The sequence below is a fragment of the Aptenodytes patagonicus genome, chromosome 7 (genome assembly GCF_965638725.1).
Source record: "Aptenodytes patagonicus chromosome 7, bAptPat1.pri.cur, whole genome shotgun sequence".
Lineage (NCBI taxonomy): Eukaryota > Metazoa > Chordata > Aves > Sphenisciformes > Spheniscidae > Aptenodytes > Aptenodytes patagonicus.
Window position 1 is genome coordinate 57,089,363 of NC_134955.1, and position 72,089 is coordinate 57,161,451.

At 42.4% G+C, this 72,089-nt stretch overlaps 1 protein-coding gene across 1 annotated transcript; it reads left to right on the forward strand.

The window, feature by feature from the left end:
• Positions 1-788: 788 nt before the first annotated feature.
• Positions 789-45,193, forward strand: C7H14orf132 (chromosome 7 C14orf132 homolog). The gene is made up of 2 exons (XM_076345390.1): positions 789-856; positions 37,036-45,193. The coding sequence occupies exons 1-2, from the start codon at positions 830-832 to the stop codon at positions 37,258-37,260; spliced, it is 252 nt and encodes an 83-aa protein (XP_076201505.1). The 5' UTR covers positions 789-829; the 3' UTR covers positions 37,261-45,193.
• The last annotated feature ends 26,896 nt before the right edge of the window (positions 45,194-72,089 follow it).

Sequence of the window (72,089 nt, forward strand, 5' to 3'; positions counted from 1 at the left end):
AAGCAAGCAGCCAGGTAGGTATCTCGGAGGGTTTGTATCATGCAAAGGACCTGCAAATGCAGTGAAAGCTGAGCGACACCTGCTCCTTTGTATGTTAATTATTCATCCCTTTGCCCTTCAGCACTCGCCCATCATCAGCTCCCGACCTGCATGACCCAGTCTGAGGCTTCCCCTCCTGGTGCCGCTACCACGACCTCGTTCTGCCTAAGGCTGCATCCAGGCTTGCCTGTTGCCAGTGTGATACCAAGCATGAGACAGGGGCTGCAGAGCTCTTTCACGTAAGCTCCAGCCCCTATTTGCCTCAGGGAACTGAAAAGCTTTGTTCCAGCTCAGGCTAACCCCGGTCCGGGGCTGAGCCCAGGCCACTCTGGCCCCTGAAGGCGATGTCGGCCGGGAGGGAGAGCGGTGCCGGGCCGGTGGCGGGGAGGGGTCGTCCCGCGGGTGCTGCAGGGCGGCGCGAAGCGGTCGCTCCCCGCGGCAGGCGCCGCTCCCCGTGCCCTCAGCCTCCCCCCGCCGCGGGGGCGGACCCAGGCCCAGCCCAGCGCGGGGAACGGGTCGCCGCCGCCGCCGCCGCCGCCGCCGCCCCCTGGCGGAGCCGCCCGCCGTGCCGCGCCGCGCCGGGCCGGGCCGCGCCGGGCCGCGCCGGGAGCCGCCGGAGCTGGAACTGGTGCCGGTGTCGGTCCCGCTGCCGCGGCCGCGCCCGCCGCTGCTGGGGGAGGCGGCGCCCGCGCCGCGCCCCCGCGCCCCGCCCGCCCCCGGCAGCAGCAGCGGCGGCAGCGGCAGCCTCAGCACCTCCGCCAGCTCCGCCGGCAGCTCCAGCGGCAGCACCATGGACCTCTCCTTCATGGCCGCGCAGGTAGGGCGCGGCGCCGGGACGGGACGGGTCGCCCCGGGGCGGCGGCGACGGGGCGCGCATCCCCCCTTCTCGTCTTCCGCTCGTTTCCTCCCCGCTCCAAAGTTGCCTCGGCGCGGCGGTAAACCCGGGTGGCGCCGCGGCTTGGGGAGGGGGCGAGGGGAAAAAGAAAAAAAAAGGAAAAAATAAGGAAAAAGGGAAAAAAAAGACCAGCCAGAATTGGAGGCGCTGCGTGAGGAGAAGTTGCCGGGCGCAGGTCGGGGCGCAGCACCTGTTGGCGCCAGCAGCGGGGCCCCAGCCCGGCCGCTGCCCGCGCTCTCCGGCTGTCCAGCTTTCTCTGGTGCGGTTACACCGCCTTCAGGCTGGGGAGGGGGAGGCAGCATCTCTCCTTCCCTCGAAGGCAGACTGTAAATAGAAATCCGAGATTTGATTTTTCGGTTCTTTTCCTCCCTTCCGTACTGCGTTTGTACGTGCATCTGTGTTTTCACGAGTTGTCTTTGCACACAGAATCTAGCTTGGCGTGTACAGAAATCCTCTTCTGTTTGCATGAACAAATCGTTTAAATGGCAGCTAAGTTCTGGATTTCAGCTTGAGGCATGATCATGGGTATTGGTGTTCAATGCACTGATGCTTAATATACTGAGAAGTATGTAATGGCTGTAAGCCACCCAAAGCCAAAAATCATCTTGGTGAATCCAGGTGAATTAGGTTTTTAAACAGACAAACAGTGCTACGCTTCAGAGAAAGTCACACACGCCGAACATCCATTTCATAATTTTCCAGGATAGTTTCTTCTATTCATGCAGATACCTAACCGTATGCACGTAATTGGGTTTTTTCAAGAATGATTTGGATCTGAGTTTGAACTTTTGCCAAAAAATGTCACCCACTGTTTAGAGGTGGAGTAGGGGCCGGGGAGGCCTTCCGCCCTGCTGCTTCCTGAGCACTGGCTTCAGCTGGAGGTGGTTGGTGGAAACTAAATCTGATCCTTGCTACACTGTTGTGTTACATTAATGCAATGGCTGTTTTCTCTTGTTCCACTCCTGAAGCCTACTTCTGAGGGGGTGTCAGGCTCTGCCTTTCTGAAGGTAGCAGTGAGCTGTCCAAGAATCTCTTCCATTTGGAGGTATTTCCAAGAATAATATTTTTCTAAGGAAAGCCACAATGGGGAGGAGGCAAGCATCATTTCAACTGATTTGAGGTCTTCCTGGGAACTGGAGTATTCAAAGGAAATTTGAATTGTCAAGTGTCAAATCATTTTCCTGTGGTCCTTCTCAGCACAATCTGTGAGCTCCCTGTGTCCATCTTTTGTTCCCTAATCACTAGGTTGAAGTGGGGAAGGTTTTGTGTCCCTGTTGCACAGAAGCAGAGGCGCAGCACAGCAGCAGATTTTACCAGTAGAGTGGTCTGTGCCAAAGCTAGGCCTAGTGCTGCCCTTTCCCTTTCTACACTCTCCCTTGTTCTTGCTGTCCCATATTCCACAGATCTTCTACCATAATTCTGTGCATTGGAAGAGTCACAAAGCCGTGTGCTTTAGTCCTCTCAGAAAAGTTCCCTGTATAAATATGTCTTATACTTACTAAGGTTACTAATGCTACAATTTACAGTGAATTATGTGTTTCTTCCTGATCCTCTGGGGTTGGTTTATTATTTTCCTTTGTCACAACAAGTGACAATAATTTTTTTCAGTGTTATTTTGGTGAATTTGGGGAATCTGCCTTTCCTTGGGCGAATTCTTTTTAAGGAAGAAAAGTATTTATGTTAAAACCTCACAGCAGGGAAGGCTATCTATGAAGCGAGGTTCGCCCTCCCTGACATGGGTACAGATCCGCTGTTCCTGAGGCAGAAGAGGTACAAACCTTCACTGCATTTCCCCCGTCCTTCTCTGGACACTATCCAGCAGCATGGGTATAGGGACAAGCTGCAAGAAGACGGGTGCAGTTACACACAGTCCTTCCTGTGGCCCAATACGCCTTGGGAAGAAAGGGTTGAATACCTTGGAGCTGATTGTGCCACGAAGCCCTTTGGGTGGTGAGGGGAAGGTGGGAGGCGGTTGGGGCTCCTGGGTGTCTCTCCCAGTGGGGGCACGGGGCTCACCAGGTCAGCACAGCACCTGTTTCACAGGGCACGTGGGGGAGCCCTCCAGGGGGTATTTGTACAATTAACCTTTTATAAGCTGTAGGAGAGGATTCCTCGGGCTCCTCTTCTACCGAAGGAAACAAATCCAGTTGTTAGATCACTGTGTACAGTGGATGCTACACTTACCTCTGTTACTCCCCTGGTACAGGCCTCTTGTACCTTTCTTTCTGAACGGGGCGACCCTTTCCATTCCTGTCACCACAGCGGCATTTAACCCCCGGGGTGTCACTCCTCTAATTTAGGTATTGCTTTTCTTCAACTTTCTTTTCCCCACTGTATCTTTTTTTGTCTTTTTTTGAATCATCTCTGTGGCATCTCCGGTGATGTGGTCCATTGAGATGACCTTTAATACGGGATATGTGAGAACAGAAGAGAATTATTGACCTGCGCTCCCTTCTCCTAACCGCTTTTAAAGATGCTGTGCTATCACTCTCGTTAACAACCTTGTAACATACAATAGGGCTTGCATTTTTGCCTAATAAATGCCAGATGCATGAATACTTTATACTGAAATAGGTAAAGCCTAAACTGAGATGCTTAATGGTGTAAAAGCAATGGTTACCTCTCGAGTTAATTTAATGTCTACAGGATACTATAGACTATTTGTGTTCCTGTAAGTGGCTTTTGTGTATTATTCTTATCACACCTTTGCACTGCTCATCGTGGACCCAAGTCGGCTTTGCTAGTTGTCTTGTGAGACACCATAAATGTATTAATGATCTGTACCTTAGAGTCCCTCTGATATGTGCACAGAGACAGAAGGCGTGTGTAAGTTAGGTTAATACTTTCAGCCTCAGTGATACTATAGTGTGTTATAGAAGCTTAAAATCTGGCCTCCTCTAAAATGCGCAGGGTGAAAGTGTAAGGCCAGGTAATGCAATAGTTAACAGTGACTTTTAAGTACAGTTTTGGTGCATTTGTTAAAATGTTCAGTGGGTCAGAGTTTGCAAATCTGGGTAACTGTATTGGTACGTTTACCTCTTCAGACACCTGAATACAAGGAAACTGGCTTTCTAGAAACACTGCGTATACAGAGCTGTACGAATAACACACAGCTTTCATCTTCAGCACCTCCCCTCCCTTTTTAAGATATCTGTGAGACAGTTTGTGCCTTGGAGGCCCTGAAACCATTTCATTTGCCAGCAGAAAGATAAATGAAATGCCCCCCCCCCAGTGATATATTTGGTGCTGTAGAAAGGATAACGTTCTGCTGATAAAAATTGTTGTTGTGGAACAGGAGACTGTCAGGTAGTAATGCTAACAAATCTGTGCAGTGTAGATACAGCATGAGGGTTTGGCTGCCCAGCTTAAGCAACCACATCTGAACATCTCAGCTGTAGTACATTTATTAGCTATGTCATGAAGAACAGCTTTTGACTGTAACCATTAATTCCGTTGTTAAAATAAGCCTTTTTGCATCTGTGTATTCATCAGTAGTCGGTTGTGCAGGCTTGGGTGTCGTCTGTTCTGTGGGTGCTCTAATTGATTTCAGTTAAGGTCAGTTGTGCTAATAAGCATGACTCGCACCTAGTCAAAGACTATTAGCTAGTATTTTTTTTCATTTTAAATCCAGGTTTTAATTAAAGTAATCCTGTAATCCTCTAACACCTCAGGATACTGTGCCAAAGATGTTCAGCCACTGCTGAGCTGTATGACTGGCTCATTTCTGTGTGTTCAGTGATTTCAGAGTGCTCTTGTAGTCTAGGTAACCTCAGAAATAGCCTCCTCTTATAGGTAGAGACTTTTGCTTCCAGTGTAAAAGCCTGGTTTTGGGGCATGCTGAGCACTGGGTCCAGGCTAAGAGCACTCAGTGCTTTTCAGCAGGGGTCAGGGGTTTGCTGTCAGATGCCCAGTGATGAGCTGTCCCCCTCCCCACTTCTGACACACTAAAATTAATATCCATTTAACAACCGGCTAAAGCATTTCTGATGGAAAAAAATGCAACAATGAAAATTGCATCTGGATTAATGGGAGCAGGCTTGAAATGTGTATTCAACTTGAAAAAATAGAGGCGCATAGTGGGAAAAAACTGGGAAGCTAGAGAAGAAAAAAATGATGTCATGGTCTTCAGTATGATACAAATCAATATGAGCTGAACAGCACCTGCAATCATAATGCCAGTTATGTGTTTTTCAAGATTTATGTTTGCAATTTAACTTTTCCTTAAGTGATTTCTGTAATTTTTGTTTCATATTAAAAAAGAGGAATGGATTTCTTTAACACCTTTCGGTCATGTTCGTACTTGGAGAATCTATGCATGACAGTGCTGAATGGGGTGGTCATTTGGAAGCTTTGACGTTGCTGGTGTTAGCTTAGGACTGATTTATTCTACTTTTTTCTTTAAAAAAGCGTGATTGCCAAAAAATAAGCTCTAAGCCAAACCACATGGAGAATCAGGATTTAAAGATGCATGAAACTTTCCTTGTTAAAAGCTGCCTTGAATATAATCTAAGACCTAAGACAAAACCTCTTTAATCCACAGCATCAAACATTAATAATGTTAGCTAGGAGGATGTAGGTGTTGTCTTATATGACGAGATCAGTGCTCACTTATGTACAGCGTAATAGAGCACTGACCATTACTCTACCAGCTCTGCTTTCTTCCAGAGGTTAAAGTAATTTTCTCTGGCATCCTTTGATTCCTTCAGAATGTCTTGACCTATAATAAATAGAATCAAAGCATCAGGAAGCTGAAAGAGCAGATCTGAATTTAACTAAGGATGTCTCAGATGCTCAAAGTTCAAGCTTAAGTCCTGATGCCTCGCTATGGTATGGCACAGCCACAGGGACCAGCTGCGTACTGCAGATGTTGCAGAAATCCTGTTCTGTGTGCAGAAATCAGTGGTGTCCTCATCCAGGATGTGGCCAGCAGTTGAAGTGAGAATCATCTTCTGGAGAAGTCTTTCTGCTGGCTGCTTGGCAGAACTGCATTAGATTTTTATTAGTGAGGGGAACACAAGGAATCCCTGCACTTTTCTTATCACTGCAGTAACACTGCAGAATGCATTTCCAAGTCTTGTATAGCAGAAATTTCTGTTCCAGCTTTTAAAAATTCTGCGGAGATTTGGGCATACTGGTTTTATAAAGTGTTGAAACTGCACTTTGGAGGAGGCTGTTGTTCCAGGATTGTGCATGTAATTGCTGTCAAAGATGCTAAAAGCAGTGATTCCAATCCAGCAAAACACTTAAGCACTTACTTCACTTGGAGCACGTTTATTGTTCCAGTAACATCAGCAGGACTGTCCACTTGCTTAAAATGAAATATCTCAAAGCCTGGAACACAAGGGGTGAGAATGCTTTGCAATTCATAGGAAAACGTCCTGGAAGAGCAAGAGGAAACCTACTATTTACCATATTATTAATCCAGGGAAGGCTGAGACTATGTGTTTTGGAGTGACTGTATTTCCATCAATTAATAGTGTGACCAATTTCTCATAGGAGCTGCTGAATGTTAGAAGAGGAGGATGTGGTAGGAGGGGGGTGGTAGGGAAGGGAAAGTAGGATGTGGCTCATGTGATGCATGTGTTTGTGCAATCTAGTTATGTGCACCCTTGCACAGGGAGGGTTAGAAGATACTGGAAATAATTTCTTTGTCTTTCATGTGCCGATTAACAGTGAAACTAATTCTATGAAGTGCTTTTTTTTTTTTTTTTAATAAATTACATGATTTTCAGCAGATACAGGCTAAAGAGTTCACAAAGGGAGCAGTTCTCACGTATTTCCATCTTTGTTGAATGTGGAAAGGAGGTTTGTAAGATGACTTCAAATGGACACATTCACATGCATTACAATGATAAAGCGTGAGCCTTTCACAACACAGTTGATGGCAGCAACAGCTGAGGTCCTATAGTACACAGAAAATAGCAACAGATGGCAGGTAAGCAGAATGAAGACTGAAGCAGCACTACATTCATGCCAAACATCTTGCTTGTTCAGTGAGAGCCCAACCCTGTTATATACTGACCAGTAATGCTCTTGGCAGACTTGATGAGAACTGAGTTTCTGGGTAGCAACTGGGTAGCCCAGTGGTATTGGGTCCTCAGAATCCATAGGCTAGCAAATCTAGACTGGTTATAGATTATTTTTTTTAAAAGCTTGGTTTTGGCTAATCTAGGCTGAATTTCTCAATTCATTGATGAGCTGCAAACGTGGGGGTGGAGGTTCTGTTTTAAGTTTTGTTGGAAATGGGATGGATGCTGGCCATTAGGAAGCTAGTTTCACCACCAGGCAAAAGCCAAAAAACTCCAAATGATTCAAAGGGTTGCATGGGATTTAGTAAATCAGCATCATGCTTTGGTGACCATTGGTACACCATCAAATTAAATCATTGGTCAAAGAAAACATTAGAGCATTCAAATGAAGTGCAGTGATGTGGAAAGCAGAAAATTAGAACAGCAACCCACGTAAATGCAGCAGTGACCAGCTCTGTTAGCTTGCTACATCTGCCTGCTGGGACTTACTTTCCTTGAAGGTATTTTCTGTCATGAATTGCATTGTCTTCCTAAGCCAGTGAGGTCTTTTGGAGTCCTCTGTCTGTTGTTTCAGCAGGCTTCTTGGTTTGATAAGTGTAGTATCCTAAATGGGATTAGTGTTAACCCCTTCCACTGTTCACTGGGGTGATGTTTTTTAAAGGTGTCTTTTGAAATGGTGATGGCTCTCTGTTGTTTTAAGCAGATACATATTCAAGTGTGAAAGGAAGGTTGTAAAATTGGTTGTAAACTGATGATAGTCGTGTCACCCATCAGTGGCTTGATCTACTTCTCGTGCCGGTGGATACGTCAGGAGTTGCTCCATTTCTGTGGAGTAGCAGCAGGATAAATGCAGTGAAAGCCTTTGGCAAATATGGTGCTGACATTGCATATACAAGCTGTTAGTACTTGGATACAAAAAGGGTCAGAATTAAGTGTGTGAACTCCTCGCCATCTGTTTTGAAGGTGCTGAGTGTCCAGGGTATGCTCTCCTGTACCTTTTGGTGCTGCAGTGAACAATACCTGTCCCTACATTGAGCACTGAATAGGAGAAAACCCCATGGCCAGCTGTGACACCAAGATCAGGAGCACTGAACACTTACTGAATGTACGCTCTGCAGCTTTGGAAGGATTACAGGGAGCAGAGGCAACATGGGGTGAAAGATCTTTCCCCGTAAATATGACCATGCGGCGTGTACACGGCAGCCAGCACTGATGCTGTTAGCGGTAGTCACTACCCACCCTTTCTCTCGCTGGCTCGCACACCCACACGATGCTTTCAGGTCTGTCTCACAGCACCGCCTGTTTGAAATGACACGTACTCTTAGGCTGAATCTTTAGTCTTTCTATTCTGAAAGCTGAATTCCACACTCCTCATAGCTGCCAGAACCAAAACCTGCTAAGCAGCAGCTAATTAGAAAACATTGTTACAGATGCTTCAGAAAAGCTCAATGCCTCTTTGCAGTAGGCTGTTGGATACAGGGTGAATTCTTTTTGTTTTGCAAAGAGATTATCTCAAGTTTGGAAATGTTTTAAAAAATAATAAAAAAAAGCTTTTAACCTCAGCTGGTTCTGTTTGTTGGAATTTTTCTTGTAAGCCTTTCAGATGTTAGGAAAGGGGGAACAGTCTATGAATGAGCCGTGCATGGCTAAAACAAACCCAAACTTCCATCAACTTTCACAGTGGCTTTTTTTTCTGCCAAAACAACTGGATGAGCATTTGCAAAATGTGGGAAGATGTGCTGAGCCTCGAGATGTGCTGTGTTCTGGGACTGATAAAAGCTACCAGCCCCACAGAGTTGCTGCATGGAAGTAGAAAGGACAGCCGTGTCTCTTTGGCTGATGTGTAGAGGTGTTGAGGCATATATTCAGAGAGAAAAAGTAACAACTGAACTGATGAGGAAGTAAACATGTTAAAATGTAAAGTTTTAAAGGATTTCTGAGAGTGCAGCTGAACCCAAGGACTCAGAGCAGCTGATCACACTTAAATTCTCTCAGCACCCAATTAAGTGTATGCCTAAAGTGTGTGAGTAATCCTCTGAACTACACCTCTGTTTAAATGAAGTATATAATTAAGTGCCTTGATAATCTGCAGTAAGTGGCAAAGCATTTTGAGGTATTGTAATAGCTTTTCTTTAAATGTGAGCTCCACTTTAAATAAATTAGGTTGCTCCTTTCCTCTCTCTGTCTTCCCCTCCTTGTAAGTTTTTCTGAAATCTTCTCAGGAATTTTCTCCCACCTTTTCTCTTGGAAGGAGAACATTTTATATATGCATACAACTCAGGTCTGCTGTCCTTTTTGGGTATCTTCTTTCTATGTCTCTCATATCCTCCATCTTTACCTTTTGTAGATTATTTCAGATGCTATAGCTGCACCAGCTCAAGTCCAAATCCCACAAAGATTTAAGCTTAGATCTGAAAGATGGGAGCCAAAGAGTAAATATTTCTTCTGTTCAGGGACAGGAGATGAAAGTGGAACAGAGCAGCAGACTAAAACGCTACAGTCACTGAAGGTGTAAGTGTAGCAAAAAGAGTGAGTGGTGATAGACGTAGAATCTAAAACCCCAGGAATGGAAATGTCACCCCTTCTGCACTGTTTCCTGTTTTGGTCGCTCTCCAGCTGCAGCAGAGCAACTTACAACCTCAACTTGAAAAGTTCTAAATTGTCTTCTCTAGATGCTGAGCCTGGCAGTCACTTGGGAGAAAAATATTGAAAATGCATTCACAAACACTCTTCTCTCTTTGTCTGTCCTGTGATATCTTTCCCCCTCAGATCTGGAGGAAAACTTTATCGAATATGTGGGTATTAATGTTAAGGCATGGCAAATGGTTGTTCTGTAATAGGATCCAGGCCGTGAAATGGTTCATTCTGCATTGGTCACTGAGCCACCTGATTGAATATGCTGTGAAATTGTGCAGATGGGCAAGGCGGTGAAATCCTGCACTGATTTGTTGTCAGGGTAGCCGATGTTTTATTCTCCTGGTGTGTTCCCTGGCATTTCTCACGGACATGAAACAGAAGCAGAAGAAATTGAATTGCTGTGCTCTCTCTCCCTTGTTCTCCAAGGTAGTTTTGCAACTCATTTCTCCTGTAATCTTATGAAGTTAGAGGAGAGGTATGCACCTCCTGATTTCTCTTACAACTGTGCTTTATACTTTCACAGGTAACCTTCTTTACCCAGCCAGCTGTAATTTTCAGCACGGGTGGTTTTCATGGTGCATCTCTTGCTTATTGCTTTAGTGTACTTAATACCCTTAATGGTGCTTTAAAGATGAACATTTGCATGACTAAATAAACAGTCCTGCCTCTAAAACATTTGTCTCCTGACCTCTGGTCTGCACAGTACATAGCCGGCAGAAGAGGAGTGTATGGAGAAGGCAGAAGAGAACATGCTGATGTAAGCTGCTGCCTAGGCTGCCATGGTAGCAACCCCTTGCTGTTCCTCAAAGCCTTCAGGTACCAGCATATTCCACAGGGAATGCTGAAGAAGTGAAGGGAAATGGGAGACAGCTAGCAAAGGTAGTTTTGGCCAAACTCTGATGTCTTCCTTGAGCATGCAGCATGGTATGATTTGAATTGATGTAAAGAATGCTGGCTAGCTCCTGGGAGCCAGTTCATTATTTCTAAAACTGTTGGCTTTGGAAATGGCAAAGCCAACAGTTACTAAAAATTTTAAATTCAGTTCTAGAGGAGAATAAATGGGATTAGGAGAGTCTCCTCTGAAATGAAAGTTGGTCTTGTCTTGCCACCTGATCTTTGCCATTAGAAAACTAATCACATAGTTTTATGCTATAAGTTTAGCCTTGCCTAAGCAAGAGTATAATTTCATTGATACAAACAGTTTCAATAATGTTTTAGAGTTAGCTTTTTTAATTAAAAAAGAAATTATTCCATACCTTGTGTAGCACATAGGCTGAGGGTAATTCAGCTGGACTCCACCACATCCATGATACCTTTTTTTACAGAAATATGTAACACTTAGGGTATGGGTGCATCTCCATACTTATTCTAGAGATCTCTGGAACCCTAAAATATAAGCAGTGGTTGGCCATATACTGTCAATTTTGGTGAGACATGACTGAGACCTTGCACCCAAGCACTGTGATCATCTGTGATGCCTGCACTCTGTCCTGCAGGACCATGGCATGACCAGGGAGGAGGACTGTACGTGCAAGCTGCTGCGCGTCCGGGCTGGGCCAGCATGGGTGTGCACACTTGGGGTGGCAACGAAAGACAGTACAGCTGTGTCTGTCACCTACGGGTGGCTCCAGGCCACTGCAGTATTTCAGGGTTGTTGTCCAACTGCTACATACAGCAGTGACTTACCACTTACTTGGTTCAACTTCTAACGTGATCTTCATTCTCATAAACTTCAATACAGAGAGGTAGGCAGGACTTCCCTGTGATGCCACGGAGGAGATAAGGGTCTTAGGGAGAAGTGATTCCCAGTTTGGCTCTTCTTCAGTGGGGAAGCTTAAACTGGCCATGGGTGGCAGAGGCAAAGCAGCAAATCCTTCTTATGTCACGTCTGTGCAGTCAGGTGGCCCAGCAGGTAATGCTCAGAGCATCCCTCGAGTTCTTCTGGATATTGATCAAGTTACAGCTTTAAGCTTACAGACTTGCCTTTCAGTACTGGATTCATGACTATCAAGTTCTGAGATTTTTTTTTTTTTTTTTTAACTATGGTGTCATTTCCTCCAAAATGAATCGAGCAGGTGATCTTACTGAAGTTTGGAAAACTGGGACTGTCAGACTCTGCACCATTTCAGTAAAACTTGGCCAGCTGGCAGAATGGGGTGTGCTTTTCCCTCAAAATAAGCAGCGTCTCTCTCAGTGCTGATCTTGACAGAAACCCCAGCATCAGTTTAAGAGTAATACAGCTCATGTATAACTCTTTGACTGAGGATCATACTATGCTCCTGTTAGTCCTAGTAGCCATCCCGCTCACCGCCTGTCTGGCAGGAGGAGCAGAGCGGTGACAACAGAGGAGATGCTGCAGCTGTCACACCTATTTACAGCTTCTCAGTCACTGATGTGAGAATAAACAAACACGGTATTCATGCAGTTGCATGGTTAGCAATTTATTTTTATAATCAGTCACTTGAAAAATACAAAGCACAAGTAAAAATTAGCTCTGTCAGCATTTTCGGTGCAGTTTGCAACCTACTGCTTGACCTGAGGGTTTCCCTCTCTTTCTGTTAATTTAATATAAGAGTTAAGGTAAAGGCCACCTCCTTACCCGATGAAAGCACGTTTCTCCTCTGAGTGAAGTTGTACCAAGATGGGATGTGGGTCTCCAAATGCAGGAACATACTGATTCTTGTCTGCTGCTGCCATTTTATTCCCTGATTTTATTACCCACTCTTCAGCGATGAGTAACTATCTATCTCACATGTAGGCAAGTGATATTTACTGTAAAAAGGCTGAGTGAATTCATTGTTGAGCAAATGTTTAAAGAAATAACAATTAGAGATTGCTTTCCTGTTTTGTTTGAAAACACTGAGGGGAAAAAAAATTGAAAATATAAACATTTTCTCTTTGATAGCCAAGAAACAAATGCTTGAGCTCATATCTCCCAGCATCACATTCCCAGAAAAGTGGGCATGAAAGTGACTGTAATTAATGGCTGTATTTAGTCGCTAAATCTTTATTAAAGTGAAACAATGGCTGACAGTAGGCCATTTCTAAACAAAACAGTAAGTCAGGAAAGTTGACAGGATTAAAATTTGTGGTCTGTTTTTGGGGCTGAAGCGGGACAATCCCAGATAAACAGAAGGAGGGCAGTAGACAGAGACAAACCCACACAGCGACACAGTATTTGGGGACATGGATGTTGTGCTCTGGTTTTCTTTCTGTCTCTGCTTTCCTCCTCAAAGCTGTGGAGGGGACCACACAGAACAAGCATCTCATGGCAGGAGCTGTATTTTTGGCTTGGAGATGAGAGCAATCATCCCTTCAGCCGTAGCAGATTGATTACACAGTCTGATCATTGGTAATCGCCCCTTAGCAGCTGGCTCTTGGAGATGTACTCCAGTACAGTGGCTGCTACAAAGGGTTTTGTAATCAGGCTGACCTGCAGCCCATGTTCCTAACTGGGACTTACTGGTCTCTTAGGATCTCACCTATCAGTCTGTTTCTGAAGTATGTGGGAAACAGCGTGATTGTGTGTGCTAATTAACTCAACATGGACGGCATTTTCAGGGACGTGACCTTAGCGCTGCAATGAAACATCTTATGCTTCTTTGTTTCCTCTCATTTTGGGAGGCTTCATCTCTGTTGCTGCCACCTTGCTTTAACGTGCTGATGCAGCCTTGCACCTAATTCCTGAGTGGCAGCAGCACGTGGCAGTGCTCGAGTATCTCTGCCACCATTTGACCCTCCTTTGCCACGTCTCTGTGTGGTGGTACTGTTCCTTTCCTGCCTGCCTCATCAGCTAGCACCAAATATGTTGGGTACTTGTCTCTTAGAACCGCTAAGGGATGTATTTATTCAGTAACTTACGTCCTATGTAGGATCCTGTACATGGACGTGGTACCTCATGATGTCGTTCCCACTGGTTCATCAGTAGCAAAGCTCTGCATTTCCCTGGAGGCACCAGATTGTGGCTTCCAAAACATAGCAGTCTGCATGTTTGGGCTTTTTTTTTCTCCCACTTACATTTTTCCTCCTGTTTTTCTAAATAATCATAAAGCAGACTTGCTTTTGTGAGTCCGGGGATTGCTGGAACCAGTGCTTCAAGCAGCACAACTCCAATTCATCTTCCAAATGTGCTACCATTTTTGCTGTAGGAACATTTATTTCATACACAATCTGGGCTACATTTATTTTTGTAGGTCCAAATTCAACTGTAGGCTGTGTTGCCCAAACCCAGTACTGGATTTATGTTGTGGGAACCATCAGCAAAACTCTGACTCCTCCAGAATTGGATTTTTTTTTTTTACCTATTTCACAGAAGCAACTAGATAGCCTCCGAATATGTTCTTTGGAAGATGTGACAAATTCTCAAAGAGACAGGTTGATGGGAACAATTACTGTTAAAAGGCAAGAAGCAAAAGAGCGGTAAGGGCATATGTGCATTCACATAATGTAAACCTGATGCCTACCAGTGGGAGCCCACGCACGCTTTCCTCCCTGCCCGGGAAAGCCCTGCAGCAACAGGATGCTGCCTGACCTTATTGCCACTTAAGGACAGTGTTAGCCCTGGCCGTATGGCCAATGTGCAGGAGCAGACAGCTCACTGTTCATGTGTCCTGGGCAGAGCAGTGGTCCCTGAGCACTGAGGAGCATGTGGGGAAGGAGGAGTGGGTGGAGCGTGGCACTGCTCTTCTGCTCTCCATCTGCTGCTGCCCACCAGCACGGCTGCCCTCGTCTGCCAGCATGAAAGAAGGGCCTTTATCTGAAGAGCAAAAGGGGAGCCCAGGAGAAAGGGTGCTTGCGACACAGTCGCTCCCATGTGTTGTTCAAGTGACTGCTCAAGTCCACATCTCTGTGTGTGTGTATTGAGTGCTCGATGCTGAGGGCAGCTGTAAATCATCAGTGGGAATAAACACACGCCTTGCCTACGTGATGTACATATGTCCAAGGGAAAACAATGCACGTCTTAAAATTGTCACGTGCCTGAGACATAGTAGAGTTGGAAAAAAATACACAGGAATCACAAGCAGAGGTAAATGTGAGTGCAGTGCCCACAAACTGCTCAGCAACGGCAGTAAAAGGCAAATTAGCCTTATACAGACCTGTGGAGGGAAAAATACAAGCTGAGGACATAACAAGTGACTGATGAGTACTCTGCTCTTTGGCTGGATGCAGAGCAAACTGGGAGTGCTATGAAGATTTGGAAACCTGAAATGATTAATCAAAGGAACAAGCTATTTGTTTTTTTCTTAGTCTCTGGCCTTTCCCTTTTCTGTCTCAGTTAGTTTCTTGCTTTCAAATGAGGACCATTTGTATCACAAATAAAACCTTGTGCCAACCCTCTCATTCATCATTTTGTGTTTCCTTTCAAAATCTCATCTCCTAATTCCAGCTGGCCTACAATGACCTCTTCCATTATCCACTTTTTAGATTTCAGAGATGCCTTTTCCCATATATCCCCTCAACCTTGCATGTGGTTTCTCACACAGAGCAAAGCCGCTTTATTGTTTTTTCCCAGAATACCTTCTGAAAACCATCCTTTTTTAAAGTCGGTAAAATATTGGACAATGGCTGGACTGCTGGTGCCCATAATCTTCTAGTTGTAGTTCTGTCTCATTGCCATCTTTGCCCTTCTCCCACCCCTTTATTCTTGGGTTTTGCTCAAGACCTGTTTATTTATCTTCATAGTTCCTGTGGGATCCTTATATTTAACTAGAATCATTAGTCTTTAGAGTCAGAGTAATAAAATGAAACATTTTCAAATTACAGGTATTGGAATATTCAACCCACTGAACACAGTTTTCAAGGAATTTTATCTTTTTCTCCACTTCTGTGGAGAAAACTAGTGTACCTGTATTCCCGTGCATGTACCTATATATGTCTGAGAGCTGTTGACCTGCCAGTGATCCTCCCCAAACGTGCTCTGTAGTCGCTGGCTGTTTATTGTCCACCTACTGCGTGTCAGGTAGCTGCACCCTTTTCTTCTAAACACTGAATTGGGTTACACAGGAGCCTAATAGCATCCTGGGTGCATCTTATTTTGGCCAGCCCTCTTCAATGTCCTTCAAATTAGGGGTAAAGCCAAACAAATAAAGAACAGTCAATAAAAAATGGAGATTAATTAGTTTAAATAACTATATGGGATAACCAGAGAACAACTCTGAAAGCTGCTAACAGTGCTGGTAAATCCTGTTAGTCCTTCAGTTTCAATGCTCTCGCCTCAGCAGCAATGTGAAGGAGCTCTCAAGTCAGTGAAGCTGACAGTAAAGAGTGATTGCTTTGTGGATATCCTTCTTTGTGCAAACTTTCTTTCACTGAAGCAGTCTGAGCTTCTTCCTTCAATTGTCAGGCAGTTCTCATGAGCACCCAAGTCAGCCCTCTGAGTGGGAAAGGGCAGCCTGTTCACATCTGTTCTCAACTATCTGCTGGTATCCCCCTCCTCTTCTATCAGTGCGGCATTTTTTGTAACTGAGATAAAAACAGTCTCATGCTATTGTATATGCATCTGCTCTCAGATCTGCAGTTCAAAAGCGTACATTTAGATCCAGCTTTTATGCATCGGTTCATTGCAAAGACTCCATTTCAGGTTTTTAGTCTTCGTTTAGATTTTTCACCGTGTCATTGAAATTACAGTTGTCTTCATACATGTATGTCAAGATGGGATAAAGATTTTTTTTCCCCTTTCCAGGCCTTCTCTGATCAAATGACAATCGTTTGTAGCTTTTCTGCACCTCCTTACTCCACTCCATCTTTTAAATCAAGTCCTCTGAGCAGCAAGTTCAAGTTAACCAGTGGGAGTTTGTAGTTGGTTAGGTGAAAGCTGAGATTTTCTGGCATGTTTTCAACAAATGCATCAGTCCTGAGGACAAGAATTGCATGTCTGTACTGGATCCATGTCTTTGGAGAGGGTAGAAAAGCTCATGTGTGGGATACGAATGAGGGTGTCTAAAAAGAGGTGGCTATTGCCTTGAACTGAAGTCAGTACCTCTATGTTATATGTCAGATATGCTTGGAGTGGTTTGGGTCCAGTTAGCATTGGTCTGGTTTAGATTAATTTCTTTTCACTTTCAGTATCTTTATGGCAAAAAGAGGCAGATTGAATTTGTCTGAAATCAAGATACAAAATAGCAGTTCATTTTTTATTAAAATTACATCTAGTCTTGCTGGTAGCTTCTTTTCCTTCATACTTTTTTCACTTGACAGAACAAGATGGCCAGCAGATGTAAAGGGTACCACCTGGAAAAAACTTTCTTAAATGTGCCTTTCATGCTTATTCATTTCTGAGCTGTGAAGACTAAAGCATTGGTGTTGCATAAGTCAAGCATTTACTTTTATACTATGATACAATGCAGCATCATTAAGGTCATAGACCTCCTGCTTTGACATGACAAGTATCCTTTCTTTATCTTATTCAGCACTTTGTGTATAAATGTTTGATTTTTCACTGAGAGATGTTGTTAATAGCAACTGAAGCATTTATCTTAGTAACATGTCTCTTAATCAACAAAAGATCACAGTAACCTTTTGAGAAAGTAGAGTACATCAATATCCCTGTAATTCACTCCACCAATGTCAAACTTTTCATGTGCAAAATACCACGTTTGCATTTCTGCAAAGGAAAGAAACATGACATCATGTAAATTACAGGCTTTAATGAAGGCCTAAAATGAAAATAGTATGGATGAGATAATATTTTAAGGCTGTCAACTCATACTTAGAATCATAGAATAGTTTGGGTTGGAAGGGACCTCTAAAGGTCATCTAGTCCAACCCCCCCTGCCGTGGGCAGGGACAGCTTCAACTAGATCAGGTTGCTCAGAGCCCCGTCCAACCTGACCTTGAACGTTTCCAGGGATGGGGCATCCACCACCTCTCTGGGCAACCTGTGCCAGTGTTTCACCACTCTCGGCATAAAAAATTTCTTCCTTATATCTAGTCTGAATCTACGCCCCTTTAGTTTAAAGCCATTCCCCCTTGTCCTGTCGCAACAGGCCCTGCTAAAAAGTTTGCCACCATCTTTTTTAGAAGCCCCCTTGAAGTACTGATAGGCTGCAAGAAGGTCTCCCCAAAGCCTTCTCTTCTCTAGGCTGAACAACCCCAATGCTCTCAGCCTTTCTTCACAGGAGAGGTGTTCCATCCCCCTGATCATTTTTGTGACCCTCTTCTGGACCCACTCCAACAGGACCGTGTCTTTCTTAGGCTGAGGGCTCCAGAGTTGGATGCAGTACTGCAGGTGGGGTCTCACCAGAGCAGAGTAGAGGGGCAGAATCACCTCCCTCGACCTGCTGGCCACACTTCCTTTTTATGCAGCCCAGCATACGACTGGCCTTCTGGGTTGCAAGCACACATTGCTGGCTCATGTCCAGCTTTTCATCCCCCAGTACCCCCAAGCCCTTCTGGGCAGGGCTGCTCTCAATCCCTTCATCCCCCAGCCTGTATTGATACCAGAGGTTGTCCTGACCCAGGTGCAGGACCTTGCACTTGGCCTTGTTGAACCTCATGAGGTTCACACAGGCCGACTTCTTGAGCTTGTCCATCTGGACATCCCTCTGGATGGCATCCCGTCCCTCTGGCGTGTCGACTGTACCACTCAGCTTGGTGTCATCTGCAAACTTGCTGAGGGTGCACTCGATCCCACTGTCTCTGTCATTGATGAAGATATTAAACAGTACTGGTCCCAATACGGACCCCTGTGGGACACCACTCGTCACCAATCTCCATCTGGACATTGAGCCATTGACCACTACCCTCTGGATATGACCATCCAACCAATTCCTCACCGACCGGACAGTCCACCCATCAAATCCATACCTCTCCAGTTTAGAGAGAAGGATGTTGTGGGGGACCATGTCAAAGGCCTTACAGAGGTCCAGGTAGACAATAGCTGTAGCCCTTCCTGTGTCTACTGATGTAGTCACTCCATCAGTCTCTAGATGCCCAAGTACAGTTGGCAGATGCTGATGCTGTATTTTCTTGCCTTTTCTACTGTCATAACTAGAGATCAACAGGGATCAGCTGTGCACTTTTCAGCCCCAGAATGCCAGGCAGCCTTTGACCAAAATCAGTCATGGTCTATGTAATTGAGATGGATCAAAGGCAGGAGAACAGGTACTTAATATTAGAGGAATTGGAGTGGTAAGAGGGGAAATAGAGCCAGATGAAAAAAATAAGGGAAAATAGAATGGGAGCAGAGAAGGAGAGATGAGAGTGAGATGGAGAAAGGATACAAGATGAAATGTGACTGAAGTGCAGATAATAGAATCATAGAACATCTCAGGTTGGAAGGAACCCATAAGGATCATTGAGTCCAACTCCCTGCTCCTTACAGGACTACCTAAAATTAAACCATACGACCAAGAGTGTCATCCAGACGTTCCTTGAACTCTGACAGTCTTGGTGCCATGACCACTTCCCTGGGGAGCCTGTTCCAGTGACCAACCACCCTCTCAGTGAAGAATCTTTTCCTGATTTCCAATTTGAACTTCCCCTGATGCAGCTTCATTCCATTTCCTCATGTCCTATCCCTGGTCACCAGAGAGAGGAGATCAGCACCTCCCCCATCCGCTGCCCCTCTTGAGGAAGGTGTAGACTGCAATGAGGTCACCCCTCAGCCTTTTCTTCTCCAAGCTGAACAAACCAAGTGACCTCAGCCGCTCCTCATAAGTCTCGCCCTCAAGACCTTTCACCATCTTGGTCACCCTCCTCTGGACACACTGTAACAGTTTGATGTCCTTCTTATATTGAGGCACCCAAAACTGCACGCAGTCTTTGCTATGGTTCCTCAGTTTCATTTTTTTTTCAGCAGGCCCAACCTGAATAATTTGGGTGATATTAGCTATGTCTGCCAGTCTTCACTGCTTGGTCGTAAGGCTGTTTGTTCTGGCACAAGTCTTTTGGGGAATGGCCGTTTTCTTTTTCCTCTAGCTTAACCCCAAGAGAAGACAATGGTTGAAAGAATTGACATGAGGCAGTTACCTTTTGTAATAAGGACCTTTCCCCTGCTGTAGCCCATACATGGTGTTTTCTGAAGAGAAGAATGAGCACACCCTTGTATTTTAGCCTCTTCATGAAAAGTGTTCAACATCAGCCTTTGGCTGATCTGAAGGAAAAAATCTATAGGAGTTATTCTTCTAACAGAAGTAGAACAGCTTGCTAGATTTTGAGTTTGTTCAGTGCTGTGAAGCCACTGGTTCATTAGGACTGGTGAAACAAGCTATAGAGGAGAACAATTAAAAATTAACATCAGAATATCACTAGTCCATTACAGATCAAGGCAGCTTTGGAGTTAGAGGTGAGCTGAACACTGGTAATCCTTCAGAGATTCATCAGCTGGTCTTGTGGTGGACACTGAACAAGTGCAGAAAACCCTGAAGAGCTTACAATCAAAGCAGACAAGACAAGAAAGAGCTTAACATATGAATCAGAGGGAAGGATTATGAATCAGGGGGAAGGATTAAGGTCCACAAAGAAAATTAGTTCCACGTTTCCTTTTTTCCCTGCTTCATTGTGCAAATAACCAGATTTGTAACACAGATCTTGTTGTGACACAAATCCTGACTGGCTGGTTTTGCTGCTGTTCTCTGCATGTGAGCAGATTCTTGCTCAAAGCCCATCTCGTTTGGAGCCTTCACAGGCCAAGATCAATTGGCAGCCAGGGCTTGGTTCCAAGTAATAGATAAGAATTTTCATGACACAAGATGTACTGTACTTTTCATTGAAAGGTTCATTCTGAACGCAGACGTGACCCAATGATATTTCCTCATTACTGAGTCATGCACTTTAATGCTTTCTAGAAACCTTTTTTCTCTTTTTTTTTCTTTTTCTCCATCAGGTCAGCAAGACTTGGATGAATTGTTAATGTTCCTTCTTTTTTTTTCTTATGGTACAACTGTAAGGAGCTTGAAACAGGAAGGATGGGTATTGGTCAGATTTACAGGGAGTGTGGGTATCTATAGGCAAGGGGTACTGGTGGCATTTTCAAAGCAGAACCTCAGCTTTTCTGCAGCTCCTTGAAGAGTGAGCACTTTCCCTTTGTGGAAACACAAGTGGTGCCTGCACAGTGGGACCATAGAGGGACGTGGGTCCTAATGGAAGGAGAGAAGTGGAAGCTAACTCCTCTGCTATGGCTTGGGCAAGCTAGTGAACAACTATTCTATCTTGGGCTGGCATGCAAAATCCAGGCTCTGCTTTCACCTTGGAGATGGCAGCACTGGTTTTGTCCTATCAGTGCTGGGGGTAATTTAGTGCCTTGTGGAAAGGAAAACACTGCTGTGGGCAGAGCTGGAATACACAGCCTGGGATACCTACTTGGAATTTGAAGAACGTGTTTAACATTGGTGGTGACCCTTATGTGTATGTGGGGGTTGGTAAGTTAGTCCCTTTTTTCACACTGAGCCTCAGTCCACCCCCAGAAGTGAGGGTGAGGGGCAGAAGGTTTTTCTCTCTTTCCTCTTCCTTCCCTACTTAAGCTGTAAGAAAAAGAAGCTGATCTTGATAAAATTGGATGAAACGAAGTTCATGGCAGCAGTGCTGCATAACTCCAGACTTGAGCTCCATTTTGATGTGTTCTCATCTGAGCTGGGAAGACCCAAGCTTGAGAAACATGGCCTTGGACTAAGGAATGAGTATTCATTTCCCATCTCATTCTTTCTAGATCTTGCAGCAGAAAGTTGAAGCTGACCAAGGCCCATTGTAAAATCTTATGGAGCTCATATCTGAAGTAATGAGAAAGACTCTCTTAAATTTCTTGGGAGGGGGTTTACTCTGGGCCAATGTGAAGTACACAAGGCATATATGACTTCCCAACAGATTGCCTTCCCCTGCACATATTTGTGATGTACCTCTTCCATCTGTCCCCCTGTCTATCTGTGTCTGTCTTCTTGTACCACTACCTCCTGTTATCCTTTCAGCAGTAAGTGATGATCCAGAAACCCAGACCAGAGAGTGAAGAGGAGCACACTGTGGCTTCCCAAACCACAGTCAGGAAGGCCATTGCTTTTACTTGCAGAAGCTGTATCAAGCACCAGCACAGTCTGACGATTATTCCTTTTCCTGAAATGGCATGGCACAGTCTGGTTCTCTTATCTCCATCGCAGTATCTGAATATCCCCGTTGGACTAAGCAGGGTGTTGGATTTTGTGAATATTCTTTAGTTGTGTCTTGTCAGTTTTGCCTGCAAGCGTATAAACCCTGCAGCCCTCTGAAATCAGTGACATGATAGTGTATGACAGTCATTAGTGGGTGAAACAGAAATCTGTCTGTGAGCATCTGTTCTGAGGGAGCCAAATATAATTAAATTTTAACCATGCTGCATTTGCTCTTTTATTTACTGGGACCCAGTCCTCCTTCTTAGGGATTGCAGTCACATTTCTTGCGGTCCTTCTGAGGAGTTTGACTTGCTGCTTTTTGTCATTGTATGTGTGTTTCATGTAACTGTGTTTTGTATCACTGCTGGGTCAAACAGGTTTGTTCAGAGATTCGCTTTGGGATAATGAAACTCTACCTTCTCCAGCGTCTTCAGGATTTTCCCAAAGGGAATCCTTTCTAGTTTCAGGTTGTTCTGAATGGGCAGACTCTACACTGCTGCGTTTCCTAACATAAATGAGGTGAAAAAATGACATGTGTGATTTTTTGCTTATAATTCCCCCAAACTGATATTATATTATTGCAGCAAATGTCAATATAAAACTAACGCAAAGAGGAGAGCTGGGTTCAGTGAATCCACAGCTTTGATTTTCTTATGCATATAGCAGACATGGATATGCCATGCATGGATAAAGGATATCTGACAGCAGTTGGTTGCTCACACTATATTGGCTCTTGGTATAAAGAGCCACTGATAATTTCAATTACTAGTTATAGCTGTAAATTAATTACGCTGTAGTTGAAGTGCCTAGGCAAGACTGGGACCTCATTGTGGCAGGCTTTGTGTAAACTAGAACTAAGTGAAACCACAGTAGAGCTCAACCATTTTGCCAAAAAAACCCCTGAACTTTTATGAAGAAGTAAGAAAAAAAAAGAGATGAAAGAAGCACAGAGAAATGTAAGTTTCTGAAGGTACTGACTCAGGCAGTAGCAAGGATACAAATAAGAGTTTCTTGATGAGCACCAGCCTGCTTGCCCATAGTGCCCAGTATGTCTCAAACTATTCTTTTCCAGTTGGGTGGCTGTCTATGTTCTCTAGTGTTTCTGCTTTGAAGCCAGCGGAAGTTTTCCACTGGCTTCTACAAGCCCCCTAGACTGTACTGTAATGGGATGTGGTTTGGAATTGGCCTGAGACCATGTCGTATTCATTTCTTCAATTTGGTTTGTTTGTTTGTTTCACTGACTTAACTTGAATTCATACCAGCAATCTGGAAATAAAAGGTTCAAGAGCGATTTTCAAGTTTCCCATACAAGCCAAGCCTGGAAGATTTTTTTTAATATTTTATAATTTCCCACTTCTTTAGGTCACTTGTTCCTGAACTAAGCTGGAGCTTATTCTTGTGTAGCTGGTGGTGAATCTCTAAGCTGGGCAGTCCTCTTGCGTCAATGTACTGCATTTTATCAGTTATATTTCCATGACGCTGTTTGAGCAACAGGTTGGATTAAATGTGTTTTTATTCTGTAATTAATTCATGTACTTGCCAATAAATAAATAATGTCTTTCCTTAACTTAGAGGAACTTCAAGTAATGGTAAACCACAGATGAAAGGAATTATGTTCCCCTTTAAGGATGTAATTCAGAGGTCAATTTTGTACAGTCTCTCCAGTCAGGGAGTGCATTATGATATTATGGCATGGTTTCCAATTTATTTTCAAGGGAGAACTGGATCAGGTATTGAATGTGCTAGGAGGAAAGCAATCAGAGCAGCATCTCTGCTTTTATGGAGTGCAAAGGTCTTACTCAGGCCTTGGAGAAACTTTGCATAAAAAGTTGTCTTGAGTTCAGACCTACCAACAAGTATGTAGAAAACATTGTTTTATTTGGAATGGTTTAAACTTTCTAACCTGACCTCATTTTAACTTGGGTGAACATGGTCATCTGTTTATTAGAGTCATCTATTTGCTTTTATCCCTTTGACTATGCTTTCAGTGTACAATCGTATTACAATTCATATTACGATTATATACAATTACATACAATTCGTATTACAAAAGGACTCGTGATTTGCAGGGCACTTTCAAAATGACAAAATGCAGAATTGCTTCAAAAAACTTATAATGTCTTTTGAAAAATCTTTTCCTTCTCCTCTGGCATTTCTTGCAATATTAGTTTACTGGTTTAGTTACCTTTAAGATGGGTCTATGTAGATAATTTCAGATGTATGTGTGCCTGCTACTTTTTTTCTGCAACTCTAAAGCCATAAATGTAATAACGATAGTAGGAAATAAGTTTCTATCAGCACCTGACAAGGTAAAAGTTTCTCGTATAAAGTTGTAAATGAGCAATGTGTGCACTCCCTCAAGATTAAGTACTTACATTCCTCTATATTGCCAACAGAAAGCAATAGGCGTCTTCCCAAGGGAGATCTTGATGTCCAGTTTAAATTCCTAAATTTGCCTCCTTTTGACTGCATGGTGAGTTTGAGAATGTTTTTAAGGAGACTGCTTCTGAGGGTGCAAACCAGATGGAGTGAACCTCTCTCTGTGTTTTTTTTCTGATGGCTTTAATTGTTTCCTGGGGCAAGAGTTGTAACCATTTTTGTTTGCAACTTTTCTTCCTGAGCTCTCAGTACCTCATTGCGTTACGGATTTATTCATAATATGAATAAATGGTGGTGTGGGATGCATAAATCTCTTGGAGATGTTTTTGAAATGGAGATCTTCAATCCAGCATTTCAAAACATAGGTGATTAAAGATGAGAGGGATGCTTGCATTTTTACAAGTGCTAGATATTTGCACTGTTGTTACTGAAAGACTCCCATGCTGCTTATTAATATTCCTGTGTTGGATTTTCGATGAGTGATGCTCAGCTTCAAAAAAGCTTGAGCTGCAATTCTGAAGACTTCAGCGTGGCTGGGGTAAGTCCCTCTGTGGGTAGATGGGATAGCTGTCAGGCTGCTGGGGTGAGGGAGAGCCCTTTTTCTCCCCAGGAAGCAACAACCTCCAAAATGTTTTAGGGTTAGCTCAGATCAAATTTTCTTTGCCTGATACCTTTCTTTAAGAGGTCTCCCTTATTAGGCAGTCCACCTGAGTTCAAAGGCTGGACTAAATGATGCAGGGATATCCCAAACATCCATTTTTAACTGAGCTGCACCTGTATCAGAACTAGTGGCTCCTCGATGAGAATCTTTGGGACCTCTCCAATTTTTATCTCCTTCATCATTTAATCTTTTTACCATACACTCATTGATGACATGAAAAAATGAGAGTATGATATTTTACTTAAATTGGTTTCAGTGGGGTCGTAAATAAAACCTCAGCATGGGTAAAAGTATTATAATCTAGATCAGTGAGTTCATTACTTACCTAAGTACGTAAGCTTTGGACTGAAGAACGCAGCCAGCTCCTCAGTTGTGTTTGGAACTGCACTGCCATGCACACGCTAAGGTCTCCTGTAGCCGAGTGTGTTATGCTTCTGCCAGGCATTTTTTGCAACTGTTTTTGACGAACTTGTACTAAGGGCTTAACAAAACAGTGTTTTGGCTTTTGGTGCAGTTCACTTACCTAATATTTTAGCTTACTTTTTACGTTCCAGTAGTTGAAGTTTATTCTCAGTCTTAGACTGCTTTTGGCCAGATTGATTATTTTAAAATCCCATCTGTAGGTGTAAGATACCACCACAAATTTGTGCACGTAGTCACGTATGTGCATGTACAAGTGAGTATCAATCTAAGGGTATGTGCGTGTACTTGTCTTGCTTCACTCTGAACCTTGTCTCTTAAAGCACCAAGATCTCCCTTAGCTGTTTTGTTGCTTTGACCATCTGAAGTTCAGAGGGCTCTGAAGAAGTATGTTTACTTTGGCTGGAAGGCTCTGGAGAAACCCTGCTTGACCAGGGTTTGACCAGCCAGCCCATTCTGATTACTTTTCGATACCCTTTATGTGAAAGACTTTTCAACTGGTGCAGTGTCCTGGTGGTGGTGATTTCTTCTGCACCTGAGTTGTGTGTCAGACTTAGGGACAGCTATCAAGCTCAGGGACAACATTTCTCTCCTGTTTATTACAAGTGTCTTAAGACACTTGTACTTTCAAAACCTAGTTCCAAGGACCCCGAGATCCTAAGACACCGGGGGGGTGCAAACTTGCGTCTTCTATAAAGCATGGGATTACTCCTTCTCTCTGAACTGTTCCAGCTCTCCAGGCCAGTAGTGATTCCATAGTTCAGATTCACTGAATAAAATGGGGGGAAAATGCAAATACAATACATTTTGACTTTATTTTCTTTGTTCCCTGCTCAGCCTTCCATAACACAAGAATAACTGAACAAGTTTTTACAGAAATCACTTTTGGGTAGGAAAAAATTCATTCCCGAGGAAAGCTGTTACATATTCATGTCTTTAATTATCCTGTGCAGCCCCACCAACTGCAAGAGTTCAGAGCACAAATATCGAATTGCAAATAGAAGTATAATAAATTATACATTGATTTGTGCCCATCCTGTGCATATGTCAGCCACTAAGGAGTGCTATTTTGCCTACACATATATAGACACGCTTATCTAGAGAGAACGAATCAATGTATAATTTATTATATTTTTCTGTAACATGCTCTGAACTGTTTGAACAATCTTAAACATAAGCACACAAACACAGATGGCTTGGCTGTTCTGTTTTTGTTTGGCATGATAAAGATGTTATCCCTTGGTGGTCTTAGTACATGAGCAAAACCTAGGTTGTGACAATCTGGGTTTGTGAGAACATATGGAATATTTGGCTCTGATGATGGCTGTTCTCACACTTTGATGAAGGTTTCTGCCCCCCCCAAAAGAGGCAGTGGAAGGTCCTGTGTGGGTGCTCCTCTTTTACTTCAAAGCAAAGTGATCCAGGCTTATTTTATGTAATTTGTGAAATATGTTCACGTTATGCCTGCTGACTTTGCACCAAAGTGGATAAGAAACACATGTTACTTCTCTTCCTCAGGCTCTGCTGTGGGAACAGTAAATCCTAGAAGATGGTTGAAATAGTTGTCTGGTGGCACTGAGTTCTTAAGCACTCAAGATTTACATGTGATTGAGCTTTTAGTCTCTTTATGATATTCAACAAATAGTTATGTTGAAAGAAACTTTTCTTAGCACAATGAATACTGCTCTTCAAATACTAGAAATTAGGAAATTGTCGACATTTTTTCACCTTCTAATTTTTATTCTCTTGTGTATTATGTGATTAGCTCACTCATGAGACAAAAATGCAAGAGAATAGGATTAATTTTTAAGCAAATTCCTGTGTTTTCTTTTTCAGGTATAAACCACTACTGAAGCATTACAGAATAAGTTGAGGAGGATGTGCAGCCTATAGGTTGTTTGAGCCATATGTTGGGCCTGATATGCCTGATGGGATCAAGAAGTATGGCAGCCTGCCAGACGTTGGTGTTCTATCAAGTGAAGTGTACACAGTGAGGATAACATTTGACAGTCCTCCTTTCTTCCTAGAAGCTGCTCCGTATGGTTTATTTGACCTTCGTGTTGGCCGCTACCCTGAAGGTCTCCAGACATGAAGAGGGCTAAGACTGTGTCAGCTTTTTCTCCCTTTTTTGTCCATCTGTTGTGGTTTAACCTCAGTCGGCAACTGAGTACCACACAGCCGCTCGCTCACTAACCCCCGCCCCCCCGGTGGGATGGGGGAGAGAATCGGAAGGGTAAAAGTCAGAAAACTCGTGGGTTGAGATAGACAGTTTAACAGGTAAAGCAAAAGCCACGCACACAAGCAAAGCAAAACAAGGAATTCATTCACTACTCCCCATCAGCAGGCAGGTGTTCAGCCAGCTCCAGGAAAGCAGGGCTCCATCACGCGTAACAGTTGCTTGGGAAGACAAACTCCGAATGTCCCCCTCTTCCTTCTTCTTCCCCCCAGCTGTATATGCTGAGCATGACATCATATGGTATGGAATGTCCCTTTGGCCAGTTTGGGTCAGCTGTCCTGGCTGTGCCCCCTCCCAGCTTCTTGTGCACCTCCAGCCTTCTGAGTCGGTAGAGCATGGGAAGCTGAAAAGTCCTTGACTAGTGTAAGCACTACCTAGCAACAACTAAAACATCGGTGCGTTATCAACATTGTTCTCACCCTAAATCCCAAACACAGCACTGTACCAGCTACTAGGAAGGAAATGAACTCTATCCCTGCTGAAACCTGGACAGCAGTTGACTCTCAGGCTTGTTGTGTGTCTTGAACTAGGTGCCGAGTAAGCAAGCAAAAATGTTTAGAAAAGTAGCCTTAAGTAAGACATGAGAGATATACCTCAGATATTCTGTTAACATACCTCAGTGCTCCCCCCTGCCCTTTTTTCTTTGTGAGAATGTAATGCAACATGAGGATGAAAGGGAAAGAAAAAAAATAAAAAGGAAAAAAATGGACGAAAATGACGTATAGCTGAAATAAAATTGCATACATCGTTGCCAGTTTTCTCTCTCCTCTGTGTTTTCAGGGAGTCTGATAGCATATATAAACTCAAGGAAAATAATAATTATGGAATAAGTTGAGGCTATTAAATTGTTTTAATTTCCCTCCTGAGGCTTTCTATTGGATGCCTGCGAGTATTTTCCATGGGAGAATTAATCTCTGGAAATCATCATAGAATAATTTTTTCCACTGGGTTTGCGTTATGATAGGGGGACTGACCTAACTCTTATGTTATCATATTTGAGGATAGATTCCAGGTGGCTGTCTCAAAGGTGCTGAAAAAGAGGCATTTATATTATATCATTAGGTACAGCAGAGCTGCAATGGTAGCGATTACTTCCCTCAAATGTATCCCAACCTGTCTTTGTAGTACAACCATCACTGTGTAAAATACATCATCAGATGTATAGTTTGATAGCTTTTGAGTCTGCATGGAATATACAGTAATTTCGCTGATGAAATAGAGCTAAGCTATATTATGCCTGTTAGTGTGGTTTAGTTAAACTCAGCCAATTAATTTTTCATGGGTTGTGTAGCAGGGATTGGAGCTAGCATGTAAGATTTTTTTTATTGCTACTGCATTTTGGTTTGAACAGTGGTCAGCATATGCAACACAAAAGAATTTGTATATAATTATTTTTTTCTCTAGAGGAATAAGATGATGTCCAAAGTGTTGCATCCTTCTAGGTCTAGCCCATAACACCTGCCCCTTGACATTCTTTTAGTCTTTGTGAGAAGCATCCTGATTAGTGAATACTGAAGGATACAGTCATTTATGAAATCATTGCTTTTGCCCACGCCTGAAGTCTAGTGATTTAAACAAATTTTCATCTAGAATTTTTTCTAGTTTTGAAATTGTTTTGTTGCTTCCATTACTGTGAATGGCTGCCAATTCCCATCCTTCCCCCCCAGGAATAGCCTAAGCATCTTGTTAGGCTAAGGGAGAGGGAGCAGAAGGAAAATCAAAAGAATATGAATATCAGCCCCTTTCTCTGCTACCCAGATAGCTTGGCCACAACAGTAAATTGATAATGAGGTACCAACATTTTGTCAGAGATGAACACGGCTGCAAAGATGACGGTGGAGGAAGGGTTCGTGCAGCCCTTTTTCACTTTGAGAAATGGGATTAGGCTTCGTTCAGTTTTTCCTGTACACCCACTCTTGAGCTCTGCTCTGTGGTTTTCCGCTTACACCTCATCATTTGCCTTTTCTATTTATGGTGGGAATGCCCTTTCCTCTCGCAGATATGCAGTGTCATTACAACCAGCTTGTGTTACTCTTCTTTTCCTCTTTATCCTCTGGCATGTGGAGAGCCACTTACCCTCTGCATAAGAACAACCAAAACTTCCACTGCTACCATGTAGCTTCCACTGCTACCACTGCGTGCTTGCTTCCAGTCAGCAATATCTCCTTGTGTCTTTAGAGCAAAGCTGTCCCTTGAGACATTAAAACATTATGCCCTAGGCAGTGTTCCTTTCTTTTCCCCCGGATTGCTCTTTTTCTTTTTTTCTTTTTCTTTTTTTCAGTAGAGGAACTTGACACCAGAAAAGAATTGCCAGCCTGGATCAGAGCAGGAGACCACATAAGTCCAGTTAAATCCAGTAGGTCAGCTTTGAAATTACCAATGCCAAAAATATCAGAAGGTTGTGCAAGAAACCCTCCAATAGGTGGGATAATCAGCACCTCTTTCTTCTCACATATGATTAACAAGTTTAAACTCAGGAGCTTGTTGTTTGAAGCCCTTCCAGAATTGTGTTTAATATTAAACAGATACAGCTCTGCAGGTTACTTTTATCTCTAAAGGAGTTCCTGTTCTGAGTTCCCCAGTGTGACTATGCATGGTGTGAAAGGTCCTCTGTTTTGCCAGTTTTGGAAATTGTAAACAGATTTGAATAGCTCCTACTCATGGTAACGCCGATGATTAGTTTTATAGCCTCTACTGAGTTTTTCCATATTGATAAATACTCGTCTTTCTGGTTCCCCCTGTTTGTATTTTTTCTTTTATGTGCATGTGCTCCTGGAAGCATGAAAGTTATAACTATATGTAAATGGGACCCAGGCATCTTCTACTTCCCCAGCATGTGTGTCCACAATAGGATGCTAGCCTCAGTCACAATTTAAATTATAGGTGACAGATTTGCAGCTTCTTCATACAGGTTGTTTGCATTTCTGTTCAACATTGACAAAACTTGCTCTTTTCTTTGATGCAGCATTGCTGGCATTGACTGGAAAGAGAGGAGGAATTATTGGGACCAGGGATAGAATGAGAAACTCCTCCTCTATTTCCATTTGGGACTTATTGCTTGTCAGCAATAAAAAGGCTTTTGTTTGTTCTCAGTCTTCCGCGCTTGGAAGATGAAATCCAATGGCAGTTGGTTGAGAATAATAGTTTAAAAGCAGTAGGGTTCTTTTTGAAATAATAAAAGCTATTTCAAGGAGGCACTAGGCAGATGTAAATTGTGGGAATGGAATCACAGCATGTTTATCACTAAGGTATCTTGAATGCTACCTATGCAGAAATATGAGTGAAATAATGAGGGTAAACCCACTTACCTTCATGTGTTATTTACACTGTTTCTTGCAGCTGATTTAGCAGAATAACTTTCCACAGAGAGGTGCTCCAGTCTGCACAAGGCATGTTCTCATATAAGGGGCTTGGGTAGCTGTGCTTAGGGACAGCTAGAGATCTAGCTGAGCTTGGTTATCCAGGGGAATACCTTAGTTAAGGCAAACCGGTTTCTACAGCCAAGAGCAAACTCAGAATTGAAGTGTCTGCTGCGGCTCTGGTCATCTTTGGATGTTCCTTTCCAAATCTCTAGATACCTGTTGGTCAAGGCAACTCTCCGTGTGGTTCAACAGCAAGGCTGAAACTTGCACCTCCGGCTTCTGAGATAATGCTGATAAGTAACAACTTTTAACAGTGATCTCATATAAAAGGACAAAGACATTACATCTAGCCTAGCACAAATCAGGAAAGCAGCAGCAGAAGTAATACACCAGTCTTAGGAGTATCGTGAATTGGAAGAAAAGTGAAGATTGAGGTAGGATAGGATGGAGAGGTGAAATAACAGGTGAAATCCTGATGCTTCCAAATTAGAATGAAAATTTTCCATTGCCACTGGTACAGTGAGCATTTTGACAACTATATTTTGAAAATAAGCCGCTGTTTTTCCTAAGCTTGTCAACCTTAGACTGTGATTTCAGGGTGAAGCAGGGATCTAAATTTAGTTGAAATGATAATTTGAAGTTAACTGCATAAAGCATTTGCATGTATCCTCCCTCTTCAGAATTAGACCTATTTAATTAAATTGAAGAAGATTGCCTTAGGTGTCCTTTAATTCTGGTTGTGTGGGAGTTTAATGCATTTAACTAATCCACTTGTAGTGAACATGGAATAACTGTCCTGATTGTCACTGTGTACCCAATCCTCGTGTTGTAAGTAGTAGGGTGATATTCTGGCAAATGGTGGAAAGAAGAACTTGCTTCTCCAGACATTACCAGTAAATAAATAGTAGCAAGGATGTCTTCATTTATGTAGTAGTACATGCTTTAGATGAGGAGAATATATATATATATATATATATGCATGTTTCTGTGAGACACGAGACAGTGTGGGGAGAATATTGGTCATGTGGGGTGTCTCTTTAGGGCAAAAAATTTCTTTAAAAAGAGCTTAAGAATTATATGATGCTTTTGCAAACCTGTGTATTGCTGCCATCTTTGACAACTGCGTTAGACTGATTTGTGATTGCAGCTAGAAGGTTTTCAGAAACAAATATGCACTGCGGCAATCACACGCTGCCAGGGCAGAAGGAAATAATTTCATATTATGTATTCAGAATATGCCATCATGTAAAAATATGCTATCTAAAATTTAACCTAAAAGAAACCCTGAAAAATTAGATATTCTGAAGTAACAACAGGGATTTTACAGAACACATCTGAGCTGGGGTGACATTTCACCTCTCAGCATCCCATTCCCAGTGAGGTGTGTGGTAAGGCCAGGGCCAAGATACAGCACATCTGTTAAAGCCACTGCTGAGGTTTCCTCATTTCTGGAAAGTGGCTACTAGAAGATTCAGCTATGCTTTCAAATCTCTATGCCAAGCCTGGTTTCCCAATGAGGTAGCAGGAACTGTTACACTTCTCTGGCTGACTATGAAAAAAGACGGACACCTGATTCTCAAAGAAACGGAGCAATATTATTGCTAAGTGACGGATTTTATGTCATACTACTTAAGAAAGCTATCATTTTTAGAGTATCAGTGACTGGTATCTGACATGTTGTTTTTCCTTCATGTGAATTGTTTTGGTTATAAAATAGGATTTTTCTGCTAACTGGAAAGTGTATCACTTAACTGTTCAAGAGCCTTGTTCTCCTCCTCGTGACCCTAAAGCATCCTCTTGGATGTCAGTAGGAGGTATTCAGCGCAGTGGGTGTTCTCATTACCACTTGACATTTTGCTGTTTGGTTTTCTCCCTGTTGCTATTTAATGATTTGAATTCTTTCTTCACCAGTCCCAGAAGCCATTTAGCAAGCGACGTACTATTAGCGCTACTTAACAATATCGACGTAGTCACTAGGAAAAGAGTTTCATTTCCTAACAGTGCTACAGCATTCCCCCTCGCCATCTGCTCCTGCCATGTCCCTCACTGTCACATTTCCCAGTTAACCCTTTGCCCTGGCCTCCTCGCCCAGTGCTCTTGGGGAGGGTGGCACAGGCTCTGCACAGCTTTGCCTGAGCTATAAAAACCCTCTGAGGCTAAAACAGACTACAGGTCACTGTAATGGCAGTGACATGGGTGAAGTTTTTGGCCAATGTAAATTGGCATATATTTGCTTTGTGGAGGCACAGACAGACAAATAGAGCAAGCACAGAAAGCGTTGAAGGCTTTCTGTCCTTAGCCTACTGTTTATCACAGGCACTTCGCAACTCTCATTAGTGTCGGGTCTGGATGTCTCACAGCCTCTAATGTAATACCTCAAATAAGACTGAAGAGGGAAAATACTGTACCTTTTGGGAGAACAGAGACATCAAGACTGAAGATAAGATTCATCTTACTGAAGTTAATCTACCAAAAAGATAGATTGCCAGTTGATATTAATCATCTGTTCTTCCCTTTCTCCAGTGGAGAGGCGGGCATATCTCCCAAGGATGATTTATGTGACCCGAATCACTGGGCAACCTTTACTGTTAAGTGGCAGTAAGAGGCCAGACTGAGAAGGATGCTCAGCTTTAGATGAGCTCAGGTGGAGGCTGGACAAGTTCATGGTAGCAAAATCCTTTGTGAGTTATTAAATCCATAGCAATAGCATCTGGCTTATGAACTTCCTAAGCTGAAAACAGTTGGAGCCTGTGAGTTGTTAAGGGGTAGTATCAAACATGCTTGTCCTGTTGTGCTCTTACTGTTTCCTAAGCATCTATTTATGGCCACTGTTGGAGGCAACACACAAGGGAGATGGCTTTCTGTCTGACACCGTATGGCCATTCCTGCGCTCTTATGTGAGGCCATTTTAGCAGTGAGAGGGGGGGAATATGCATTTAGTAAGAGACGATTTCTGCAAATGGGAAATTGGCAGTAAGGTTTATTTCTAGATCTGCGGTGAAGTGCTACTGACCTACAAACAGGAAAAACTGGAAGTCCATTTTACAAAAGGAACCTGGTGTCAGGTGCTGAATGTCAGTGCTTTATATCAGGTCACCGCAAACCTTTCGGAGATCCAGATGAGCTGTTTCACCATGTGTTCACCTCAGATCGTGCAAACAGCTTGTTTGAGCCGTAGACGGCACGAGGAGATTCAGATCTGACATTTGCAGTGTGGTGCGTAGCTGTGCTGCTACACGAATGCTCCCTGCCTCTGTGACAGCATGAGGTGTACTAACAGGGTGGAAGCTTGTCACTTCAAATAACTCATTGAGGGCACAGAATTTGTGGCCCAAAAACCAGGTATCACTCACCAGAACAGTGCACATGTATGTGTACCTCTGTATTTTGGATGGTTGTTCTAGTTGAAAGATTTTGCAGAACTGACCACCCTAAATGCTGATACCCTTAAAATGGTTTGCTAAGGAGGGAAGCACCTCAGATTGAGCATTTTGCTGCCAGTATGGTAAATGTATGCCCATCATTTGCTGTGAAGGTCTTTAACTAGTGTCTCCATAGCCGTTAAAGGCAGTGTCATGGCATAAATACACTTTTTGTGTTTGAAGTCGGAATTGCCTTTTATGGGAATCTCTACATAAAAAGAAATCCTGATTAAACTGAGCAATGTTTTCCGTATCAAATCCCAAGACATAAAAAGGCCAGTGGAACTGGATTCAAAACATCAGGCTGGGCTTGTTGTGAAATGGAAGCTTTTGCTCTCTTTAAAACACACTCTGTGTTGAAACTGGCAGCAAAAATCTTTGATGCAGAGGGAATGTATCAAACTTGACTTTTGCAATTTCCTGTTTGGTTTCTTGCAAACTGCTTTTGTCTAATCATATTTGATCTCAAAGATAATTTTATTTAATGTGGATTAGGTAATATGACATATCCATTGTGGTATTTCATCATTCTCGCTTTCATTCTGAATGTGACACGATATTTTCTAGTATAGATGAAATTTGTTCAGCAGTCAGCTTTGAAAGAGAGTCTATCTTTTATAGCTTTGTAAAATGGTATGGATAGAAAGCAAAAAAAAAGCTACTTTATTCTCAAGCTTCTCAAATTTTTCTCTCTAAATTGTAGATTACAGTCATCACTGTGGAGAGGAGAAGTGGCTTATCCTCAAATCCTGTCCTGTTTAGCAGCCTCCGTAGCACAGCTGCAAACAGACAGGAGCGGTGTAGTTTGGTACCAAAGGGAGAGGTTACTGGGAGAGTCAAAATATGATGTGGGAGTTGAAGGACAAGGTGTTGAAAGAGATAGATTGATTTACCAGTCCGGTGAGTATCGGCCACGGTAATTTAACGCTGATGCTAATTTAATGCAGCACTCTGTGATGTGGCTGAGCGAAGGCAAAGTTGGTTCCTCTGTTATTCATAGGCCATCGTGACTTCAACAGTACTGTGCTGCTGCTAGTTGTAATAGTACTACTACTAGTATAACAGCAGGAGGGATTTTTATTTTGTTGTTACTCAGCCAGAGGATTTTATCTGTAGAAGAAAGCCCTATTGAGAAAGGCAAAGAATAATAATGGAAAAAACCCAAAAGCATTTACAAGTGGGGTGTAAAACAGGAGTTTGTAATTGGGTCTAAATGCTGGAAGGTGACAGCAGCAGCATTGAAGCCGTTGTGGGGAAGGAAAGGTTGGTTGGTGTTGCAGCAAGTGTTTCTTAAGGAGAACATTCCCAGACCTTTTTCAGCTTTCCTTGAAGCACTGGAGTTCTACAAGATTTGAAAGGAGAGTGTAGGTAGGATGCACTGATGTCTAGGTTTTACTCATTGCTCAAGATCAAGCCAGTCATCAATGCCGTGATGGAATTTTTCCCTCCCGGTCAGGCTGGCATAGAGATTTGGACATATGGCTCTGGGTTTGGGGTTTTTTTGTTGCCTGTAATGCCATGGGTTTGGTCTACCTACCTACTACAATGGTCTGGGAGTTTTAGTTACTGAGTACTGCAGAGACTTGCGGCTTTACGATAGCCACACTGCTTGTGCTCTTCCTGCACTACATAACAGTTGCGGTTTCTGAGGTTGCCGAGCAGCTTTTTGGCTTTTTACAGGATATTCAGAAATGTGTGTCCTGAGCATTTACAGATATGTGAAGCAGATGTTCTGCAGCTTTTTCTGAAACAATGTCCTCTACTTGCATGAGACTGTGGAGCCTGCACTCAGTGAGCCAGGGGAGACTCTTCCAGACCTGTGTTCCCAAACATACAAGGAACAAGGGTGGAAGCAAAAACCTTTTGTGTGAACTTTATTTTAGTAGCAGATGGTCTTAGTAGAGCATTAGGTATCCTTCCCTTGCCTGCATGAGGAATCCATACATTTGCAGAAGGATGTGTTTTTGCACCTCTATGTAGAGGGCAGCATAGTTGTTGAATCATGAAGAATACGTGTTGTGACCTAGGATGAAGTTGGGAAGACAACTAAAACCTGTATAAGGACAAGTTTAAATAATTCCTTTTTTCTTTAACTTTGCCATATTCCTGTATTGAATATCTTACTGAGGACTTTTCCTCGTACCACTGAGGAATCCACTAAGAGCACTAAAGAAACTTTATCCTTCTCAGTAGAGGAAGTCTGGGGAAGTGGGAGAAGTGTTGGAAATTTGCCACTTCATTGCTATGGAGTCTTTCAAAATCCAGTTTGAAGTTTTTCCACTGTATAGATTTATAAATCCTCCATTGGTGAGCAATGGTGCATTTTGCAAGTGAAGTTAGAGCACTGAGTACACTCCACCTGTTTTACAGTAACAACTTTTGCAATTCATATGTTTTTGCATGATCTCTAGACAAATCAAGGGTTCACTTCTGAGCCATACATAAAGGCAGAACAAATTCCCTGCATCACGTCCTTGCTGTGCTTGCTCCGATGCCTTTGTGCAGTATGATTCCATTGCTGGTAGTCACAAAACAATCACGTTGCTGTAAACCTATGTTTTAGTGAGCGCTTTGTGGCTAGCTGTATCTCTTCTTTCTAAATGCATATAATTACTTAGGTTGATTTGGAGCCTGTGTCCAGCTCTTACGTATATTCCATGTAATACACATAGGTTTCCTGCAATAATATTGATTCTAACAGAAATGGAAGAAATAGTGTAAAGTGTGTGTCTGCGGTGTTCCTGACAGGTTAGCACCACATACATGAAATCTCAGTAATTTTGCAGGTTTGCTAGTGGTTACTCTTTTGTAATGACTTTGAGACAAAGCAAAGAGATTGACCTTCAATCTAATTTTGCCTTATCTTTCTTCACAGCTTCCTGTTATGGGAGGAGCCTTTATGGACTCACCCAACGAGGACTTTAGTACAGAGTACTCCTTGTTTAACTCATCAGCCAACGTCCATGCAGCTTCTTCCATGCAGAATCCACCAGAAGAGACATCCCGTTCTTCAAATGATGCCATATTGTTATGGATTGCAATAATAGCAACAATTGGAAATATTGTGGTTGTGGGAGTGGTGTATGCCTTCACCTTCTAGGATGACTGTCACTCCAAACACTGGAAGAGAGGATAACTGCAACAGTGTTTGTCATATGTATGTATGTGTGTATATATACATGTATATCTATATAAATACATATAGGTAGGGACTTCGTTTATTAAGTGCTGCCACAATCATGGAAATGAAATGCAAGTTAATTATCTTGAATCTTGATGGCAGAAAGTTTGGATGTAATTGCAAATTGTATGGAGGTGAGAGCTTTAACTGAGAACAGAGCCAATACCAGTTTTGTACAGAAATGTAATAAAAGAGAGACCAGCGTGGGTATAGCAAATACAAAAAGAAAGTGAGATTTATATAGAAAGTGCTTATTTTCTACTGTTTAGATTTTTCTAGCAGCTCTTCTGGGTTTTGTCAGCTTTTTTGTGCATTTTTTACTGTGGTATAATGTTGTATGAAATTGTTCTATGTCATATTTGCTGGACATCTTAGTTTTCCAGATGGAGTAAATGGTCAGCATTGGCTCAGTTCTGATGAAGTACAAGTTCATCGTGTGTGAGTCTGCAGCATGTGCATACACTACTAGGCTGTGTTCAAAATCATGAGTCTTAAAGCTATAACAGGCAGATGCATGCTATCTAACACTCGCCTTGCAGTATCAATTACTGGATCCGATAATCTATGAATTGATGCTAAACCTGTCTGCTGTTTGCAGGAGGAGGCACAGCTATTGCAAGGTGTGGCTGGTCTGCAGACCCTCTGCACTCCAGAGGAGGAAGTGTTAAACAGAGCAGCAGCACAAGCTCCCATTTCTGTCTAGAGGTACTGGATTGCAGTGGTTTGTAGATGTGTCCCTTCCAGGAAACAAAGGCCAAATACCATGCTTTTCAGCTTATTTCACTGTAATCCAGATTTCCCACAGCAGCCATGTACTTTCATAAGCTTATTGGTGTATCAAAAGAATGTGGGGAAATTGCAAAGCCTAATTAACAGTGAATTATGTCTATGAGAAAAACAGAATTGAGAGAAAGATTGGACACTTCTGTGCTCGCGAGGAAGTGAGTGCAAGAGTCAGGTATGTCCTGGGGTAGAAACACCACAAAAAACGTAGTAAGTGACAGATATGCAAGTGCTTATATTTCAGTATTAATATGTCTCTCGGTTCTGATGAGGCTCTTGGAAGTGATTTTCATATAGCCTGCTTTAGGTAACAACTCTGATTATCATTTGGATTTGTTCTGTTGAGGGGCAACATTTTCACTGCATTGTTCCCATGAGCAGTTCCTTTTCAAGAGCTGTATCTTTCAAAACAAGCTGTAGCCTTCATTGTTTCAGAGATTATAAAATCTTGTGGGAAGAAAAAAAAAAATCACCTCTGTTGGAAATCTCCCTCTTCCCTCTTAAAAAATAAACACAAACATATAAAATGTCTGCATTTTGAGAGTAGCAGACAAATTCTTCCTCTATGTCTGCATGTACTGTATAGGTTTTCTGTCTCATACAGCTACTACCCTAATTCCAGAAAGCCTTGTCTGCAGGCACAGAGACTATTTTTGACACTTGCCTGCCACTGAGCTTGAGGCTGGACTAAGGGCTGCAGAATGTATAGAGAGGCTTGGCTTTTCTTCTTTTCTCTTTAAACTCATTTTCCTTCAGGGCTGGTGGACAGTTGCTTGAATCAAAGCAGCATGCCCCAAATCAGTATTTATAACCACTCGGTAGGCACTGTGTATATTTTTTCCCCTCTCTATAAACTGGCCTTTAAAGCTGGGAAAGATGCAAACAGAGCTAGCAGGGGGGAGAAAAGAAACTAAGTTATTCTGAGGATGAGAAAAACAATAACTCACTTGAGGAATGGAGCTTCTGGATTTTGTGAAGGTGGTTGAGGACAGACGAGATCTGTGCTCAGAAAAAGTTTGAGAAGCCCAGTTCTTGAAGATCAGTGGGACAGAAAGCAAATTCTGTCTAATAAAATAGCTGTAGTCTTAAGAATGATACAAAAATGATGATTTTCACTGTCCTAAAATAGGTATTCGTTCCTTCATAGGCACAGGATAATAAAAAACAGGGGAGCTGCATAAATTGTGTACCTTTCCTGCTCTTACACTCCTCATCCTCTCTGAGCAGAAAGCAAGCTGTTAAGTGAGGTTGGAAAGCTGCAGAGAAGTTTCCAATGCAGAACTGAGCAGGAGTGGTGTGGTGTTCGAACATGTAGGACCCATGGAAATACTGCTTAATGTAATGTACTGTCCCCAACCATTTTCTGATATTCTGTTGCCTTTGTATCAATTGCTCATGGACTTTTTTTCAGTGTTTCTGTAGGCTCTCTAGTTATGCCACGTCTTGCAATCATTGTTTTTGCATGAAGAGCAAAACATTTCTACCATGATTAAAACCAGTTTGACACTATGGTACTTGCCCAATGGGATTATTCTACTGCTTAATGAATTTGCCAGCGGAGTGCTTTGTTTAAATTTCCTAGAATATTAATCCAAGTGCAATTAGCAATGTTTGTGTTTCTCTCCCAAAGCACTGGACTAAATTCTTCACCCATGAAGAACTTTAGAGCGGGAACAGCAAAGAACTACCACTCTGCTCGTGAAGCTGAGTGACACTTTTGTGTTGCTTTTCCCAAAGAAAGTGCTCTACTTTTGTGTGAAATTGATAGTAATAGCAGGAGTGTTGGAAAACAATGAGTTCTGCCTCCTTCATCCAGATCATCGTCATACATATTTTTATCGTTGGAGGCTGAGTTGTCAAGAAGGGCCAGACAGAACTTTAATTAAAGTAATTGGCTTGACAAGGTGACATGGCAAACTGGGTGCAGGCAGCAAGTGCAGGCATTTCCTATCTCACAGTTAAACTGCACACTAACTGTGCAGCTTTTCTGTTGTGAAAAAAATAGTTTTAGGTTGCAGGTGCAAGGATACTGCATGCAAGAGTCTGTACAGAATATTGTCAGGTGTATTAAAGATTGCTAAATTGCAGTGGGCAGAGCTGGTTCAAACTCTGATCTACCCTGATAGTGATAACATACAGTGTATTTCTGGATGTTGTGTTCAGGCTTGATCCACTACGACCACTTCCATCTTCTGGGTGGTTAGGGAAGGTTTAAATTCAACCCTTGAGAAAGGGGACTCATCCATCATTAAGTTCAGAGAAGCCACAGAGAGGAGTGGAGAAGTGGATGAATGGCGTATGTTTCATAGGTATGGTCCTGTGAAATGTGTTACCACTTTACGCAGCTTGGCTTGGAACACTGTAGCTTCTCCCTTCCTTGGAGCAAGGCAGTTGGATAACTGCTGTCACTCACTGAGGAGTAATGAGGAAGCCCAAACACATTCCCCAGAGCTGTTCTCTGAAGCTGTTCTATAAAAGCAGAAGAGGGCTCTGTGCTTTGCTGAGCACTTTGTGTATCAGCACGAGAGCAGGATTCCACTTATAGAAGATCTGTGCTTTAAATAAAAGCATCTAGCACAGATAAGTTACAAGATCCTGATTGGAGTTTGCTCAGCAGCAGACAAAGCAAAACACTTTCTATATGCAGTGTTAGACCCCTAGCTATGTTGTAAACATCATTGTACAAACACAAACAGCAATACTGTATGTGCTCTGCAAAGTTATTAATAAGCCATGGGAAGCAGGTAGACAAATTAGATGCCCTAATGCGTCTCTTAGAGCCATGGTCTCTAGGGATCGATAGCAACATGCCAAATAATTGAACTGTCTCTTAAGAATTTGTTTGCTCTAAGCAGCCAGAAGCTCGACATGGCAGCTGTGCAGCCACCACAGCAAAGACACTAAAGGCTGAACAGCTATGGAGGTGGGTGCAAAGGCACATTAGATGGGAGAACAGGATAGGGAAACCCACACAGCTACTCCTGTTATATTTTTATCTGCAGGGCTAGAAGTCTGTGCTTGGCCACAGCATTAACATCCTCCTAAAATAAAATGAGGGAGGAGGATGCATTTCTGTGTCAACACACTTGCAAAATTGAACAACAGATTTTTGAAACTGATGCAACAACAGTAGCAGAGAGACTCACCTGCTACAAATAATGTATTTAGCTATTTGAGAGGGCAAGTGAGCTGATAGATACCTCAGAAGTAATGAGATCCCCTCTCCAAAATCCTTGTTTGCAATGCAACTTGAGGGCAGTCAGCATACCACTAAACTGCTGAGCAGCCTGTGATAACAAGTCCCAAATCAAGAGTGAATAGAAGCAGACCACCATTAGTAGTCTTATCCTGTACATCCATTTGAAGATAAAGGGAAATTGTGCCTTTGCGTCTGGGACCAAATGAAAACAGGAGTCCTTAGTCTATAGACTGTGATGTATTTTGTCTATTATTTGAGGCTTTCTTTTTGCTATTCTCAAACAATTCCAGTTGTTAATATCCTCTTCACATTTCTCTGCAGGCTGCTGAGAGTTATTAATCACGTAGCTCTGTCCATTTATCTGATGTAATTTTACTGGGTTTCCTGTGGCTAATCACAGAGCAGAATCTGGAAAATTATTCTTTTTAAGGATGATTTCCATTATTGAGAGAAATAGGCCAAAAATCAGAATCCTAGATCAAAAAGCTTCTGTGGTTTTGGAGCATTCAGAGCTCTGGAGAACTGGATTTCATCTGGCTAATGCGCAAAAAGGAAAAGGGCAGTCAGGTCCCTGGTGATAATGTCAGACATCAGGGTTCTGACAGGCAGAGCCGAGCACTTCACTAACTCCTGCTCTGCCCCTGTGAGCCCTGCTGGCTTCCTGGATGCGCAGCCTGAGCTGAGTCTAAGTGAAGTAACCATCAGGTACGGCATGTCCCTCCTCATCCTGCAGCTTGCTAATCCTCAGGGAAACATGTGCATTTATTCCATTAGCAGAAGAGCCAGAGATCAATATTCCGTTAGGTATATTGTTATTGGTGCATTGGTCAGCCACCATAAGGTAAAGATAGAGATGGTTTAACATGTAGTTAGCCCTTTGCCGCTGATCTGGGAACATCCTAAAGAAATAAAAGCATCCTGAGGCCTTAAAGTCTCCTACTGCCCTTAATCTGACACTAACTTTTTGTGTTTCCTCATACAGCCCCTCTTTGCCTTTTATGTTGTCTTTCCAACACAAAACAGGGAAAATGAAGTGACCACTATGCTCTTCTCTGGACAGGCAGGGAACTCCTAACAGGTAGGGACCAACCACGTTGCATTTTAGTGTTTGGCCTTTCAGGCACAAAGTAGAAGGAAAGAGTCCAACTGTCTACCCAGGAGACTCTGGTGGTATATGTGCCTTTGCAGAACAAAATGCATGGCAATTTTATCTCATTTTGGCCTGTACCAGAGTATTTACGCTGAGACAACATGGCCAGACCTACTTTTGCAGTAACCTGTTTTGGGAATTACAGCAACACAGACAGGAACTGGAAAAGAAAACAACCTTGATAATACAAACCTGTCACGTGTCTAATCATCTCAATGACATGCCTCTGAAGGCAGGTTTGCTGAGTGTCATAGGCAGACTTGATCTGTCGGTACTAAGGCAAATACCCTTTTGTATGAGCACAAATGGTGTCTCCATCTTTTCAGGAAGTCTTGGGAGCATTATGCCACCTACTCTATCTTTCCTGCGCAGGCTGCTATTGAAGATATCTTTCAGTTGTAGAAAATACTCAAAAAGCTTCCTGTGTTGGTAGAATACATGCAAGATTTACCTTCCAAAGCTCTGCTCAGTCTCCCTGCAAAAGCAAAAAACACCTAGGTTTCTTAAGCATGGAATGTTAATGAGTCAAGTATCATCTGTACAGTAGCATCACCTCATTTTAATCCACAGCTTTATGTCAGTAGGGCTCAAAGGGGATCTTACTATTGCCCACAGTTAACAAAGGCTGAGAACTGAGACAAGTCACTTCTCAGGAATGTCTCAAAAGTCACTACCTGATCCTTTAGGCTGCATCATTCCTCATTCCTCCCCAAAGTACCCTGATGTGAACTCGCATCCATCCTTTTAAACCCCTTGTCACCACCACGTATCTCTATGCTTTCCTTTTATTTCTCCCCTTGTCTTCTTTGTATTCTTTTCAGTCCTTGGTATCGGAGCATATGAACATTTGGAAGCCAGCAATGTTCTTCAGCCTTTCTTAACCATCTCTTAACTGACCTTCACTGATAGTAAGGTCAGTGATAAGTAAGGACTTAACCACGATAAGCGCAAAGATCAGTGATATAAGGTCTCTTTCTGCAGGAAGATCTTAATCATTATCTGCCTTAGCAAACTGCAAAGTGTTTCCCCCAAGCAGAATAGTAAGATGTGGCCATGAAGCTTGGTAACTGTATTGTCAGTATCCATACTATCCAAAGATACCTTTCGGAAATTCAGATTTTATAAATATACTGCACTGCTCTGCAGTCAGCATTTACTGAGCTTTCCTCAACCCAAAGTCCCTTGTTATTCTTAGCAAATCAGAATCAGTGGTAATGCACTTGGGGCAGGGCAAGGGGAGTGGAAGTGCCATACACGGGAGACTTGAAAAGCTCCATGTGATTTATTGTAGGGTCAAGGCCGTTAAGCACTAGCCTAATTCAGTGAAGAACAACCACCACAATGTGCTACGCTGTGGGTATTTCAAATCTAGTCACACCTGTAGTTCTCAGATGCGTGACCAAGGTGCTATAGCCAGATTGCACATTTCTAAATCTCATTGTGAACAAAAGGAGGTGTGTTCCTTGGCCAGAACCAAGACTGCTGAACAGCCTCCCTCAGAAGTCCCTGCTTGTTCTGGTATTGTTTTGGGAGCTTCCTGAGCTGCAGTCATTAAGGAGATGTCGCATTGCCTGTGGAGTTCAGTCCCACTGATGAGCAAATAAGATTGAACTGTTTACAGATCTAGGCCTAAAACTCTTCTCAGTTACTGCCTTCATAAGGATGATCGAAGTTCCTGAGTCTGCAAGCTGCTCTATCCAGAGGGAACTTTGCCTCCACCTGGAGTCAACTGGATTAATAACACTTCTACACTTCTGACATCTGCTTCAGTAGATCAGCTTGCAGGACTAGCTCTGGGTTGCTGGGGTTTTATTTTAAATATATCTAAAGATGTCCATAATTTCCTAATCGAAAGAAAGAAAGCAGAACGCTGTATTTTTTTAAATAAGAAGGTAATAAAAACCAAGTCTGAATATTTTGATAGATATGGTGGAGGGTATATAATGTAGCAAACAGTTGCACTATTTTTTCTACTGTCTGAGCACCTAACCTGAGAAATATTTGTTCTTTCTCTAACAAAGAGAGTTCTGAAGTTATGAAGTTTGGAAGGAGTGGATTGCAAAGCCTCAAGGAAATTTTGAAGTAATGTAAATAAATCCAGTAGCTAGCTTTGTGAGGTAGCCTATAAAATTTGTTTTTTCAGTTATCTCATCTCAAATATTGCCTAATTGTTGGGTTTTTTTTCCAAAATAAGCTAAATAGTGACACTTCTGAAAGCATCTGTACTTCACGCAAAATCGCAGTCATATGGAAATGGCATCCTTCAGCTCATGTAAAACAGCTTTACAGGAGCCCTTTAGTATGCACTGTTAGTTTTCTTAATAATCCTTGACAATTTAATTCTCTTGTGCTTTCTCTCTGCTACCCTGTTTTGTACACTAACAAGTTTGCAGGGCTTCTCTGTATTGTTTTTGTAATATATGGGTTGGTTTAAAGAAAAACTTTTACTCTTGTAATCATTGTTCTTGAAATGTGTATCTCTGTGTAAAGAGAAATACAACTTTAAAAATGCCCTCTGTTTTCTCTGAGTTTACTGTAATTAGCAAGTTCAGTTAACAGAAATGTATTCTTTCAAGCGCCTGTTATATTCTTTTCCAGTTACTGACTGCTTTCACTATGTGTGTACTTAGTACTGGTTCATTCTTTTAATGTGGTGAAAATGACAAGTTTTGTTAATATTGGATGGAAGTTGTGTTTTTGGATAAAGTTCTTCAAATTGATGGCAGTGTGGGATTTTTCATTTTATTCTCAGTTTACTTGAGAGTATTTAGAAGTCTGTAAATGCAGTTATTTTATTAGTGCTTCCAGTGATACACTGACAGTAATAATTTGTTGCAATTTACAAACCTTCATGATTTGTCAGCCTTGGGAAACCATCTCTACTGCATATATGGCACAAACAAAACACTGTGGCTATCTCTACAGAAATGGATTCACCTGCTCTCAAAGTCCAAGAAGTGCCTCAACAATCTTGGAGCCAAAAAAAGATGTCTTAACTTCTTCAGACTTCAGCTCAGAAGCCCTTATACCATGAACCCTTGCGTCATTGTTCTCTCCCAGTTCTCTCATCAGATTAGCACAATCGTCCTGTCCCACGGTGCAGCGTGGATGTTTTTGTGACTGTGGCCCCAAACTCCTGTCCCAGGGCAGCCGTTCCAAGGGCTTTTGGGGACTCAAGGGGGGCATCAGACCTCACTGTAGGATGTTCAGCAAGCTTCATAAAAGTAAATAGTAGCAAAAAGATTAAAGGAAAACATTTGGCTTTCCTAATGCAATACAACATGTAGATTATCACATGCTTTACGATTCTCCAGAAGGGATCCAATGAGGCAAGTACATTCAGACCTACTGAGGGAATGACAACAGGATGTGCTAAGTGACTTCTCATGCGCAATTTTAAATAAAAATTTGACTTACCTTTGAATGAACTAAACTGTGAACATCACAAAGCTGCATATGCCAATCCTGATAGCAAATCTGACAAAAAAATCATTAAAAAAACCCCAACAACCTCCCCCCTCCAAAAAAACCAAAGACGTGTTTTCTTATAGTCGCAATCTTTATCAATCTAGCAACATAACATATTCCAGAGTTTACCCATCAGAATGTAAGGGAGTGCAGCAATATCTAATTATAATTCACTTTTCCATTGCAGCTATGGAAACATACAGATCTCAATTCTGTTCATTTCTAAATTCTGTGAAATAATTAGAAATGAGAATAATTTAGAAATGGAAGAGAATGTTCTGTTGAACAGTCAAGGAGGACAAAAAACAGTAATTTAAAGATTTAACTATGTGTGTTCAGACTAACAAAACCAGCTCCAATTTTTGGCACTATTTTCTTGCACAGCGTTATCTACATAAACAAACTGGATACTAATGTCTACTAATGTAAATTGTTTGGTAGCAAGACTAACAAAGAACATCAGTCTTTTAGCCCAAGAAAGCCTGTCCACTATAGCATTTCAAATGCCAGATTTTGCTTTGCCTAATGCTCCATTACGGTTTTCTTTAGGATAAATAATTCATTCAAATATTTTGGAACAACTGGGTGACTTCACTGTGTTAACTGCAGCATGCACATGTCTTATACTGGGCTTGATGAAGTACTTCCATAAACAGCCTGCTATCCATTTCATTGCCTGCTGTGATAAAAGAAACATTGGAATCAAACAGGAGCTTGCATTTTGCTTTGAATTCTTATGAGATGCCACAGTGTTTCCGAACGGCAGCGGGCTGAGAAACAGTGCTATGAAATTGCCAGCTTACATGCAGTGCGGGTACTGGCACTGCGACTCAGCCTTGACCACGGGGATTACACTAACACGAGGCAAGCCAGCTTGCCTGTCCTCCTCCCGCACCTGCCAGCAGGAGTCAATTAATGCTGTTTCCTATAAAGGTTTTATTTTGAGCTAATTAATGCTATTTCTTGTAAAGGCTTTATTTTGAGCTAAGCAAGTCATCCACAAAGTTTGTATTACAGTTTAAAAAGATGCACTTTATAATTCTGAATACATCACATCAACTGATTCCCATTTTTCCTTTACATATTCAGATAATCCTCGCCCATTAGAGGCAAGAAGGATGCTCCTTTTATGAAGGTTTTTTTCCTTGTCATTTCTGTTTTGAATTATAAAAGTTTTATGCCTGCAGCTGTTAGTTGGGTACAGAAACAAGGTGTACCGGTCTGTGAATTTCCCTAGTGACTCCTTAAAGGATAGGTAAAGTGATTTATTGCTCCCTAGGCCTCCAGTGTAGCAAACAATTTTAAACAGACATTTTTATTTCCTCAGCATCTCAGCTCTGGTTCCAAGCACCTGAGCGGTGTTTTTTTGTTTGGGTTGTTGGGTTTTTTAATACATCTTTCTACTCTTTCATTTCTTACTCTGTGCTAATACCCAAACTCTTTTGATCTTTGGCAATATTTATTACTTGAAAAGATTTTGGGTAAGTATTCCTCAAAGTCTTCTGTGAGAACAACTGATGCAAAGAAAGTACTTACAAAATACTTATTTCCCTCACCTTCTGGTAAACCAAAGTACCCATTAGTCCCTTTGAAAGTCTCATACTTTTGCTTTTTTAATAGTTTATATGACCATACCAGTTTCTCTTAGCCATACTAGTATCTGTACTCTGTGCAACCTTCGCTAGTAATTTCTGTTTACTGTTTACTGACTTGATTTTGTTTCAGTTGAGTCCCATCTTCTGAAATACATTTTGATTGGAGTCTCCTAAAGTCAAACTCAAACTTTGACCATATAAGAATTTTCCTTACCTTCCTCTTTCCTTTGTAGTTCAAGGATGCGTAGGACCTAATTCTTAAAGTTGTTGTCCCAAATTGCCTCACTTCTGATTGTAGGATACTCTAGTTTAAACCTTAATTTTTCCTTCTTCCAACTGCAATCTAGAATTCCTATTCTTCAGGCAATTTTGGAAAAAAAATCCATTATAAATGTGAAAAAAACAAACAAGCAAACATAAAACTTACAATATTTTGTCCTATTTCAGAATAGTTTTGTTTAGCTTCAATTTTACCTATCTTGAGACCTATGATATGACAAGAATCAGAGCATTTTTAGTACAGTACAATGCAACAGCATAATTATAAACAGCTTTGGACTCTCATGTTCTAAAACTTGCAATATAATCTTGTCACTGAAGCAACTTTTAAATATATCAATAAGTGAATAGCATACTGTGTCAAAATTATCAAACTGATATTTTTTATAATTTAGTATCTCTTTTGTGATAAAAATGGTTCATCAGATAACTTTTAAAATGTTCAAGAGCTTTTTAGACCCCTAAGCCATTTGTTCTTGACATGGCTGGTTTCTGAGACAGCTCTTCCCCACTTAGCGTGAATTAATGCATGGTAAGTACATAAGCACTGAACGAAGCAGGGGATTGTTGTCAAGCTATAAAGTAAGGGTGGCTCTCGTCTAATTTAAATCAGCCTCACTGGGGAAAGCAGTTTTGTAGCACAATAGCAAGATTAAAAAAAAAAAAACAAACCAACACAAAAACCCCTAAACGGTTCCAGAGTGCAGAAAGGCAAATTTTGCCTGGGGACTTTAGTCTGACTGACCCCTTGAAGGATAGATTGTGCTTTTTGTAGCCTGCTGGAAGGGCAGCTCTGCTGAGTCTCTAGGAGCAATTCTGTGACTGGCACTTCAATGGCAAGAGTGACTTTGGCATGACCCATTACTTAAACTGTGGACACAGTCAATGGACTTCATTTTGCACTCCTCATGCACCTCCCATTTAATGTTGCAAGTTTTTCATTATACCAAAGACTGCAAGATAGGACTTTATTTTCATAACCAGCTTAGTATCTTGTCAGTGCAGGCATTTGTCTTCTGCCACTTTATTTAGCATACCTACAATCACATAAATTTATTCCTACTGCATTCAGCTCACACCAGTGTTAAGATTCCACCGAAAAACTGCCAGAACTGATATCTCAAGTCTCCACTTTGCTGTGAAGAGCGTACAAATTACATTCAAAACTCTTTTCCCTTGCTTGTGTTTGCCTTTATTTTTAGTTCAAGCACAGGAATCCATAAACTTCAGTCTACTATTTCTCTGAATAAGGATCCATGTGTCCAAGTCCCATCTGAAAGCTCTTCTGGCCAAGCTTTGTTTCCATTGCCTGGCAGAGATGTGTAAAGAGTGCTTCTGGGCTGAGAAACATGTTACACCCAGAAAAGTCCTGGTCCTTACCTGTCCAGATTGGGGACCTCACTAGAGTGCATCAAGTTACTTTTTATCTTGCATGTTGGGGCATTGTTTGTTCAGGAAAAGTCTGTATATGTCCTAGTCTTGCTCAACTACTTGGTCAGGAATTCATCCCATCCATCTTCACCCAAAACAGCAGAAGCATTCAAGGCTGACCAGTGATGCAACCTAAGGAGTGATTATTACTTTATCACCTTGAAGTTTTTGCAGGTGAGAATTTCAATAGCATAGATCCTGAGATTCAGCTAATGATAGGACCCATGTAGTTAACAGCTCAGGTTAAATGAGAAATATAGTAATTTCTGCATCAGGTCTTGACACTTGATGCCAAGGTGAGTCAACTGAAGAGTTCTACATACCACACCCAGTCTTACTAGTTACTACGGTGTCATTTTGAGGTTCCTTCTCTCCTGATCAACTTGAATAATCACTTGGCTCTAGATATTTGAAGTAAATAATTATTTTCATGCAAAAAGAAGTCTCAACCTCCCTGCCTACTTCTAGCTTTGAATCTCACATAAACTCAGGGAAGGTATTCAAAAGTTAACATCCAGTCCACTTATCACTATAGAAAAAATTGGCTAGGAGAAGCCATGAAGACCTTTGAATTACTTCAGATGCATATTCATCAGTTGGAAATCTGCATAGCATTTACTGCAAAACTTGAAACAGTTGCAGTGGCTGTGTTACTAAACTATGGCTGCAAAGCCGCATATTGGTGCTTTTTGTCTTACCCTTCTTAAAATATGAAATCGGTGATTGGAGGAGCAGTGTAAGACTCATGTCCTCTACTCCCAGCTGAGTGTCCTAACTGCTAAGACACTTGTATTTGCTGTCTCTCATCCAGTTAATCTTTTTTTAGAGCCTAAGCACTAAAATGGGAGTGTGGCAAATAGTATTCTACAGCTCAGTGAGTGCAGCCTTCACCTCAGAAACGTGAGTTCACCTCCCCACATGCAGAAGAGGAACCTGAGCTGCTCTCCTCCACATTTAGGTAAATGCTCTGACCAATGAACACTGGACATTGTGGGGGAGGAGAAGGAAGGAGTAAGAATATAATATCTTAGTCTTTCATCATTCATTAGTTCTAGTGGTGTATTGTCCCTGATGACAGAATTTGGAAGCTTAACCTTTTTATGGAACTGTTCCTAAGTCATTTGGAAGCCTAAGTCTTATCTATTGATTGATTTATATGCTTGAAATTCAGTAAAAATCAGTACAACTACAGAATTGGTTAGGTTTCTGTCACTGTTAGGATATATAGCCTTATGTTTTTTTCCAGCAAGCTATATTGTTTATAACTGTTGACATGATACCTTTTCAGGTTGGAAGCCTTTCTAATAATCAGATTCAAGACAATATATTTTTTGAGTAACAGATTTTAGTGTCTGTTCCACAAACCATAGGGTATATTTGATTTAATTGGTTTAGTGCAATCTGTGAGGCTGTCAGAGGATGGCATCATGGTTTCTTTGGCATCATGGTTTCTTTGAGTGGAATTGCAAGGAAGTGAAGGAGATTTCTGAAAGGAAGCTGTTCAAAAAATCTTGTTCTAATGAGAACTGAAGTAATTTTTCTGACTTGTTAGATTGTCACTTGCAAAATGCCATTCCATGTAAAACTTGAAGTGTCTGCATCACTTCAGCTCCTTTAAGTCTTGGAAACAACATTTAGCTTGGATTTGAGGCACTGATATATATTAAGAACTGTTCTTCTTCCCTATGAAATCAGAGGCAAAAGCCTTACCTGCTTGTAGGGAAAAACAACCTCCTAAGACTCTATTGCTTAAGTTTCCAGATGTGAGGATCTTCATGTTCCTTTTTTCTCTTGACCTACAAAGTTACCTCAACACATTACAATACCTAAGAATTATTTTTATTCTATAGTGATTTGCTTCCCTTCCTTTTCTCTCCTGTCTTCCCTAAATTATGTCAACGTACACACCTCAAGTGCCTTCCAGTCTTTGGATTATTTGACATTGGAGAAGTACATAGGTTTCCCTGGACAGCTGCGAAGCTGAGACATGGGATTGAAGTATTATTCATGATGAAAACCATCTAAGATTGCACAATCTAAAATCTAAAGTGATATTTTTCCTATCTTGTTTGGGAGACCAGTAGCTTTGATATAATCATAACCAAAGTATTTCCTTTCTTTTCCATCAGTAACGAATACAGTTTAATGTAATTTTATAGCCTTGAGACAGCATTAGAGCTCTCTACTGGAATGCTACATTATCTACCATGAACTAATCGTTATATCGCAGTTATAGTGAATGACGTCTTTTTCTTTATAGGTTATAAACCCAAAATGATTTATATCCCATCTGTTCATCAGTATATGAGTCAGGTGCTCCCTGCCCCCTCTTATCCTAAGTCACATAGGATACAGTCATGTTAGTTATGTAGAGATGAATCACAAACTTAAAATAGATATTGAAACAAAAATTTAACCCATTTCTTCTTCTAGATTTGTTTTTCAACATAGCTTTGAAAAAAATCATCCTCCTCAATAAATGGAACTCAGTTACGGAAAGGATTCATAAAATGTAAGTGTTGAGAAAGCACCGTTTGGAAATTTGTGGTCTATTTATATACAAGATCAAGTTAAATAATCAAAGTGTCTTTTGGCTTTGGAATCTTTTTAAGAATTCCTCTTAAATATTGTTGAAGGTCTACAACACAACCTTGAAACTTTCCTCTTTTGTGTGGTTTAGAAACACGTAGGAAAGTTATTTTTGATGGCTTCCTATGTATTTTGTTGAGAATCCTTGGAAGCAAAGACATTAGAATTTCATTTCCATTACTCAAAATAGCACCATAATTTATTGATTGGAGCAAATTGAGCAATATTTTCAGCGGATCCCCAAAAGATAATCTTACTCATCTTTTTCACACACATTTTATGACTGCCTAGTGCAATACTGGCTTCAGCAGGGTCCTTCTTGATTTAGAACACTAACACCAAGCTCAGTCAACCCTTTATTTCATATATGGCCCAGAAAATGCCCAGTAGGATGATCGCTAAGTGCAAGCCTGGGAGAAAAAGAAAGCAACGGTTTCTAGTCACCCAAGTTATGATTCTTTAGCAAGCTCAAAAGCCAGGGGAATTTGAAAATTCTCCTTTATAGCATTGCCATGATTCCTGTCAATGTTTCCATTTGCAGAATGACGACTCAACTCTCCCTTTTTGAACCAGCATATTAGAAGAGTGAATCTGTTCCTCAGGTTCTGTTAGTACTTTTTCTCCTTTGCTATGGGAACCTGCATCCCTGAAGGCAACGAGGGGAAAGTTCTCTGCATAATGATATGAGAACTGCTGCTTGGCTGACATATAATTGCCTATTGTCTTTCAATGGCTCCGGATTTTTAAAAGCAACCCACCCCAAGACCAGTGGACCTTGAAAGAAGTTTGCTGATTTTTGTTTCCTGTCGCTACTCTTTGACACTGCTTTCCCAGTTTTCCATGAGCGATATCCTGTCTCACTAAGGCATGCATTAACAATAAAACATTTCCTCTTTCTGGTCTTTTACATCAAAAGAAATAATGCCTTACTGGACATCCAATCTCTGATCAATTTTTTTGCTTTCTTTTTTAATTCATCTCTCTAAACTATATGCAGTGCACCTTCTGTGTTGCTACTAGATTTGTGTGTGTTTTTTTTTCTTTTGTCGGCTTCTTACATGATGCTTGGTTTTAATTTTGGTCCCTTTCTATCTGTGGAGTTTCATTCCACAGTTTGGTAGTCACCATTCAGGAAACCTCAGAACCTCAAGTTAATGAGTGGGAGCTCTTATCTTAAATCTTCACTCGGTGAATCATATACTGGACATTTTAGATGTTGAGAACCACTTTTGTTGGGTTTTTTTATTATTATTATTTAAAAAAAAACCCTACCAAAAAAACCCCAAAACACCTTTAAAATCAGGACATAGACAGGATTCAACCAAGCTTGCTCAGCCCAAAAACCCAATAGCATTTCTCTGATCTCAAGGATATGCCAATATGATGCAATGCAGCATTAGGCCAAGACACCTGAAGACACTTTCCTGTCTACACCCAGCAGTAAATTCATGTTAGCCCAGTGCTCTCCTGGGGTCAGCATATCCCTTTCTCAGGAAGCTCCCTTGCCCAGGAAGGGAGTCCCTCTCATTTGGACATACCAAAGATAGCTTGCCCATGCATATATCAATCATCTTGGTACAAGGCACTGCTGTACCCAAAACACATCCTTGTGTTGCCAGGCACTGACAAATAGTTTTGCAGTGCATGGCCAGAACTGACCCCAGCCTGACGTGTATGCAGAATGTGTACACCCCTTGTGGGGCTTAACTTCTTGTACCACACCAAAAGGATCTATTCCCTGTCCTCAAAGGTAGCTGTGAACACCACTCTATCCCTTCATGTGCCTGCAGGTGGAAAAGCTGACATCCTTGACCCTTTTTTGCATTACAGCCTACTGTTCGGAGCAGTCTGAGGAAATGAGACACCAGGCTGAACCTCTGCAGAGTCTACAGTGCCTATAGACATCAGACACAGGCACACCTTATCCCAGGACCATCTCTCTCAGATCTAGAAAACCAGATATTCTTGTCATGTAACAACAATACTGTGGTCTGGGGGTTAATTGTATAGGTAGGTAGAATCTTGCTTGACCACCAGTGGCCAGATGGGACACCGCTCTGAAGCTGTTATCCGTCAAATTTTGGAGTGGTGTATTGGCAGAATAACACTAATTTGAAGTTTAATGGAGCCACACTGCTGATCTTAATAAACCCGAGTGAGATTATTTAGAAATACCAAATAACTGAAGTTTTCAAGCAATCCAGTATTAGTAAAAGATTGTGATTGTTTTACTTAAGCCACAGAATTTGTCTTATCGCAAGTATTTAAGTCATGAACAGAGTAGTTAACTAATAATTTTCAAGGTACTTGAATGCATCCAAAGGAGGGCAACAAAGCTGATGACAGGGCTGGAAGCCATGTCCTATGAGGACTGGCTGAATACTCTCAGTTTGTCTAGTTTGGAGAAAAGGAGGCTGAGGGGTGACCTCATTTCTCTCTACAGCTTCCTGAGGAGGGGAAGTGGAGAAGGAGGTGCTGAGCTCTTCTCCCTGGGATCCAGTGATAGGACACATGGGAATGGCTCAAAGCTGCATCAGGGGAGGTTCAGACTGGACATTAGGAAGCATTTCTTTACCAAGAGGGTGGTCAAACACTGGAACAGGCTTCCTAGAGAGGTGGTCAATGCCCCAAGCCTGTCAGTGTTTAAGAGGCATTTGGACAATGCCCTTAATAACATGCTCTAACTTTTGGTCAGCCCTGAAGTGGTCAGGCAGTTGGACTAGATGATTGTTGTAGGTCCCTTCCAACTGAAATATTCTATTCTAATATTCCAAAAAGGGCAAGAAGACAGTATACTTTGGGATCAACTGTTTATTGGTTTGTTGTTTTTTTTTTCTTTTAATTTATGTAAATATTACCTTAAGAATTTCAAGCAGCCTTAGATTAAATATGTTGGACATAAAAAAAATAATAATTTCAGACTCAGTGGAAGACTGCAATTTCCACCCTTAGTGAGAAACCTGAGACTTTATATTCCCAAGTATGACAAAAGTGGAATGGGCGGCAAGATTCTTCAGACAGATGTTGACTGTAAGGAACATGACTAAGTGGAAACATCTTGGTAAACGATCATGAAACAGACAAAACAGTGTTAGGACAACAAAGCCACATGCTACAGCTCAGAATTAACTAAAAATAAATTGTGTCCACAGCCCAACAAATTATCAGCAAGACAGATGGCCAAGAAGAGGAAAACCATGATTGTTTCCTCTGGGGCTGGATTTCTGAAAGTAAACACTCAATCTAGTCCCGACTTTGTAACTGAAAATAGAATTCAATAGCGTGGAGGAAACCCTGGAGAATCATACAATGGCAAAGCAGCATTTAAAAGCCAAGCCATATGAGGGAAGGGACCGATGATGGCAATTGTTGTTCTTTAAGTCAGGGCTGAAAGCAGACTGAGCAGAAGTTTGGTCTGCCAGAGAGGCAACAGTCTGGGTGCTGGGAGACTTTGGCCTCCGCTGGCTCTCATGTTTACTTCGGATCTCTGAACCAGACATTGAATCCCCTTGTTTATACAGTGCTTCCCAAGTGCTTCCTCTGCCTGGGAGGGAGCGATGATCAAGGTTTTCATCACACTTTAAAGCAGAAGAGAACTGGCAAACAGTTTTTCAAATACCATCACGAGAAGTCGACATAGTGATGTAATAAATAGCTCCAAGAGACCACTCTATGGTGATGGTACAGATCATGGCTATCAAAGAACATGGGACACCTGCCAGTTTCATTTTAAATGCACCGATAACACTTAATGAATTCTATAGTTTCATTAAAAGGCTGCCATTTGGTTTTTCACCAAATTTCCCAGAAAGTCTCTGCTTAAGTTCCCCATGCTTTTACCGTCGACCTTTGACCAAGTTAAGTAAGGGTCTGTCCAAATTAAGAGAACATTTTGTTAGCATAGATGAGATGATTGTTCTGGGAAAGTCTCCAGCCCAAGCAATTTTGAGCATGCCTAATTATATGGATGGAACTGCCCAAATGACTAGTTTGGTCCCTGACTAATTTGAAGAATTTTCTAGGCCTTCCCATGTAGAAACAAGTTCATCTATGAAAGTTAAGATGCAAACAAATTTTCTTAGGAATAGAGTTTGGACATGTATGGATCCCTAACACTCTGATCCCTGAGCTAAAAAGCTTGCTACAAAATTCAAACGCATGGTGGTACTTTTCCATTTTTTTCCAATGCAAATTCTGATGCTAATAAAGTCCATTTAGCTTTGCTGAGCAATCATTTAGTTCCTTAATAAATTGCTTGCCAAAAGAAGGGATTTGGCCAGAGTACCAGTTGATTAAATTGGCCAAGTACTACCTCACATCTGGGGACAAATTCTGCAGGCTATAAATAGCTCACAAGCAGCTACATGCCACAGCATAACCTGGTCTTATCCTCCGTGCTAAACCTGGGCAAGGAAGAAGCAAAGGAGCTGGATACCTCAACCAAAAGCTCTCCTCTAGCAGGGAGTTTCTCAGCTGAGCAAATCCAACTATTCTCCAGCATCCTCCTCTTTGCAGATAACACAGGGATGAGAAAATACACAGCAATATGACCCTATACCACAGCCACATTCACAATCACATTATTTTAGCAACAAAAGAGTTTTGTCCCATCAGCACTAACAATTACACCAGGATGGTACAGCCACAGCACAGCCACAGCCAACTTTAGCCCCAAGATCCATTGCTGACAAGATGGAGCAACAGCCTGGATCAGAGAAGGAGTAAGTGGGGCAGGACTGTCCAGTCACACAGCCACCACCATATCACACAACCAGGACCAGACGTACTGAACTACACTGAGAAAAGGGGTGGGTCAGCCCTTCTCATGCGAGCTAATATCCTCACGAGGATGGTCACTGATAGTACCCATTGTGCCTGCTTTGTGCAAGTTTCAGACACCTCCGACCCTCAATGGCATAAGTACATAATGAAAATGAAAAATAAATTACTAGCTGTTTGGTTTCTCTATTAGAAAATATACTTAAAGGAATTTATGAAAAAGAACGTCACTTGCAGTGCTATTCACAGCTAAACATAACTTACTCCAAATACTATAGACAGGAATTTATTGGGTTAGCGCTGCCTTTTTCTCACATGCAGAGGATAACCTGCAACTCGCCTCCCTATGGAGGTGAGGAGGAGGCCATCCTCTCCCTGGTGTTTTGCTGCCGTGTCCAAACTGCTACTGCATAGCATCACTGGCAGATGGTGACACTGCCGCATCTGCCCCATCACACTGACCAGCATATCACCCCACCTGCTTTAGGTCTCAGCCCTGTGCCTGCCAGAGAGAGTGACAAACACCTCTTTCCTGCTACAATACCTCTTTTTCCAGAGCAACTGCCCTGGGGCCAGGTCAGAATTTGAGGAGATGGGAGGTGGGGTCAGTTGTTTCCTCTGCTCCTTATGATAGAATAGAATCATAGAATCATTGAGGTTGGAAAAGACCTCTAAGATCATCGAGTCCAACCGTCGACCCAACACCACCATGCCCACTAAACCATGTCCTTAAGCGCCTCATCTACACGTCTTTTAAATACCTCCAGGGATGGGGACTCCACCACTTCCCTGGGCAGCCTGTTCCAATGTTTCACCACTCTTTCAGTAAAGAAATTTTTCCTCACGTCCAATCTAAACCTCCCCTGGCACAACTTGATGCCGTTTCCTCTCGTCCTATCGCTTGTTACTTGGGAGAAGAGACCAACACCCACCTCGCTACAACCTCCTTTCAGGTAGTTGCAGAGAGCGATGAGGTCTCCCCTCAGCCTCCTTTTCTCCAGGCTAAACAGTCCCAGTTCCCTCAGCCGCTCCTCAGAAGACTTGTTCTCCAGACCCCTCACCAGCCTCGTTGCCCTTCTCTGGACACGCTCCAGCACCTCAATGTCCTTCTTGTAGTGAGGGGCCCAAAACTGAACACAGTATTCGAGGTGCGGCCTCACCAGGGCCGGGTACAGGGGCACAATCACATCCCTACTCCTGCTGGCCACACTATTTCTGATACAGGCCAGGATGCCATTGGCCTTCTTGGCCGCCTGGGCACACTGCCAGCTCATGTTCAGCCGGCTGTCAACCAGCACCCCCAGGTCCTTTGCCGACAGGCAGCTTTCCAGCCACTCTTCCCCAAGCCTGTAGTGCTGCATGGGGTTGTTGTGGCCGAAGTGCAGGACCCGGCACTTGGCCTTGTTGAACCTCATACAGTTGGCCTCGGCCCATCGATCCAGCCTGTCCAGGTCCCTCTGCAGAGCCTTCCTACCCTCGAGCAGATCAACACTCCCGCCCAACTTGGTGTCGTCTGCAAACTTACTGAGGGTGCACTCGATCCCCTCATCCAGATCATCGATAAAGATATTGAACAAGACCGGCCCCAGTACTGAGCCCTGGGGAACACCGCTCGTGACCGGCCGCCAACTGGATTGAACTCCATTCACCACAACTCGCTGGGCCCAGCCGTAATGTGGTGCGACTTAACCAAGTACCAATATTTCCTGTCATCACGGAGAGCTCTGGACTGCATCGTGCTAAAAGAAACCTTGAGTGTTTGCTTCAGTGATAAATAATGTTCAGAATACTTGAAAATATGAGCTGGTGAAATATTAAAACTCATGAAAATACAAGACCACTTTGAGGGAAACAAAGTGTACACTTCCCTTATAGTTGCTGTAAATACCTCAAGGCTCCTCAGGTCCTGGATGAGGCGAGGGGAAGCGCATACCTTTCTCACAAATGTACATTCCTTGGTTCACTGTGAGGTGAAACACCCTTCCTGCCGAGCTGTTTGCAGCAGTAGTTGGAATTTATCCCGTGCTCTTAATCTGACCATAAATAACATTTCTCTCTCTCATCTCTGAATGTTGTTTATACTCAGCTGGCTGTAGAGGAGGCTGGCTAGTCCATCTGGATTTCTTCCCCTGCTGCTTTTCAGGCTAATTAATTCTGTCCTGTTTACTGGTACCGCTATGCACCACCAGAAACAGGGAGTTGTGGTGGTTCACATCGGTTGGTTTGAATTCAGGGCGGGGGGATAAAAAAAAGTTTTTGTTAAAACCAGTATGGTTTGGTTAAAACCAGTACCAGCATGCCAGTACTTTCTAAAGAGTTATAAAATTGGCGGTTATTGGAGCATAGAGGAGATGATACACAAAATGAGAGGAGACTGCCATTCAATCTCACTGACCTTTGGATCCTGAGCATGAAGGACAACCCCCACCTCCTTACAGTCATCATTTACCTGCTCCATATCACCAGGAGGAGGTAGAGCATGAGCCATGACCGCTCTTCTTCCCCTGTGACCATACCCAGCGCTCTGCTTCACAAGTATATGTACTTCACGTACATTATGAGGTTAAAATTATTTGAGATGAACAACAAATAAACCCCTATTTTTCTTCCCCACACCAACACATACTCTCTCTTGCTTTTTCCCCTGCACACACTTTTCATGACTATTAACCATAAATATTTAATATTCACAGGGTGCTATAGAAAAATCTTTTCATGAGGTTGTTACCCATCACTTAAATGCCATTGAAGTTTCATTCTGAAAAATAAACTTGATTTAGAGCTGTGCATTTTCGCAACAACTATCTTTAACAAGCTCTCACCACCGAACAGATCTGCTTATTAAAAGTTATGGTTCTCTGCACAAGTTATATTTTCTGTACAGTATTAAAGAACAGGGATGGGTATAGACTTTCCATTATTCACTGAAAAAGCAACAGTGACTTAAAAGCAAACACACAAAACCTTAATGGAAAATACCCCCAAGTCCTAGCATGCCAGTGGGTTTGAAGGTTTCAGCACTTTTCTCATCACAGTCACAAAGACTTGCCTTAGCCTTCAGCAGAGCAGGGAACTGGGAGTCCAAGATTAGTACCCTGACAACTGGAGTGGTTTCCCTCCTCCTAAAATGTCTCAGGACAGCATACACATCAGCAAAGGTATAAGCAAGACACTCACAGACAGAATATTTGAGTACTCAGACTGTTTGACCTGTTACATTCTCCCTTCCACATCTTGCCAGCCACCAGAGCAGCGATGCCCCTGCAAAGGGCAAGATCCTGATCAGCGCAGGGCAAGACTCTTGCCTGCACAGACCACCAACAAGCAGAACTAGGGATCGCACAAGAGGCTGTTGTATTCAAGGTTGTGGAAGGCATTTATACCTGTGCCTAGGTTCAGAAAGACAGAAGTATCCTTCATGTGCTTTATACTGCTTCCAAACATCTTTATTACTACAGCTTTTATAGCCAGCTGCCATAATTACATACTGGCAGAAGGCAGCAGGTAATCAGGGAGGCTCTGTGAGGGGAATCATACATCGTTGTTTGAAATGTCAGATTTTAAATGCTTCTAATTTTCCTTCTCTGTGCCCCTGCTGGAAGACATCCCCTCCTTGTCCCCCAGCTACAGACCCCTTTGAGCTATTTAAATTGTCAAAATAGGACAGGTGCCTACAAAGGAAACGGTGTATCAGAAGAGGGGTACGGAAGAAGAGACAAAAGGCAAGAGTGGGAGCTAGGAAGGATGGAGTTACAGCAACAGAAGTATCACAAAGATGAGGAAGGGAGCACAGAACTAGAGGTCATGGGATGTGAACAGATTAGAAAAGGAGTGGGGTACAGGCAAGAAAATCAAGGCTGGCAGGAAAAGGAAGGGAAGCAGCCTCTTTGTATTACAAACTTTTATGCATGAATTTTTCCCCTTGATTTTCGCCCTGGGCATCAAGCAACACAACAGAAGACACAAATAAGCTGGTTAGTAGTTCTGGTTTTGACTGAGTGTCTCTGCTATTATTCTCTTTTTCTTCCCTTTCCTCCCCCAGTGGGCTATGCGGTTAAATGCTGACAAACAGTCCTGCCAAGGCCAACTTCATCTTCACATCAGCCTTCTGCTTCATTGCCTTTTAGCTTTCTTACCCCTCCAGAAGTATCACCTCACCAGCCCTTGAAGACTGAAGTTCCCAAGGTGTCATCTTTCCTTTGCTCAGCTGACATTCAGTCAAAACCCCTCGAGTTGTTACAGTTGATGCTTATTTGGCAAGAGATTAGAATAGAAATCCTACCACTTTAATAGAGGTTTCTTTGCTGCAGTGACTGATGGTCATTGCAGCTGCTTAACACTTACAATGTTTTATGGGCTGCAGGCACTGTAAAGTACATAGAAAACAGTCTGGGTTTGTTTCTCCTTTAGAAACAAACATACATAATGTTATTTTCTCCTGGGTTTTTGGATGGTGCTGAGAAGTGAGATAAAAGACAAAGCAAGATTCTAGCAGCTGAATACAATAAAATTTCTAAGCTTAGGACTCTTTTTTGTAACCAATGCTATTGTCTAAAGCATATGGATATTGAGATCAACACACTGTTACAATAACACTACTTCATATAATACTACTACAAAACAATGATACTTTGCTCGGTGAAAAGGACTCCAGGGCTTTCAAAGACTGAGCGGAGTTGTCTCTTCCTTCACCTCCATTAGCACCCTGTGCCTCCACGCATCTGTTTAGCAAGAGTATGGACAGAAAAGGGAGACTTATGCTGAAAAATTCCACTGCAAGGTCTGAGTATGACAGAATTTATTATCAAGGTCCTCCCGCCCTCAGCACTTTCCTCAGACCCAGGTACTCAGCCTGAAGAACACCACTCTCCCATACCCGTTCCTCACTGGCAGCTGAGGCCACCACAGAGGTGATGTTCTGCTTTAACCATGCTATCCCCAGGGAAGGGAACATCATGCTGGGCCAGGTGTCACACGACAGAGTATGAGATTAGTATGAACAATATCATAGATAGAGTGTAGCATCTACCTGATTCTGTTTGTTGTGGTTAGACAAGCAGTCCCACAGGGACAGCAGTATAGTATCCAACATTAGTTGTGACTCTAGGTTTCAAACCAGCCTGTTACTTCCCCTTGACAAGGCTTCTTTGTCTCTGTCATGCTGTCTTGCAACAGTGGACTAATAATATTTCTTTTTTTTTTTTTTAACCTCAATCCTACATAGGTTTGGTGTTCAGAGCTCAGAACACTTCCATAATATCATCACCGACATTAATGAGGGTTTTGCTATAAGTGTGGGTTAAGTTTGGCCCTTACATTCCCTAGCTACAAAAGCTTTTAATATATTTTGTGACTCTTACGATACACTATTGAAAATCTTCAGGTTGACCTGTCTATGCAGCTGTGCTGGAGGTGCAGATGTACGCATGGAAACTTAAAAGTTTAATCAAGGTCATCGTTCCCCTCCTAAAACAACAGCACAAAGCCCCAGCAATGAAACTTTAACCTGTGGCCAATGGGGATTTTGAGATATGCGTCATAAAAAGGACTTCAATCTCCTGAGGAAAGGCAGAGGACAGCTTCATAGCAAAATTCAGAATTTCAATTTCATTTGCTGAATTTATTTTCCATTAAGACAGAGAAAATTTTTTATGTATTGCTTTTAAAATATACTTACAAATATGGAAGAGATACTAGATAGCGTTAAGCTTTTTTCCAGAGCATTCTAGATGCATTTTCAGTGACCATTTGCTTGGTCATCTGTTATTAAAATAAGAACTTATGCTTAACCTTTAAATTTCATCAGTGTGGAAGAGTTTGTTACTGGCATATGCCATCATAGTCCTTCCTCACTAAATACCATCTCTCTCTCTTTCCTTATCTGGTGATTAGCTTCAACTGTCTTTAGTGCTAATGAATCATTTTCCAAGCAAGATGGAACACTGCGGTCAAACTTGTTACAACAAATCACTAACTTGGTGGAATCATCATTGAATCCTCCATGTGGCTTCCCACATGGCCCCTTCTCTTTTGCTAGAAGTGATTGACAAACTGTTATGGAAGAACGTCACTGCAGTGGGACTTTCCAAGAAAATTTTGCCAAAATTTTTGAGTGACAAAAAGTTTTAAAGAAATTAATAGTCAGCAACTGTTCCATCCCACAAACATGCACACCCTATTTCTTACTCCCATTTAAAGTCTTTTCCATCTTTCTACAAGTTACTGTATGGCAAAGCTGTGGACATTTTTTCCAACTCCATTCCAATTTTTTGGAAAATGCACTGGAAAATTAGGAGATTAGGGTAAAGAGGTGGCTTGCCACACATTTGATTTTACTGGACTGTAGCCCTACAGGTTTAATGGGTTCCACTGACCTCTGTGAAACCACAGTGCTGCGATTTACAATGGCAAGTCAGCAGTCAGGTATGAGCTTTATATGCCAGTATAGTTGCCAAAGACCTCTTAATGTGAAACCACAATTTGAAACAAAATAAAACAAAGGAATGAAAAATATGGGAAACCAGACAAGAGGATTGTCAGTCTTTGCAAACAGTCTTACAACAGTAAGCTGGAAAAGTCTCGTCAGTTCCGTGCAATAGAAACATGCAAAAGCAGAGAAACAAGTGGGATATATTCTTTAATGGCATTCAGTGAACTGAAACCAAATTAATTGCAATGTGGTCTGCTCTTTTATCTCCTAGAACTATAGTGTGCCAAGACACACAGTCTTTGGGAATAATAATTAAACAACAACACTTTAAAGAGTGATCAATATGCTCCTTAGCAGCTGTTCTTCAATGCAATGGAGAATCTTCACCCAGTATGGAAAGGACTGCAGAATCTGACATATTGCAGAAATTGAGTTTACCAGTTGCTTTACATTTTTCTCTGGTGCTGCTGATGTGTGTGATGTTTCTCCTAGGACTAGAGTCATACTGTTTTTATTGCCACGTAAACCTACTATACCGCTAGGTCAGTCCTCACCTTTTTAGCGTCACTTCTGCTATGAAAAAACTCAAGCCCGATGTACAGGAGGAATGTGATACATTTCAAAGCAAGCGGAAGGTTTGTCTGTCCCTCACAGGGACACACACAGCCCTCATCTGTACTCACAAATATACAACTGGACTCCAGTTGAAGTTTGCGGCCTTATTTCTGTTGCTCAGAAGAAAGACCCACACAGCACACGCTATTGAAGGAGAAATTGGTCTGCAGCATCCCTTCTTATTCACCACTGATCAGACCAAGACCAACTCCAGACACAGACAAAGTAGGCAGTTGCCTAAGGCAGCATAGCAGCGATACCTCTGATGTGCATTTGCCTCCAGCTGAATTGCGAAAAGGCTAGATGTTGCTTTTAGCAACTGAAAGCTCCAGGAGTGTAAGCAGAAGGATGCTGTTAGCAGACCCAGCTACTCCTGTAAAATCGCCATCTGCCAACCTCTCCTGCCCCGACCATAGTCTTTGGCATAGTGAAATTCAGTTCTGCATACACTGCTGAGACTGTTCTGGGGTCCGGTGCTCTCTGAGACAGATGCTAACCTGGGGAGAATTATGCCCAAGCATCCGATGGCAGGACCTGATCAGCAATGCCTGCTATAAACACCAGTGTTTGCTGTGGAGCTGAAGAATAGTGTTACTAGATGAGAAGTGTAAAAAAAAAAAATCCCTGAAAATTCCAGCACTAGGGCATGATTTCTAGTCTTGCTGCAGAAACAACCCAGTAAGAAGAGAGGGAATTCAGCCTCAGTAATGAAAACGTCTGTTTTAAGAAAACAAAACAAAACAATAAAATGGGGAGGGGGATGTGGGGTGGAGACAACAGTAAAGTTACTGTTCGATCTCTTTCACCTTGCCTCAGTTACCACCTTGTTTCTGGCTTCTCTGCAGTTCAGAGAAGCAGCACTCCCTGCCCAGCCTTAAAGCAGCAGCTAGCTGGGCTGTTAGCATCCAGGGGTGCCTGAGTTTGCAGAGAAACAGGACCCAGAAAGTTTGCAAAAGCTGCTTTCTTCAAATCTGGCTGTGCATCATAATTTCTTCATGTGTGAGATAGAGACAATACCTAACCACCTCACACATAAGTGAGGAGATTAAATGAAATGTGTTTACATAGCTCCCTGGAGTGGAAAGTGAGAGTCTGCATACAAATTAAAATATTATATAGCATTTGTTATTATTTCTATGCTGTATTAATTCCTTTTATGCATATTTCAAAACCAGTCCCTTAAAACACACCAAGATAATAAAAGAAATGCTACCTCATCCTGTCCCACAGTTTCTAGAGTCTGCTGTTTGTTGCTATGAAGCTTTTTTTCCTTCCTTGTTACTGAGAATTTTTTTTGTTTGGATATTTGCCTTAAGCCAAGATGAAGCATTCGGCCATGACTGCTGCTTATTCCTCAGTTGCTGTAATCCTTATTTTTCCCTTGTGGTACAGAAACCAGTCACATTTTAATACAAGGACAGTGGGAGCAGTAAAAAACAAGCAAAGGCAGATGAATTCTCTACAGGAAGGAGACCACTCATCAGGAATGACAGACGCAGACAGGGAATGGCCAAGAGGCTGAAAATTCACTGAATTAACCACTGAGCAGCAGTCCTCAGCCTCTTTTCAATCTCACACATCAGATGCTCAACTATTTTCAGTGCCCGCATCTAGGGTCTTACCATGTAGCCACCAGCAGGGACAAACTCTTTCCCCAGCCCCCAATCCTCAACATATTTCTGAACCATTTCTCATTTTTCCACACACAGAGAAAAGAAGAAATTATAAAAGGAATATCACAGTCCACAGGGTACCCATTTCTTGGGAAGTTGAGCCCTCAGTGTCAATTGCTCTGTATTCAACAGGTATCTGCAGAGCACACCCAGTGTAAGAGTTACTCCAACACACCTTCAGCAGTAACTGAAGTGGATTGCTTTGTAACTCACAGTTCACCCTGTTCAGGACTTTCTGGCCTGACTGATATCCAGTTCCACACACATCAGAACCTAATGTGCAAATTTGTCTGGTTTCAAGCTCCAATATCACAGTAAGCTGGATAACCATCAAGGACAGAAGTTGGTTGTCATTAGTGGAAGATGGGTCTGGTTTATATTGATGAAACACCCATTCTTCTCTCAGGAGACATTTCAGGTTAGATGATCTGATGCCGTCCACTGCTGACCTGGTTATCAGCTGGGAACCTGGTATGGAGCAGAGCACTTGCTAATCCAAACCTTACACCGTCACAATCAGCAAAAGTAGCTCCTGCCCTGAGGTTGCACAGGACATCGGTGGGATGAACACAGATCCTGGAGCAGTCCTTTTCCAGCACCCAGCCATGTGCAACTTAGGAGTTAAAAATCCTCAGACATTGATGTTTCAGTCCTAAGGAGCATGAAGCTAAATATTATCTTGACTGCAGCTAAAAGACTCCAGGTTAGGCAGCTGCCATTCCTATATGCAAGCAACAAGACATATATGATTAAGAAAAGCTTTGACAAGTGGGGACAGACTGCTTTCTGTGCACTGCCTTCACTTTATCACAGCTTCCCTTTCCTGGTCCTTCAAGTCTTCTAATCCTCCAGTCTCATCAACATTGCTCCACATGGGAGCAGCACATCCATCAATTTAAATTGTTTTGAACAAAACTGCCTTGTCCCAACACTAAACACTTAACACAGCACCTCCCAGAATTCTACTGAAGATCTGTATGGCTGAAAAGCATTTTTCATCTTCCCATTTTTCATGCCTTTGGGGACATCTCTCCAAAACCAGATATAAGCATTTCATCAAGCCCTATTAAACAGCCTGAAAAAATCCCACATCAAGATTTCCTTCTGAACCACAAATTTATACTGTTTGTATAGCCATTCGGTGGAGCTTTATAGATACTGGGACTCTCACTCCTGGTACTCATGATGGACCATGTCCACAGGTGGGCCAATTCCATGCAAGCTCTTCTCTGTGCTGTGAACACTACCAAGTTCATCTTATAAATCCTGATTAAGCACATGTGTGTGTACATGTATGCAAGTACACTCTCGAAGGTCTGGCAGTCTGTGTGTGTGTGCACACGTATTGGGGCAGGGGCTGCTGACCTGGAGAAGGGCACAGGCTTCTGGAGTCTGTGCTCATGATACAAGGCAGAGCACCCACACTATCATCCCCTGTGCCTGAACCTAGCCTGCTAAGAGGCAAGAGACAGTGATGACACAGGCCATGATGACTTCACGGACTTTTAACTGGTAGTTGAGTTACTATGATATGACATTTTGGAAATCCAATTGTGGCTTTTTTGGTTTAGGGTTTGGTTTGGTTTATTTTTTTTAATGGGATTTAATGTGTCCCAGAAAAAGCTACAGGGTTTTTGGAATAAATAAGGTCTGGTGAAAAACAAACAAACAAACAAACAAAAAACCCACTGAACTTGCAGGTAGTTTGTGGGTGAAACATATGCTGCTGTTGCCTCAAGAGCAGCCTTATTCATTAATTTTCAGACAGTGATAAAATTGAGACATGAAGGGATTTCCAATGTTTAGAAATATCCCAATTCTTTTGCGAAAACAAGGACAAAAATGATGGAACAAAATGTCTAGCATATGTAATAAGACTTAACTTTGCCAAGATCCATTATTTGACAAGAAAATCCTGACAAGAAGATTAGCAAGACATATATCAAGCTTTCCTTAAGAAAAGTAATGAAGATCTTTGTTTGCATCAGAACTGGGCATTGGAATTTGGATATGAACTGGACCATTTCCAGAATGTGAGGGAACACACTGCTCTAGTGCTTGCTTCATCTCACCAGACATGACTTGCTGTGAATCAGAAGTCACAATCCAAACTTCAGGCCGCTTCCAATCAATAATTTGTTGAAGCAGACTAATGGGATAGTTAGCATTCCTGGATTTATGGTGAGAGTTATGCATTATTATGAGCAGTATTATCATCACTGCTAGACATTACTTTCTTCATTTGGTTACCGTGCCAGTAAATGATGTCTGCTGATAATGTAACGTAGCCTTGTAGTTCATCACAAGAATTTCTTCTAGTATATATAAATGCAAACCAAAACCAGGAACAAAGTAAAAGAGACACATAGAAAAGGCACATTCAACACTGTATCACATTAAATCATTAGCAATATGACCAGCAATACTAGCAATATATGCATATGCAATGTATATATGTAGATATATATATTTTACACAGTTAACAGAGGCAGTAGTCAAATGATAGGATAATATGTTTATGTTTGGGCATCAGAAGAAATAATATGATATCCAGAAATTCTAGGATTTCAATTACCTTCTTTGACTGTAATTCCCAAAGGCTCCTGTTCTACAGACCAAGACACTCACTCATCTCCACCCATTGAACTCTTCTGAAACACCCCAAAGGTGTGCTCTAAGCACAGCTATTCTTCTCTAAGAGCTTTTGTCTTCTGTCTTTACACTGCATCAAGCCAAAGACCCTGGTTTTTACCTTTCAGGACTTTTTACCTAGTCTGTCCCAGTTTCCTTAAAACCATTTTAACCTTAAACCTATTTCTTCTACCTCACCATTTACTGTAAACATTCTGGACAACAAATAGAGCCTGCTAGAAGTTATCCTGTTTATCTGGATTGCATAAATCACAGAATTGTAGACAAAATCAGGTTCAAAGTCACCTCTAGAGATCATCTAACTCTACCATATTGCTCAGGGCCTTGTCCAGCTTAGTTTTTGAATTTTTCATCATCATCATTAGCTCCTGGACAAACTCAAACACAAAAAGGAAGCCTACAGAGGGTGGAAGCAAGGACGGGTAGCCTGGGAAGAATGCAGAGAAATTGTCCGAGCAGCCAGGGATCAGGTTAGGAAAGCTAAAGCCCTGACAGAATTAAATCTGGCCAGGGACATCAAGGGCAACAAGAAAACATTCTATAGGTACGTCAGGGATAAAAGGAAGATGAGGGAAGATGTGGGCCTTCTCCAGAACGAAATGGGAGACATGGTTACCCGGGATATGGAGAAGGCTGAGGTACTCAATGACTCTTTTGCCTCGGTCTTCACTGGCAAGTGCTCGAGCCTCACCACCCAAGCCGTAGAAGGCAAAGGTGGGGACTGGGAGAATGAAGAGCCGCCCACTGTGGGAGAACATCAGGTTTGAGACCATCTAAGGCACCTGAAAGTGCACAAGTCCATGGGACCCGATGAGATCCATCTGCGGGTCCCGAGGGAACTGGTGGATGAAGTTGCTAAGGCACTATCCATCATATTTGAGAAGTTGTGGCAGTCCGGTGAAGTTCCCACTGCCTGGAAAAGGGGAAACATAACCCCCATTTGTAAAAAGGGAAAAAAGGAAGACCCGGGGAACTACAGGCCAGTCGGTCTCACCTCTGTGCCTGGGAAGATCATGGCACAGATCCTCCTGGAAGCTCTGCTAAGGCACATGGAGGACAGGGAGGTGATTTGAGACAGCCAGCACGGCTTCACCAAGGGCAAGTCCTGCCTGACCAACCTAGGGGCCTTCTAGGATGGAGCGACTACATCAGTGGACATGGGAAAGGCTACAGATGTCGTCTATCTGTACTCCTGTAAGGCCTTTGACACGGTCCCCCACAACATCCTTCTCTCTAAACTGGAGAGGTATGGATTTGATGGTTGGACTGTCCAGTGGGTGAGGAATTGGCTGGATGGTCACATCCAGAGGGTAGTGGTCAATGGCTCAATGTCCAGATGGAGACTGGTGACAAGTGGCATCCCGCAGGGGTCCGTACTGGGACCGGTACTGTTCAATATCTTCATCAATGACATAGACAGTGGGATCAAGTGCACCCTCAGCAAGTTTGCAGGTGACACCAAGCTGAGTGGTGCGGTCGACACGCCAGAGGGACAGGATGCCATCCAGAGGGACCTGGACAAGCTTGAGAAGTGGGCCCATGTGAACCTCATGAGGTTTAACAAGGTGTTGTGGTTTAACCTCAGGTGGCAACTGAGTACCACACAGCCGCTCGCTCACTCCTCCCCCCCCCCCCGGTGGGATGGGGGAGAGATTTGGAAGAGTAGAAGTGAGAAAAACTCGTGGGTTGAGATAAAAACAGTTTAATAATTGAAATAAAATTATAATAATAATAATAATAATAATGTAATAATAATAATAATAATACACAAAACAAGTGATGCACAGTGCAATTGCTCACCACCCACTGACCGATGCCCAGCCAGTCCCCGAGCAGCGGCCCCCCCGGCCAGCTTTCCCCAGTTTATGTACTGAGCATGACGTCACATGGTATGGAATGTCCCTTTGGCCAGTTTGGCTGTGCCCCCTCCCAGCTTCTTGTGCACTTCCAGCCTTCTCAGTCGGTAGAGCATGGGAAGCTGAAAAGTCCTTGACTAGTGTAAGCGCTACCCAGCAACAACTAAAATATCAGTGCGTTATCAACATTGTTCTCATCCTAAATCCAAAACACAGCACTGTACCAGCTACTAGGAAGGAAATGAACTCTATCCCTGCTGAAACCAGGACACAAGGCCAAGTGCAAGGTCCTGCACCTGGGTCGGGACAACCCCCGGTATCAATACAGGCTGGGGGATGAAGGGATTGAGAGCAGCCCTGCCGAGAAGGACTTGGGGGTACTGGGGGATGAAAAGCTGGACATGAGCCAGCAATGTGCACTCACAGCCCAGAAGGCCAACTGTATCCTGGGCTGCATCCAAAGAAGCGTGGCCAGCAGGTCGAGGGAGGGGATTCTGCCCCTCTGCTCTGCTCTGGTGAGACCCCACCTGCAGTACTGCATCCAGCTCTGGAGCCCTCAGCCTAAGAAAGACACGGATCTGTTGGAGCAGGTCCAGAAGAGGGTCACAAAAATGGTCAGGGGGATGGAACACCTCTCCTCTGAAGAAAGGCTGAGAGCATTGGGGTTGTTCAGCCTGGAGAAGAGAAGGCTTTGGGGAGACCTTCTTGCAGCCTATCAGTACTTCAAGGGGGCTTCTAAAAAAGATGGTGGCAAACTTTTTAGCAGGGCCTGTTGCGACAGGACAAGGGGGAATGGCTTTAAACTAAAGGGGCGTAGATTTAGACTAGATATAAGGAAGAATTTTTTTACGCTGAGGGTGGTGAAGCACTGGAAGAGGTTGCCCAGAGAGGTGGTGGATGCCCCATCCCTGGAAACATTCAAGGTCAGATTGGACGGGGCTCTGAGCAACCTGATGTAGTTGAAGCTGTCCCTGCCCACAGCAGGGGTGTTGGACTAGATGATCTTTAGAGGTCCCTTCCAACCCAAACTATTCTATGATTCTATGATCATCATGTGCTCCAGCCCTCTAACCAATTTATTGGCCTTCCATTGAACTCTCTCAAGTTTGTCAATGTCTTCCTCATACTGTGGGGCCCAAAACTGGACACAACAAGCCAGATGCAGCTTTGCAAGTGCTGGAATATAGAGAACACTCAGGTCCCTTCATCTGGCGACTGTGCTGCATACACCCCGATCCTGCTTTGTCACATCCTCTTTCTGGTCTCTCCCAATTTTTTAGTACAATCACTTGAGACTTGATGTTTTACAGGAAAGGCTTATTAAAAAAAATAAATAACCATACAATAAAAGGTGTATAAATAAGAATCCTATCTGATCTGGGCCCCAAAACCAAGAAGAGATGGATGCTAAAAATAAAAATATCATAAACTTGAATAAGCTGACTGACCTTGAAGTTAATGAAAGCAGATGAAGTTAATACAGAAATATTTCCCTTAGACTGTGGACTAGAGATCACCCTCCTATTAACAGGGTAGGGATTACTATTATTATTACATTCTAATTGGAGAAAACTGGCAACAACAAAAAAACCGCACCATAAAGCAGAGGACAATATGACTTTAAATCCATTCAGTATACTTTCAGGTCTCTCAAGAGGCATCCTGTGCCTGAAGAAATTAAATTTTCCTTCAGAACTGCAAAGTACCTCCAGCCCTTCCATGGCATTCTGAGTGCCATGCAGACTTGATTGTTCCATAAATAAATACTCTGAGGGAAGCAGCAGAGAAGCAAAGTGAATACAGGAACCTAAATACCTCCCGAGACCTTTTGTTCAGTCTCCTGCTGCCACTAGTAGATCTATCATATAATAATTTTCTTAAAACAGACACAAGAGCTAGATAGATATGGTCCCCACATAAGAAAGCTAATATGAGAAGAAATTAGTATAGCCATCAGTGACATTTATTATGTTACCAGTAACATTTATTATGTGAACTAAAGCCTGATTCTGTTTGGGCCCTTTGTTTTCACAGGGATCTGAACTCTTTCTTCTTCTTGATCTGTGCTTTGAAGGCTTCAGCCTTTGTCTATCCATCACCCTAGAGCAGGCTGGTACTGGAGACAAAAATACCTTTTGTCTTGTGCATGTCACTTCTCTTTATCTCATGGGATTTTAGATCACCTTGCTCAGCCCAAGGCAAGGATGTAAATAAAGGTAGGGGAGTAAGGAAAAATAGAAACCAAGCTG

Coding starts and splice junctions, on each gene's coding strand:
- C7H14orf132 (XM_076345390.1), top strand. CDS start 830: ATGGACCTCTCCTTCATGGCCGCGCAG. Junction 857..37,035: donor TCTCCTTCATGGCCGCGCAG/GTAGGGCGCGGC, acceptor CTTTCTTCACAG/CTTCCTGTTATGGGAGGAGC.